Below are 72,089 nucleotides of genomic sequence, written 5' to 3' on the forward strand. Positions count from 1 at the left end.
TATTCTGGTTACTATTTGCATCCTTTAAGGCAGAAGTGCTACCAGAATAGACCTGCAGACCGTCTCGACTACAGTCCACCGAAGGGCTTAATCTTAACTGATGGACGTAACTGTTTGTTTCAAATGAAGAGGTACAGGAGGGGGTGACTCCTGAGAGATTCTCGGAGGAGCTGCGCTCCTCCTGACTGTCGCTCAGTGTCGTAAGAGAGTCGGAATCAAAGTGAGTCAAAAAGGGTGAATTTGGTGAGTTGCTACTATCAAATTTCAATGACCCAAGTAACCTTTTCCGTAAAGATGGAACAGTGGGAAGTGGAGCTGTATATGAGAATCCTGCACCAGTCGCACCAAATCCAAAATGCTGGTCCATGCTACGAGATTGGCATCAGCTATTCCATGTGAAGAAATCCGACCGCACAGCTTATCAACTAGAATAGGGTCAAGCTTTGTGCTTTCCCCAGAAACACTCTTGGCAACCCTTGTGAACTTTCAAGATAACAGAATAAACCTGCAATATTGATACAGAAAAAGGCCCATTAACTAGAGATTCTGAGGGAAAAATTGCAGATAACCGAACCTTGAAAAGCAGAAATTATAACCAACCCACAATCTTTCTTTGCCTCAATGTTTTATCGAATCAATAAACATCGAGAAAAGTTTTAAATCTTAAACGAACTTAAATCAGAATAAAGAGTACTTGAGCTACCCTTTGGAAGCATAGGAAGCAACGAAATGGGCCGCTTCGATCGATAGAATGGAATATTACTTCAGCAAGTGATATCTCGTCTAAGAAGTCCAAGTCTTCCTACCCTTCGACAAAAAGAATCCCAAAGAAGGCAAAGGCCTCTAATTTTCCTAAAGCATCACTAGTCCTTCTATCGATTGGTTAGTCAGGAACAGATAACCAAATGGAGATTGATTCAAACTGGCCGAGACTAATCGGTCTCATCAATCGAAAAACAGAAGATCAATTGACCCGACACCAGGAGAACACAGTTTATAAAATTATACAATTGACAAACTATGTTAAGGTATACAATTTATAAAATTTAACTTCCATGTGAATCAATTAGGAGTAATTTTCCATTTGGGACCAAAAAACCAATATCAAAAACAGTTGAACGATTTTACAAAACCCAACACTTCAATTCACAAAACGCTCCAAACCCACTCACCCTCTGTTTGTTTCCCGAGAAAGTGATAGAAAACAGAAGAAAATTAGAAAATCCCAGGATTTCCTCGCTCTATGCGCCACCAATCAACCTACACGCTCCAATCAAAGAAGCCCAATACGAGCTACAACCTCAGATTTTCCCTTTTAGCAAAAAATTATACCTAAACAAATCAATTCAAACATATACATATCTACGAGCAAGCTAATTTGTACGAACAAATACCTGTATTTTCTCTTCTGGGCCTTCTGGGTCGTCTGGGTCGTCTGGGTCTTTAGCTTAGACAGCAAGTTTTGGTAGTGGGTAAGCTCTGGTTCGGTACATGAATCAGTTTCGGTCAAGTTGTGGGAGCTCTGAATTCGCTGAGTTTTCTAAAGTAGCAAATGCTAGGCTTCCAAGGTATATATAGCAGAGAGAGCGAGGAGAGAGAAAGAGAGGGGGTTTGACTCTTTGACGGCGAGTTTGTACGGAAGTAACGGTGACGTAAACAGTGCTGTGTAAAATACTGAATTACTTGAATGACGATCATCTTTTAATTCTTTTTGTACAGATTCTGAATATTCTTAAATTATATTAGTTCATCGTACATTGTTCGATTAGAAATTATTTTAAATTAAATATAAATAGTGTTTGACGAAAACTGACTGTATGATATACAATGAACGAACACGATTTAAACATCTCCATGACCCTTGTAGAGAGAATTTGGAAAAAATACTCTAGTAAATTACATAAGTGATGATGTCATAGTAAACGGAGAGAAAGGGGTGAGGCGTTAGCGCCGACCACACGTTCCAGTGTTTGAACAACAGAACATTCCTAGCTTTGGGTTCGTTGAAAAAGTCATGGGGTGGTCAATACGCGCTTCTTCCCAGCAAGTGGACGCTCTGGACATGTTGGTAAAAGGAAATGATGATATGATTGAAAGTTCGGAATTTCCTAGCATGTACCGGTATATATAAAATTTTGGATTAGGATTATCTTCCTTTTTTTTCTTTTTTTTTTCCTTTTCTTTATTTTTTTAATTATTTGAACAGTCACGGTTAAATCACGTCAATATCTTATATTAATTTTTTATAGTAAGAGAAAAATAAAATAAGAGAATGTGAAAGAAGAAGATGAAAAGGGATGAAAAGAGTTGGGAAGAGAATTCTAGTCCAAAAATTTTAGTGTCGTTTTTAAAAGGCAATACTAGATCTTGTGATTGAAGTAAAATGTTTACATCTGACGGTAATATGGCTCTATTGTAAACCCTCGAAACATTATTGAAAAACCATTGATTCAAATTGATGTTGCAGCTAGCAGATGTTATGGATTAATCACTGGCCGCATATTGAAATCTTTCATTTATTTAGTGCATATTATATCTTGAGCGAGATAATTTCTCATACATCAAGGTCTCAGTTGTTAGAGATGATTTATTTGGATATGACTATTACATATTCAAAACATCTTGATAGAAGAAATTGATGAAATTTTTTTTTTAATTTTATTTGAAGGTTACTTGTGAAAAAAAAAAAAAAAATTTCTCCCCTTATTTTACTATTTTATGAGAATTATTATGAATATCTTTTCTTGTGTTCAAATTAACAAAATAAGGAAGTTGACATTTATTACTTCTTACAAAATGCTTTTAAAATTAATCCGTCGTGGCCATGGCTGCCAAGTCTGGCATGCATAAACATGAGGACGACACCTCTCCCATGGGGCCTATAATCAATGATATTTGTGCCGTATTTTTTTTTGTTTTGGTAAAATGATATTTGTGGTTTTTCTGCAATACTTTTCCCGAATTCAGCCACATTAGACGAGATGCAAATCAGGTGGCCCATAAACTTTTCACGTGCCTGGATTGGAACCACCGGATATAGTTGCAAATGCTTTGATTGAGGACAAGTCTATTTGAATGTTTTTTATTTACTTTGATTTTTTTTTTTCTTGATTCCGCATTGAAAGTTCGGGCCTGTTTTTTTTTTTTTTCAAAAATCACACCTTTAAATCTTTTATACTCCTGTACTCTTTTCTCATCTCATTCATAAATGTCGTACTTTTTATCAAAACATAAAAATCGTAGAAACTACAACGGAGATATCATGATAAAATTTTCGTGAGCTTTTTGAAATTAAAAAGAAAAAAAAAAAAAACTATTGTACTCTTTTAATTGGATTTGTTGTTGTTTCACATCCCGTAGTGTCAAGGTCAATTTGAGAGAATGGATGTGTTGAAAAAACAAATTGGGATAGCGATAAAACATGACCAAATATAAAAATATTGTTTTTTCTAGCTTGAATCGTCTAGAACCGTGGGTTGAAAGCAAAGATTGTTGAGCTTGAACGAGTAAACATAGTTTGACTGGAGAAAAATTTGTCAAACTTGCAGACTTTTCTTTTCTTAACTAATTTAAAAAGTAAAACCTTATTAATTAAACATAATTAATTCAAAAAAATTAAGGTCAAAATAAAGATTTTAATGTTCGGTGTGACTTCAATGCTAACACTTAGGGTCATGAGTATTTTAGCAATTAAATTTTATTTGCACAACTGTTAAATTTTATATTTTTAATATCATACATTTTTTATATCATTCAGTGCTACGTATCATTGAAAAAAATTTACTTATATCTTTTATGGGGATAATGTTTGTTGAAAAAAATGGTTCAAATTATGCACTCCAAAATTCCCCTTCTCTGAGTTGTGATTGGGAATTGCTCCCAATCTTGTCCCGTGCGTTGGAGATCGGGACTCGGGAGGAGTTTTCAATCATGCTCCTGGTCGTGGTCTCCATGGTCAGCAAATATGGCGGTGGATTTTGTCGCAAGAAATTTTTCACCCGAGATGTGCGGCTTAGGCTGGGTGGTGACACCTCCATCTTCGCTTGTTGGTATTTTGAACAAAGATGATCTTCCTTGTCCTCCGTAGATGGGGTTTTTTTTTGTCTCGAGCAATTGGGATGACGCTGGAGTCCTTTGTGGCGGCGTCTGTTTTTATCCTGGTTATCTTAGTTTCTTCTGGGTGAGCTGGGCTCCCCTCTGTTTGTTTCTTGGCCTTGTGCATTGCTGGTTCATTGAATTGCTTGTTCAACCAAAAATTTCGTCTCAAAAGGTCAACAAGGTCTGGATCGAACATTAAATCGGCATGATGACTTTTTATGTTGTCTACTTTTTTATATTGACTATCGAAGTGGCCAATTGTTTCTTGGCCTTGTTCTACTTTTTCGGTTTTCTTATCATCTATGCAAAGTGTTTATTAAATTTGTCTAATCATCTAATGTTCATTTAATAGATAGACGAAACATGTTTTTCACTTAAACACTTAAACAGGTGAAAATAATTTAATTTGATTGATTTTTTGTATAATTGATCTGTACGGCATTATTATACAAGAAGTAGCATGTCCGATTATCAAGCAATATTATTTAAGATTGTAAGGGATGAAAAAAGTTAAAGAGATATCTATCTCAACATGTTTCGATTTGAGTTAACTTGTATCCAAGTTAAGGTTTAGGGTGATGTGAGTGGTGACAGCTGCAACTGTCAAATTCCCATCAATGATAAATCGTGATGATTAAAGTTTCGTTTAGCAAGTTCTTTGATTAACTAAAAGATTCTAGATAAAATATTTTGAAATCAAATTTTAGTAAAAATAAATTTTGAAAAAAAAAACACTTAAATGATTTTAGTAAAAGCACCTAACTGGTGTTTTAATAAAAATATATGTTAATTTAAAAAACAGTTATCAAACGAGATCTAAGAGCTCAAAGACCTCCCATGAGCATTTTATGCAAAGTTTAGTTAATTAAAATTGAAACTAATGGCTAAATACAATGCCCACGACACTAATGGAGCATACGCATTGCCACGTGGAATTTGAATCTTTTTTTTTTTTTAACTTTTTGACATGACTTGGCACGCTTTAATAAAGCAAAGTTTACATCCCACGTTTGTTCTCCTTCTCCTAACCTTCGTTATCTTTTACTTGCAACCAGCAACTAGCAACTAGCAACCAGCAACTCAAGTTTATTGATACTAACATTGCCTACATTTTGTATGTATGAACACATTTTTTTAGAAAATGTAAAGAAAAAAAGGAAAAGAGAGAGAACGTGGAGAAGTGGAATGTTTTTGTTTTTTTTTTTTTTTTTTAATATTAAAAGTATTTTGACATCATGTGCACCTTCAATAAAAAATAATAAAATTTGAACTTATGAAATTACATTATTGTCCATCATTTTTTTTTTGTGATAGAAGACTAATTTATCTTTTCATCGTTACCGTGTTCTCTCCAGACGGTCATCTCTTCCAAGTCGAGTACGCGCTCTAGGCCGTCTGTAAGCGTAACGCCACCGTCAGCGTCCACGGCACCAACACCATCGTTCTCGACGTCGAGAAGAAGTCCACCGCCAAGCTCCAGGACTCCAGGTACTGAGATCATACACACAAAGTGCTTTCTTTGCTTTGATCTAACTGAGGAAATTTGAAGTGGGCTTTAGGGTTAGGGTTTTTTAATCGCATCGATTTCTAATTTTTTATTTTTTTATTTTTAGGTTTCAATCGCTGCAATTGGTTGAATGGTGCATTGAATTGAAATTGAAACTAATGGGTGAGTTGTTAATTGCGTCATTGCTGTTTAAGAAGAAGAAAATGTCAATTTTACAGTTAAATTCCAGGAACAAAAAGCTTGGTGGTTGGGTTGGAGGGGATGGAATGGTGGAGCCGTGGAGGGGTGTCGGGTGGGGAAGACGAAGGGGTTCTGGGTTTTTGTTTTTTTTTTTGGGTTTCAATGGTTGCAGAGGAGAGAAGGGAGGGTGATGTAAGTGCAGAAGAGAGAATGGTTGTAAGTGCAGGAGAGAGAATGGAGGGAAGGGGTGCGGGTTGCAGAAGAGAGAAGGGAGGGAGAGGGTGCGGGGAAGAAGGTGGGTTTGGATGTTTGTTTGTTGTCGTTTTTTTTTTTTTTTAATATTGATATTGACACGTGCCGTTCAATAATTGTCTATATAAGCGTTACGTTATCAGTTAACAGAAGTTTTAATGGAAAACTTAACAGATGTATGAGACTGTCCCAAATTTAATACTTTAGGTATGACTCTGGGACGAAAAAAACTTTATGTACTAAATGTTAAAAACCATGAAACTTGAGAGTAGTAAACTGATATTAACCCATATAAATTAAATCATGTGGTTGTAGATTATTGAATTAGTAATTAAGTGTCGTTGACGTGCTCATTTCTTATTGGTGATACATCATTTTATTTACAAATTTAGTCTAAAAATTTGATCTACCTAACATTGTCCATTTTAAAATAATAGCATCACGAAAACAAACTATGAATTTTCCTGATAAATTGACTTTTCTCTTTCAACTTAGTACAGCTTGATTCAATCTTTTCTTTTTTAAGTGTAATTTAAGGTAGCTGGCAACATCACTTATACTATAAAAGCTTTTTAACTAAATGGTCTTTTAAGTTTACATAATTCTTCATTTTGGTGTCTTACAATCAAAATCGATAAAAGTGATCTTTGAGTTTTGTAAATCATTTTGGTTATTCGTAAAAAATATGTCAATATCCTCGTTAAGTGAAATGATTGGTTTGACCAAAAAAACTCTTAAAAATATGGTCACATAACAAAGATATTAATAGAGTTTCACGAAATGACCAAAATAATTAACGGTGGACAAACTCAATAACCATTCTTATCGATTTTCATTATCAAAAACCGAAATAATAATTTCAGAGAATTTTTTTATTAAAAAGCGTAACATAAATCAAATTTGGTTGCATACGTTTTTTCAAACTAGCGCATGCATGTTTCAGTGTTGGTAGTTGGTGTAATGGACTCCTGTTGTGTGGTTCATATTATGCGCATGATCCATGCTTTCTTCTTTTCCATAATATAGGCTGGAATCTATTTTATACCAAGAAAATGTTCATAATAGATGTGGATTGAGTTAAATCCAAAATATATAATGGGCATATTCGGATAGTATGTAAAATGTATAGTAGTTTATTACGACATAAGATTCTCTGTCTATTCGTAAAGATTGCGGCCGAGTTTGGTTCCATTATCTTATTAAAGTTTATTGAGAATAATTTCGGGAAACCATATATTTAGATCATATTTTATAAATTGTATAACGTGGTTATTATTAATTAACATGTTTATTTTTTATTAATAATTTATTATATGATTTACAAATGTAATCTAAAAAGTTGATCTATCTTTTTTTTTATCTTTTTTTTTTTTTTTTTTTTTTTTTTGAGAAAAGTATGATATTCATTAAGCAAATCAAAATATGTACAAACTGAGGATGGTGTGCATAATGGGTCTCGATAAAAATCTTGCCGGAGATTTCAACCTAGTTGAAGGAAAAGAGCATCCCGCACAACAAGAACATATCCTCAAATGAACAATAATATGAGTTACAAAGACTCCTCTAATAGAATATCCCGGATCAAATCCGGAAGTTCCTCAAACCAAACTACCTCCTGAGTACTAGTAATCCCCATCCAAGCAAGTCGATGCACTACCAAATTACCTTCCCACAAGATATGGCTGACCATAATAGTGGACCACTCCATAAGAAGGCAATGCAAATCATTTATAATAGGATTGAGCTCTGAACAATCATCCCCTTGACCTTTCATGGCTGCCAGCACCAAAATATCATCACCTTCGAAGTGAATCTTCATTCCTGTCATACCTAGCATCTTCACCAACAAGACAGCTCTACGAGTTGCGAGAAACTCAACATGCAAAGCCGAGCATGGTCCCTGAATTGGTCTTGCAACTATAGCAACAAATTGCCCTAAATGGTTTCGGATCACCACTACAACACCTCTTCCCCCGATTTCCATTATGACTCCATGCTCCATCGAAATCACATTTAAACCAACCCTCAGCAGGTCTCCCCTATCTCTGATTCTCTTGTTTAACTTTTCTAGTTTCTGACTTGTGCCATTTATGGAATTTCTGCAACCAACCCTCTGCTCGAAGGGAGGCAACGCCTTACCGTTCTAGAGTATCTCATTCATGTGTTTCCACATATTCCAAATTAGCATTAAACAAAGCTCAAACCCCGAATTAGAGCCATGCAAATGTAAATTGGCTAGCCAAAGCATAAGAGACACACACTGAACGGTATCTACTCTTAAACCCAAACTTTGAAACAACACCGCTCGCGCCACATTGTAATCACGCAGCACATGTTCTATTGATTCCACTTGACCATCGCAGACAACACACAAATCCTCAATCATCACTATTCGTTTGCAAAGATTTAATCTTGTAGGCAGAAAATCCAAACATGCACGCCAAACACAGATTTTCACTTTCCCTGGAACACAAGCTTTCCACAATTTCTTCCAAAATTTCTCGCCCCACAGCATTAGAATAAGAAGAGGAATCAATTACGCCCTCACCACTAGCTGCCAATAAGCCCCGTGCGACATGATAGGCACTACAGACAGTGAACTTCCCATGACGTTCATAATTCCATATTCTACGATCTATAGTATCCCTTAAACTTAATGGAATACCTCTAATTAATGCCACTTCCTCCGGGGAGAAAAGTTCATTCAATAATTGAACATTCCACTGTTTCGACTCCACCCAAAAGAACTTGTCCACCGTGGCATCAACATCCCAATGCATCAGCGGCGGGGTCAAAATACGAAAACAAGACTCCCTTGGCACCCACTCATCGTGTCATATACGTACTCTCCTCCCATTTCCCACATGCCACCAGAGGCCTTTTTGAAGCACTGGTCTTGAAGCTGCGATACTTTGCCAAACATATGAACTATTAGAATTCACCCTCGCTTCAAGAAAATTAACCATGGGGAAATAACGAGCTTTAAAAACACGGAATACAAGAGAGTCAGGATGATGAAGGAACCGCCATGCTTCCTTCGCCAACAATGCCTAATTAAAAGCATAAAGATCTCTAAATCCAAGACCTCCCTCGTGCTTAGGCTTGCATAAGTACCTCCAATTAAGCCAATGAATTTTCCTTTTGCCCGAATCCCCACTCCACCAAAACTTACCTATCATCAAATTCAGTTCCCCACAAAACGATTTAGGAAGAAGGAAGCATTTCATAAAATACATAAGTAATGCCTGAGCCACCGTTTTCACCAACAATTCACGTCCCGCACTACTCAGAAGTCCACCTTGCCAACTTTGAAGCTTTTTCCACACCCTATCTTTAACATACGCAAAAGTTTCCTTATTCGACTTCCAAATTAATACTGGCAAACCCAAATATTTATCATGAAACTCCACTCTCCTCATACCAAGACAATTCGCTAATAACTATTTGTCATAGCTAGTAATATTGGGATTGAAAGAAATACAACTCTTTGCAAAGTTTACCGCTTGACCAGAAGCCATTTAATGCGTTTGCAACACCTGTTTAATATTTTGACACTTACTAGGAGTACCTCTAGCAAAGAGAAAACTATCATCCACGAAGAATAAGTGGTGGATACTAGGGGCAGCCCTACAAACCTTGATCCCCTGCAAATCTCCATCAAGTTCGGCTTTTGTCAATAATGTCGATAGTCCATCTGCACGCATCACAAACAAATATGGGGATAAAGGATCCCCTTGTCTTATACCTCGTTCAAGACACACATAACCCATCGGATCCCCATTCAACTTAAGGGAATAAGTCACCGTAGTAATGCACAACATAATTGTACGGATCCACCTATCAGAAAACCCCATGCGGTGCATCATAGCCTCAAGGAATTTCCATTCCACACGATCATATGCCTTGCTAATATCCAACTTCAACGCCATGAGACCATTAGATCCTGAGGAACGTTGATGCATATAATGGGCCACTTCAACAGCCACCAAATAATTATCAGAAATTAATCATCCCGGAACAAACACACTTTGTGTAGGGGAAATAACACGAGGAAGGATAGTCTTCAACATGTTCGTCAATACTTTTGCCACTATTTTGTACAAGACATTGCACAAGCTAATAAGGCGTAGTTCTGTTCGATGTAACATCCTTCACTTTAGGAATTAGTGTGACATGGGTATAATTGGTTTTCCGAAGGATATGTCCAGAAAGGAGCATGGACCGTACCCCATTGCAAACATCAATACCGACCACCCCCCAATGCTTCTGATAAAACCCCAGAGACATATCGTCAGGGCCCCGTGCTTTCGTAGGATGCATCTGAAACACAGCCAACTTAATCTCCTCATCCATGAATGGGCTATCAAGATAAATGTTCATCTCCTCAGTCAATGAAGGCATGATATTACATAAAATGTCTTCGAAGTTCGCCACCCCGCTGGAGCTAAAAAGCTTGGTGAAGTAAGAAACCACAATCTCCTCCAAGCCCATACGATCCTCAAGCTAACCCCCGTTATCATCCAATAACCCATACAAGCAGTTACGCTTTTGTCTCCTATTAGCTTTCTGATGGAAGTATTTGGTATTTCGGTCTCCCATTTTAACCCAATTCCCTTTTGAACATTGTCTCCCAAATTGTTCCTCTTGTTCAAGTAACCTATTCAACTTACCAATAAGCTCCTTTTTCTGTTCAATAGATTCCTCCATGAAAGGTTGACCCAACAAACTCGTAAGCTTGTCCTCCACTTCCCTAATCTCTCTCGGTCCTGACCTAGCATTGCTCTAGGCCTAATTATTAAGCTTCATTCGTGTCAACTTAATCTTCTTAGTGACCTGAAACATTGGCGATCCCTCCACAACATGGTTCCACCCCTCTTGTACCACTTCATGACACCCCTCCTGCATGTGCCAAGCTTCCTCATAACGAAATTGCTTCTTATGACTTGGACATTGCAAGTGAGCCCTATCTGAATGCAAAATTAGCATCTCTCCTTTTTTTTCTTTTTTCTTTTTTTGTTCTTTTCTGTTCTTAGTTTATGTATTTGGATTCCCCTTCCTATACAAACTCCTTTACTTAAATGCAACATGCTCTCCCTTCTTAGAGATTCTAATGTTCATGGAGTTCCAACATATTTGTTGAGTAGAAAATCTTGTTAAAGATGTTCTAGCAAACTGTGGACATACTGTATCGAATATTTGTGTGGTATTGTAATTTTCTCAAGTTGGTGGTTCTAAAATCAGCTTTGATAATTGACAGTTACATTAATGTTCTTTAACAATTTAACGTGACATGTTATATTGTTCGTTTATGATCTAAATCGTAATTTTACTTTGCAAAAGTCAAACTCTGGATGGATTACAATAAACGTTTAATCAATAATCATAACAATATCGTCCATATATTTTGTTATGGTATAGATGCAGCCATGTGGATACGTACGACAGACAATGAACTTGAAGGAGAAAGGTCAGAATCAATTTATCTACCCCAATCATCCAACCTTTATCCTTAAAATCTGCAATCATACATTTGTCCAAAAGAGCAGATATGATTCTGTTCAACCAAACCCTGAAAATCACGTCAGAATTCTGTCACGCTTTCCATATGTCCAAATAACACGTATACTCCGCCCTTTTGGCATGATCAACAAATTTAAACTTTAATCTCATGTTACTTTCACCTTCTTTTGATTTAATCTGTATTTTTTTTGTAAACAACCATGAACTAATGATAAACAATAACTTTACAGTACTTTGCTTTTTGCGGAATCAAGGATTAAAAGGTTACTTATAATTAAGGACTACTAATTGAAAGCAAAGATTTGAATGCATCCGATACTTATGCCAAGTAAAGATCATGAACGTTAACTAAAACACTTGTAGTACACAAAAGGGATAGATAAGCATTAGTTATCAAGTGATTTGCTTTTGCTTATGACTTTGGACAATCATGAACACCAACTTCCTCACATTTTTATGTACTATCCTCGTTCACACTACATGCAATATCAAAGTTACTATGTAAGGATGTCAAAGTAATTAAGTGTCGCGACTACTATACCTATTCTCATGAAATAAGAGCAAATTTAATATTAACATCCTGTCATCGACATGCTAATCACGCTAGAATTAACTATGCATGGATTATTAATTAGATAATTGAATGAAAATTTTTTAGGGTAACTCACATATTGTCACATGGTATTACAATTTACGTGTTATAATATGAGTGACGGACAAGTTTATGTATATACTTTCAAGATAGAGACTCAAATAGGTAAGTACTGTTAAATTAAAAACATGTTATAATATGAGTGAACTATAAAACTACATTATGTCATGATGGCAACACAAAAAAAAATTTCACATAGAAGAATGACGTTAATCGTGGAACGTGACACAAGAGAAACTTTTTATCCCTATCAATCCATTACATCTTATATACAAGCAATCTAAAAAATCATAATTCTCTTAATTAGTAAGAATGATCATAAACCTCAAATAAGATAGAGTAATGAAAAAATTATTTTACAGACTAGAGAGTTTAGTGTCTAACATTTAGGATTAGAGTTTACATAGAAGGACTCCCCAAACTAAACAAGAAATAGTAACAATTGAAGGTTACACTAATTGATTAGTACAAGTGCATAATATATGCACTATTGTGTCCCCAAGTCCCAACCCTTATTCCAATTTCCTTCAATTTCCTTTGTCTTTGTATACACTATTGGGTCATGATCTGCAAAACATAGTGTTTGGACCTACTTTTGCACGCACTCGACCTATATACTCTAAGTTGTTGGATAAAAAAATATCAAGAATCATGATTCGTTTTCAGATAAAGGTTGAATCAATCTAAGTTCAGAGTCCTAGTTGAAGACAGTGAGACTTGGCGATGGTAGAGTTTCGACCAGGAATAATTCCTAGTATATTCAGAGAACTTGCAGTGGAATTGAAATATTATAAGAATTTAACAACTCGACTTGTGAAATTCACCCCTATAAATACGAGGTTTTGCAACTTAGAGAAAGGCTTCAACTCAACACACAAACTCAAATGCTCTACGCGAAACCTTGCTTTATGCAAAACCTTCTTACACCTCTGAGAAAAATACTAATTATCCTTAACCCTTTGTCAGCACATCCTTAGTTTAGATTAACATCACTGTATTGGCAACCTGCGACATGTTCAATTTGGATTAACACCACTAGAGCCATATAATTAGTCGATGGAGAAGTACCTTTAGTTTGGATTAACAACACTACTTCAAGTTTGGATGTTATCTATCCAATTGTCATTCGACGAGGAATCTTTGATTCTTTCGCCGAACAAGGTCACTTCATTATAGCTCTCCAGCAAAGTGAAGCATTTATGATAGGTAACTCTTATGTGTACTTCGGAGTCCAATATTCAGGCAATCGAACAACATTCACCATAAAGACGCTTATATCATTTGAGCATCTTTACCTTTACAGCCTGATATCGATTCAGGTCTCTTATATTCTCACGAATATAGTTGAACCTGTAAAAGATCCTGAATTTTACAGTGAATTATGTAACCATATCTTTAGGTTCTAGAATCCTAGGCCGAGAGTGTTCTTTCTTCAGTCGTTGCTGCTCAAGTGAAGAAGTCAGTAGTGTGCGTTGAGTGCGTGCAAAAAACAACTTTTTAAAACTCTAAGAGTTAGTTTGGTATTCACGTGCTTGTTAAAATAAAATAAAATAAAATAAAAACTATTTTTGCTGTGTTAAGAGAATAAACAACTGTAAAATAAAGTTGTTAAGTGTTTGGTAAACCTTTTTTGTAAAAAATTTTAAAAAAAAAAAAATTCTAAACGTTTGGTAAATTTTTGTATAAAACTGCTATGAATATGTTAAATGACTAAAAAAGATATGATATTGAATGTGATATAATTATTGTCAAAGAGAATAATAAAGAGGCAAATATTGTAATTTTGTAAAATGTGCGTGGGTATATTTTTCATTTCAAATTTCATTAAATATGCACAGTTCACTGATTTGACAAAAAAAAATAAAAATAAAAAAAACATGTTTTTAAAAGAATGATAGACCATGCTTATGCTTTTCTTTTCTTTTTTTTAACTATCATTGATATCAGTTATCTTAAAAGAAAACTTTTTTTTTTGTTTTATCAAACACATTTGAAGTTTTATATATTTTAATAAACTGTTTTTTCTAAAAGCATCATAATTCCAAATCCGTTCTTATTTTACTTGCATTCAAAGAATAATGTAATTAGATGAATAATTATTCGGTTTACGTGCCACATGGCTTTTAATTTCTATTGTCATCACACAGATTCAATCACGTCATGGCACCGGCCACTTTATTTGTTCCTTCCCATCTTTGGGTCTTTGGATAATCTGACCAATATTCACGTGCTTCCTGAGTGTTCATAACTGGAAGTCGGCACATATAAATTGTATTTTCCAATCTCCACATAAATTGAAAAAAATAAATAAAATATATATCGTACATGTGGTCAACCTTGTGAATTTCTCAATCATTCTGTGCGTCACACGGCAAATGAAAAGCCGGAAAAGCCAGACAAAACTGTAGACCGGGAGGGTGCGTTCCCATTTCTCATAGGCCTCCAGGGATACAGTATTAAATCCGCACGTGATTAAAAAACGAAGTATCTATCTGTAATTACGTTGGCATGCCACGTCACCAGTGTGTCAAAGTTGATGTGATGGAGCAGCCGGATTCTCTTATGAAAATTCGGATGATGAATTAATTGTATCTGTTCATCGTGCGACTAAAAATTATTTTAATATAAATAATACTCAACAAAAATTAACTGCACGATGTATGTTAAATAGACACCATTAATTGATCTTTCAGATCTACACACAAAAAAAAAAATTCGAAGAGAATCTTCATCCCAAGCAGAATCGAGATTATGCGTTTAATTATTTGTTTATGTTAAGTTTTGGTTTCCCACCTGGATTGTGCTGGAATTTTCAAATTTGGCCATATTCCGAGGTGTCACTTTTGTTAAACAAGGAAATAATTAGTTTTTTAGCACATTTCAACGGATAATTTATCTTTCATACATGCCATGAAGAACATTTTTTTATCAAATAATGTCGTGAATATTTGTCTCATATAATTTTAGATGAGTGGATTTTTACACGTTTGTTTACCTTTTCACATAAAAAGTTAAATAAGAATGTTTGAGAAGTGAAAAATAACGTGTTTATAATTACTCGAAACTTAATTAAGTATTAAAAAGTAGGAAGTTTTAACGAAAAATCCACAGTACTATTCACTTTAACGAAAAACTACATTTTAATACTAAAAAGTCAATCCTAGTACTATTCACTTTACCCTTTATTTTATCCTTATCATTCAAACTCAAAGTTTTCAAATCATTTTTATTAGTTTTCCTTAAAAAGTATGATGATAAGTTAGACCAACTTCCTAATAGATTTCTTAGCAAAAAAGCAAAATGTTTAAGGATTTAAAAAAGAAATTAACATGTTAATAGCAGTAGGTAGGACCCTACTTCTACTAACATCGCAGTGGTCTACAGAGTTATCAAATTTTATGGTGTGGATTTTGAAAATCTAAGTTGTGATTTAATCTCAAATACGATATTTCGTACGTGTAAGAGGAGCATATATGCATGAGGTCCACATGTGTATTGTGAATGGCATACACGTGTGCTGTGAGTTGTGATTAGCTAGGGCTAGAGTTCGCAAATTAATCTCTTGGACAGTTAATGAGTACCCGTTTAATTTGATATCACTATAATATAGATGTGAGATTGGTAGTGGTAATAATTGTGTAAGGTGAAAACAAACAAAATAGGTCTTAATGGATACCTGTTGATCAGGATCGTCTATGAGATTTCGAGAGTCCTGTGCGAAATTTATAAAATGACTCATTTTTAAGATATATATATATTTTTTTTTAAAGCAGGACAATATATTTGTACTAGAAAGTAATAACTTAAATCAAAACAAACTTTAAGACTCACTAATTGTAAGTTTACAAATGTCATTGAATAATAAGTAAAAAAAGTTACAAACATAACATTCACTAAATAAACAAAAGTAGTTCAATCTTAGGCAACCAAATAAGAAAAAAAAAAACCTTCAAAAACTCTAACTTCAAAGTTTCACTTGAATATATAGCATTATTATATAATAAAATTGAAAAGTAAAACATTTTTTAAGGTGTTATTGACACTCCTAATATCTCATTGTGTACCCCAAGTTTTTATATTTAGAAAAAAGAAATTTACACTTATAAGAAGTGCACTATGACATTTTAAAGTGCTAATAAAAGTAATTTTTTTTTAGTATATAACATTATTACATATAAATATAAGATATCGCCACTTAGTACTACGGTATAGTAATATTTCTTTTCACTTGTAAATAACAAATCTTAAGTTCAATTCTCGTCAAAGATGAATTTCAATTATATTATTGCTAGTCAATTATAAAGTTTAGCCCGTTCTCCACCCTCTTAGTATAAATAATCATTTGTTCAAACGTTAAATACAAAATACCAAATTTTTTAGGAAACCCTATACAATTGCACTTTTTGCTTCCTCTTAATGCCATCTCTACCGTTGACAATCCAAATGATTAATTTACCACCTCTAGCTAAGGCACGGTTTATTTTCTTTTGGAGGTGGCGACGGTGGAGGGTAATAATTTAAAAAAAAATTCAATTTGGTATGAGAAAATTTCTGGTTCCCCATTCGTTGAGAAGGATGATTTCAATTAGAAATATGGGATGGGCAAATAAAAAAGGGGGAGGTCTTGTTGGGTTATTGTATGACATTTATCCGATGGGCCCATAATAAATTAGAAGACGTACAGAATTCTAACTGGACAAAAGGGCCGACCAAGTTTCCAACCCATATCTGAAGCCCGCATTTAAAAACCCAGGACAAACAATAACGTTAACCAAAAACGTAACTCATGCACAATTTGGTGATGACAATGATGCTATCGAGGGCTAATTACAATTAGTTTTGTAGAGAGTGTGAATTTTATGTCAGAAAATTAATTTTTTTATACAATTATCATCTCGACGGTCAAATAATGATTATATTAAATATATATGTTCATATGAATTATATATGACCGTTAATAAGTATAATAAATACATGTAAATATTGTAGTCAGTCTTTAAATGATGTTCAATCTATCCCCTTAGTTTTTTTTAGGTACAATCTATCTCTTTAGTTATCAATTAATTTTAATAGATGTTCGCATTTTAATAATTTTCAATCCAATTTGACGAAATAACATTAGATAGAGATTAACAAAAACACTTTTGCCTTTTCTTTTTGTTGACAACGAAAAATCATTTTTGTAATTTTCACTCTGATTTGATGAAATACTAAAAGAGAAAACCCGAACAAAATCAATAGAGTAAAAGGGAGTGTTAAAGTGGAAATCAAGCACTCTTGTGACCATTTTCAACTGGATTCGAGACTCCTCCACCCTCTTTCTCCCTCCCCCCTCAGAACCCACCTAACTATTGATAAAAAAAGGCGGACATGTAACCACTTTTATATCCTTTTTGAATCGACGAGATCATGTCGCGGTGACCCTTTACTACAATGGTGAAAAGATATTGAGGCATTGCATGATAGAATGAGTTCAAACTCCGTTAGTGACTAATATAACAAAATCTATGGTTTGACAAAAAAAAAAAAAAAAAAAAATTCAACGAGATCATGTAAGTTACTAATGACATGCTCAGATGACGGCTTTCTAAGAGTTTGTTTGAATGTACTTTTAAATGACTAAAAACGCTTTTGGTGAAAATATTTTTGGAACCAATCCTTAGTAAAAATGCAAGTAAATCCTGGAAAAGCACTTAAAGTGCTTCCCAGAAGAAGCACATAACTGGTGCTTCTTACAGAAAACACTTAAATTGCTTTTGAAACCCAAAAACATTTTCTCTAAAAACACTTTCAGTTATTTTAAAAGCACATCCAAAAAAACGTAAGTGTTATGGGATTTAGGCTATAAATGAACTACACAACACTAGATTAAGAGATTTTGGGTTTGAATAGATAGAGAGATTGAAAATGCACTACATTAGTATTACCAAGCTACTAATATACAGGATTTCCAAATGACTTCTTTATAATTCGATTACGTGTGTTGCATCTATTCATTTGAAATCCTTGCATTTAATAAAGCAAACTTTAACGAAATGCTCCTGGTACTGTTCAATTTAACGAAAAATCATATTTTTACATTAAAAAATCAATCCTAGTACTATTCACTTTACCTTTTATTTTATCCTTATCGTTAAAACTCAAAAATTTCAAACTATTTTCATTAGTTTTCCTTTTAATAAATTTAGGGTTTATGTATCACAGTAAAAAACTCAACTCTCCATGTTATTTAAAGTTTAAAGGTCTTCGATTTTCAACTAAGAATATATGGCCTACAAGTTTGGTTTGGTTTCTGTCATTCTCTCATAAATTCAATTTACTACATCCAACACCCAAAATAATTAGGTAACATTATTTCAGTTTTGAAAGTTTAGAATGTTCTCTAAAGTTGAGTATTTAACGAAAAATCACATTTTTACATTAAAAAGTCAATCCTGGTACTATTCACTTTACCTTTTATTTAAACTCAAAATTTTCAATCATTTTTCATTAGTTTTCCTTTTAATAAATTTTGAATTTATGTATCACAATAAAAACTCAACTCTCCATGTTATTTAAAGTTTAAAGGTCTTCGATTTTCAACTAAGAATATATGGCCTACAAGTTTGGTTTGGTTTCTGTCATTCTCTCGTAAATTCAATTTACTACATCCAACACCCAAAATAATTTGCTAACATTATTTCAGTTTTGAAAGTTTTAGAATGTTCTCTAAAGTTGAGTATTTAACAAAAATTAACATTTTTACACTAAAAAGTTAATCCTGGTACTATTCACTTTACCTTTTTTTTTAAATTCAAAGTTTTCAATCCCTTTTTATTAGTTTTTCTTTTAATAAATTCAGGGTTTATGTATCACAATAAGACCAACTTCAATGGTGGGCTAAAAGCTAAATTACGCCTCAAAATTTCCCCCCAAACCCATTCCAACCCAAGGGGAAAATTTGGGCTAAATGCTAAACCAAGGCCAAATTCCTCCCAAAATTTAGCCCAGAAATAGGAGTGGACTCCACCCAATATTTATCTAAATTTAAATTTTTTTAGATTAAAATGTTCATAAAATTAATTTACGATAGTCTACATATTTATTTAAAAAAAAATTTAATTTAACAAAAAAAAATAGCCTAAGTTCATTCTTTAATAATCCCGGACTAAAATTTTAGGCTATACCGGTTGGAGTAGAAAAGCTGTTTCTGGGCTAAAAGCTAAATTTTCCAAGCTAAAATATTTAACTTTTAACCCAACCATTGCAGATGGTCTAAAAACTCAACTCTCCATGTTATTTAAAGTTTAAAGGTCTTCGATTTTCAACTAAGAATATATGGCCTACGACTTTGGTTTAGTTTCCGTCATTCTCTCATAAATTCAATTTACTACATCCAACACCCAAAATAATTTGCTAACATTATTTCAGTTTTGAAAGTTTAGAATGTTCTCTAAAGTTGAGTATTTAACAAAAATTAATATTTTTACACTAAAAAGTCAATCATGGTACTATTCACTTTACTTTTTTTTTTAATTCAAAGTTTTCAATCCCTTTTTATTAGTTTTCATTTTAATAAATTTAGGGTTTATGTATCACAATAAAAACTCAACTCTCCATGTTATTTAAAGTTTAAAGGTCTTCGATTTTCAACTAAGAATATATGGCCTACAAGTTTGGTTTGGTTTCTGTCATTCTCTCATAAATTCAATTTACTACATCCAACACCCAAAATAATTTGCTAACATTATTTCAGTTTTGAAAGTTTAGAATGTTCTCTAAAGTTGAGTATTTAACAAAAATTAACATTTTTATACTAAAAAGTCAATCATAGTACTATTCACTTTACTTTTTTTTAAATTCAAAGTTTTCAATCCCTTTTTATTAGTTTTCCTTTTAATAAATTTAGGGTTTATGTATCACAATAAAAACTCAACTCTCCATGTTATTTTAAGTTTAAAGGTCTTCGATTTTCAACTAAGAAAATATGGCCTACAAGTTTGGTTTGGTTTCTGTCATTCTCTCATAAATTCAATTTACTACATCCAACACCCAAAATAATTTGCTAACATTATTTCAGTTTTGAAAGTTTAGAATGTTCTCCAACGTTGAGTATTTAAAGTGCTTTTGCATAGTTGCAATTTTGGATATATCATGATTACTATATGGAATCAGTTAGACCATTTACAGTAATTTGTTGTTGTGGGAAAATCTATGAATTAAACAAATGAGTTCGATATAGAATATACCAAACAAAATTAATGAATTTCAGACCGTCGTATTATTCTTATAAACGATTGTATGAATTTTGGATCAACGTCTCATTTTTACAAATTATTACACAAACCACGAACAAGAACGTCATTAAAATGAGAATTCAGTTGCAACAAAACTAGTTAGATTGCCTATGGAATGATATGATATATGGACAACTCGAAGAGAAACAAAATCACATGCAGTCACATGTGCTTCTCACATGCCCCATGGACCCCGACCATGAGGACATTTGCTTGCTTCAACCTCATGCTACAATTAATAGGAAAACTCAATATCTTTGCCTCCAAGGTAACTGTGATGGGAGCACACACTAATGAGTTTTGCGTTTCGTTTATATTCTTTTTCATTTGTAAGTAAGAGATTCACATAAATAACAAGAAAATATTATATTTGGATTGAGTTTGATACCCAATTAGTGATTGATCCATTTTGTAACATAACCTAATTCCCCTTCTCTTAAAATATATAGTTGTATAAAAAAAAATTGATCACACGTTCAATGGTGAATAAGCATATTTCAACATGATCTGTTTTGTTATCATGTCTATTATTGGGGGAGTGACACTTTAATTGTGCTCCACTTCTACACAATATAGAACCACTCCGTAAGATGAATTTATCTGCGCTTGTATTATATATTAGGGCTAGAAATCTTGCTTGCAATATATTCAACGTCGTCAAATAATAATGTTGCCAAAAAATACATTGCTAATTGCTACCTAATACAAGAGCAAATTATCCGTACATGCGCTCACGGTTATACCTTTCATGAATGCAATTGTCATGAGATAAGACCTTATGGTAAGATTCCATAGCTTCGTTTGATGTTTAGGATTGAAAGATAATGTGCGTCGAATAAAGAAATGATGCAATCTAAAATTTTGTCCAAATTTAAGGTAGATGATGAAATAGTATGAAAATAATCTCTCACTCAATTCTACTATTTTTTTGGGAATCGTAATATATAGTTTAATTTGTTACTAATCTAGATTAGAGTAGATAAGTTGTGTTTCTACTTTAAACTTGGACAAAATTTAGAAGTTTGTAATCATTTATTCATTCAACGTAAATTGAATTTAGTAAGTTATCTAATGAAATATTTACATTAGAAACTAAACAATGCCAATGGATAAGATCATCCGCAAATCACATCGACCAATAATTTAGCTTAACCTAGCCCTCGCAATAGAAAGGAAATGAATTTTGCACACCACTTTTTTACTTTATGCATATTTTTTTTCCTACAAATTAGATTGAAAAAATCAAAAGATAATCAATCAACATAATTGACTCTTGCAAAAGTTGATAAAGAGTGCAAAATCTCTCATGTCACAGAAAATTCTCCTTTCGAAAACTTTACAGTTGTACACTGGGTCTAGGGACAAGCACTACCTTGAACTTGAAGCCTCCCATTTTGAGCTTTGTATGAGCTCACTTGACCGTTTAGCTAATAATTAACTTCCCATCTAGCATTACTATCGTAATATGACAGTTAATAAAGTGAATAAGTGATCGACTATCTACTCATTTCTACAACAAAACCATCATTGCAAACACTGTTTAGGGTTTAGAACTACACCCCACTAAGGCAATAATTGCTCAGGTAATTGGGCAATGGCAATTATTGCCTTTGTGCATAGTGATTGCATGAGTGTATTTCTATCCTGTAAACAAATTGTTTGGGCAATTGATATTAAAAATTATATTTAAAAAATAATAATAAAAATGTAATTTTATGTTTAATTTCAGATATGATTGCCACTTTATATTATGGTCTAGTCATATTCATCTTCACTTGTAAGTGAAAGGCCTTAAGTTCGATTCTCGTCAAAGACGAATTTCAACCGCATTATTGCTAGTGTGACATCCCACATCGCCCAAGGGAGTGATCCTTATATGTATATTCTCATCCCTACCTAGCACGAGGCTTTTTGGGAGCTCACTGACTTCGGGTTCCATAGGAACTCCGAAGTTAAGCGAGAAGGGGGCTAAAGCAATCCCATGATGGGTGACCCACTGGGAAGTTGCTCGTGAGTTCCCAAAAACAAAATCGTGAGGGAATGGTAAGCCCAAAGAGGACAATATAGTGCTACGGTGGTGGAGCGGGCCCGGGAAGTGATTCGTCCCGGGTCGGGATGTGACAATTTGGTATCAGAGCCTAACCCTGGCCGCGTGTGTGTCGACGAGGACGTTGGGCCCTTAAGGGGGGTGGATTGTGACATCCCACATCGCCCAGGGGAGTGATCCTTATATGTATATTCTCATCCCTACCTAGCACGAGGCCTTTTGGGACTCCGAAGTTAAGCGAGAAGGGGGCTAGAGCAATCCCATGATGGGTGACCCACTGCGAAGTTGCTCGTGAGTTGCCAAAAACAAAATCGTGAGGGAATGGTAAGCCCAAAGCGGACAATATCGTGCTACGGTGGTGGAGCGGGCCCGGGAAGTGATCCGTCCCGGGTCGGGATGTGACAGCTAGCCTATAACTAACCCCAAGATGTACGATGAATGAACACGATTTAAGGATCATCGAAATCCTCACAAAGAAAATCCGAAGAGGATCCTCATTCGAGGATTTTTTGGATTTTGGGGATTGAATTGCGGAATTCCCTTTGTAATTGGATGAGGTGGAGTTCCTCTCAACAATATCAGCCTTTTCTTTCCTTTAACCCAGAAAAGTCCTTGTTTTGAGCATCGTGCGTCTCTTTTTGAAGCATTCTTCGATATTAACAAACATTCTTATATCGATCACTTTATAATGTATCAATTTACTCAATCAGCCCTACATGTCTCAGACAATATATATCGTATCCTCTTGTATATAAATACGTACAAGTTGGCATTGTTTTATTCGTTGTTGGTTGTATTTATATCGATCACATTAAGCCGTCGTGACCTCCACACCAAGACGCACTCTATGTAATTTGGACGTATAAATAAGCATGACCTAGCAGTAGGTATGATTTTATCCACATTTTCAGATTATATGAGGCAACGTCCACCGTATGTTCATGCATATCGTATACTCATAAGTCTAAAAATGTAGCTCCATATATATATATATATATATATATATATGCAATCGAGTCTCGTTCTCTATAAGAAACGTGATTAAAAAGGCAATAGACTAATTGTGTAATAGTTTGTAAATACTTTTAACATTTACATAATCAATGTGTATATGTCTTCGATTTTGGGTACTTATGTTTGATATTATAACCCTAAGGATTTGGATTGTTGCCTCACATCAAAAAATTAAAAAGACCTTACATGTCTTTATAAAAAATAAATTATTTCTTATATTGTCAAACCACATCAATTTTTGCATGTTGTTTCAATTATAGATGTAACATGAGCACATACATATAAGCATATGGCATTCAATTTGCCTCAATATTCGAAATGAACTTACTCTCTTCAAGTAGATTTTCATTACAAGATATTAATTAATCTTCAAAGATAAGTTCCTCCAAAACCCAAGTTTTTATCATCAAATCTGATTATTTTATCCTAAAAATCATGATATCACAGAAAAAATTAAATATATACAAACACTTCTCATCCAGGACAACAGCTATGCTAATATTATTTTAATTACCAAAACATCAATGCTAATATTCTTTTAATTACCAAAAGATGTTAATATTATTTTATTGTTTGAGCAAAGTTGATAATTTTTAGAGATATATTATAGTCAGTTCGTGCCAATCAAAGGTCAAACTATATACACACCCAAACAAGACTGTCTGGTTTTTTATATGTATATATACACACATCTTGGTACAGAATACAGATAGATGCATGAATGAGGTGGGTATTGCAGTTTGCAGACAAATATAATTTCTGTAATTTTTTTCATTACGTGTACTTAATCTCACATCTGATGACATTAATCTAAAGTCATTTTCGTTGAGGTCATTTGTCTAATATTGTTTAATATTCATCTAATTTCATGTTTTTTTATTAGGTGTGTTTGGTTGACAGTTGCTCACTACCAAGTTACCAACCTCTATATTTCACAACCATTTAACTGCCATAAGATCAACCACCGCATATATTCTAAACACATCAACAGAAACAGATGTGACCACCAGTCTTCGCTCTATCGCATATTTGCTTTTCATTCAGTTGCTAATTAAACATGTAATTATGACTATATTGATTAATCAAACTGACGTAGTAAATCCTTGATAAATTTCAAGTTTATGCCTTCTTATTCATCAAATAAATTTATGGTTTTCTAAAATTACTGTGTCGATATCCCTTTTTTCTTTATAATACAAGTGATAAACGCGGTAGGAGGGGCTTTGAGTGCGGACATAAATGCTTTTAAGTTTTTACTATCTAAGTTATATGCTATCTTGCAATATGTGTGTGTGTGTGTGATCCAATATCCTCGTAGATAGGTTGTTGAGTTTCAACTCATGCGTCATGAGTTCAAAACTTCTCTCTTTCTTAAATTATTGTAATAGTTTTGAACCTTCTCCTCCCCTTAATAATAATAAGGGTGACTTTGGATGCGGTCTCTATTTATTAACGTTCTTTGATTGAAACCTTGTTAGTTCTTGATTTTTTATTGAAGTCCCTAAAATTAATGCAATAATGCATTTCTATGTAGGTTATTATAATTTTAATTTAAAATTTGATATTTGTAGTTATTTATATTAATGAGATTTTAAATAAAATTCATAATTTGTTGAAAATATTAAAAGAAATTATACTTTAAATAAAACCCATGATTTGTCATTACTTATATTAATGACATTTTACATACAAAAAATTGGTAATTTTTATACAATGCATTTTACATACAAAAAGTTGATTCATTTTATTCAAAAAAAGGTGATACGTTTTATATAATGGGTACATTTCATATAAAAAAAACAATGGGTACATTTTACACAAAAGAGATGGTACTTACAAAAAAAAAAAAAAAAAGGGTACATTTTACATATAACAAAATGGTACCTTTTTAAAGACAAATGAGTACACTATTAATAAATTATGGGTACAGATGGAAAGTCAAAAAAATATGAGTACAAATAAAAGTTTGAAAAATATGGACACAAAAAGAAATTAATATATAGGGTACAAACTAAAACTGAATAGAAAATTGGCACAATTTTAAAAAAAGGTAACAAATTAAAATGAGTACAAACTAAAAATAAAAATATATGATACAAAATTTAGCCATAAATATAAATATATCAAATGTAACGTTAACACTAAATGAATAATTTAGAAATAAAATTTAATTATCTTGTTATGTAAAATATTTTAGTATTGAAATAATTAATGATGTTTATTAAACCCAAGGAATCTTGATTAAAATTTAAAAGGGAATAAGGTTTCAATCAATAGAGTTAAAAAAAGAGAGATGAAAACCTAATTTCTCATAATAATAAATTGTTTTAATGTGTGTGTGTGTATATATATAGCTTCTATGCTCTGTAAATAAAATCCTTTTTCTGACAAATCTCTCATACAAATTGTGAACTGTTTCTTTATTACCTTATTGGGTAAAGTACATTTTATCCGTTCAGTATTCGGTGCAATTACAACATGATATAACATTTTTAAAATATTTCAATCTCATACATTTAGTATTTTTTTTTTTCAATTTCATACAACCGTTACAAAAATCTATTAAATTAATCGTTAAGTGATGACATGGCAAATATGTGGTTCCCATTTGTGTTGATATGACTGCCACATTTGTACCACGTGGCTAAACACTTAATAACAAATTTAAAATATTAAAATAATTAATTAAAGAAAAAAAAAAACCCAAAATTCCCCATCGTCTTCCCTGAGCCCATGCCCCATCACCCACCCCTTTTTCCCATTCCCCTACCCGAGCCACCCTTCCATCTACACCTTCATCTTCCCTATCCGAGCCACCCCTCCATCCCCTCCACGGCTCCAACATGTTCCCCCATCACTTATGCACCTTTCTCCCTTTCCTTCCAGATGGTGCACCATGACTTGAGGACGGGGTGGGGCGTGGCGGCACGGGTCTTGATGGAGGTGGCGAGGCGGGCGTCGAGGATGCACCTAATCATGAGGGAATGGGAATCCGGGTTCAAGGTGTAGAACTGGGAGGAGATGTGGGGCTCTAGGGAGATGTAGATGGGCTAGGTTTTGGGGTCAGATTTGGGGTTAGGGTTTGACACGTTGTCGTTTTTGTCGGAGGAGTTTTTTTTTGGGGGGGGGGGGGTGGGGAGGAGGAGGGGGACCGGAAGAGGTCGATTTCCGGGGGAAAGGGGGAAGACAATGTCATCAGCAGGAAGTGAAATGGAGGGCGGGGATTCCATGATCTGAGGGGGTTTGGGTTGCGGGGAAGGGGTCGGTTGGGTGAGGGGAGTGTTTTTGGGTTGCAGGTGGGTTTTTTGGATAGGAGGGGAGGTGAAGAGAGTGGAGGAGAGGAAGATGAGTCGGAGAAGATGGGTTTCAGGGTTTTTTTTTTTAAGTGTAAATTGTTATATTTTAAATGCATAAACAAGTTTTTTTTTTTTTTTTTTTGCCACGTGGCACAAGTTTGACAGTCACATCAGCAAAAATGTGGATCTCATATTTGTCACGTCATTATTTAACGGTTTACTTAACGAATTTTCTAACGGATATATGAAATTGAAATAAAATGATACGTAAATGTATGAAATTGAAATGTTTTAAAGATGTTGTAAGAAGTTGCAATCGACTCCAAACTTGAGGAGGTAAAATGTAATTTACCCTTTATTCATTTAAAATAATGTTCTAAAAACAAAAGCATACTATATGAGATAAAATGGGCTAATTTCATTTTTCTTGTTAATTGGAGTTAAAATATGAATTTTAAGTTTCAATATTTTGAGAATCCACTTGAATTGATTGGAACTTATTTATTTGATGTTATGATCGGAATCTTCATAACTTGAACTATTTATAATAATTTATTGAATTAGCTTTAGAATGATCTAAATTATTTAGTTTTAGTGTGATCTACCCCTTATGTTACCAAAACAAAACGTAGATATCTTATGTTTAATATTAGATACCGATTACATGTATTATTTTTCTTTAGACCAAAGTTGAAATGTCAAATTAAAACTCTCCATACGATTGATAATCTAGTTCTCAGTACCAATTTGAAATAGAGTTACAAAACTGGAACAAGTGTGGCTACGTTTACATTTCATGTCAAGATTACAGTGTTACGTGTAAGTTACTCTTTATATGGTATTTATATATTTTTCTCCTTTTCTATAGTATACACGATAGTGAGGATGATAAAATTAAATCTAAGACCACTTGAACAGTTAAACTACAAGCTTCTTCTTAAAATGGCGTTTGTATTATTGTTTTGGGGCATTACATTAGTGGTGTATTTGTTTAATGTAATACTACCTCATTCGGGAGTGAGCCTGATAAACTAAACTAAATTAGACCAGTATTGCTGGTGTGGAGAAACATATGTTGTGTCATGGGCTTCAAAAGTGTCCACTACTAATTGAGATCATTGTTTATGCACTTATCATTTATAAAAAGTTCTATGGTGTTAAAATTTTAAATCGTTTAATCTTAATGTTGTGTTGTTTTATTAAATATCTAATTATTAAAAAGTTCCAAGAAGCAAATGCTCCGAAATATCATAGAAAATTCCTCATAAATTTGTATATTTAAGGGAGTTATACTTATTTGTACACACTTTTGTAAGAAAATATAAAACAACAGATGAAGCTGATTAAATTCATATTAAAAAAACATGTGATGGTGACAAAAACTTAAAAGAAACTAATAAGTATTAAATATTTTATATCTCTATGATTATTCGATACAACATCTTCTGGAGAAGCTGTAGCTTTCTTAGCAGAAAATTGATCATTGACTTTCGTTTATACCTAGTCATTAGCCAAAATATCTTACATATTTTTTTCTTTAAAAAAAATAAAAAATAAGCATGCCTTTACATGCCTAGTGACAATTAAGCCTTGAATTTTGATGCCATATAAACCCAACTTCCTAAAAACTGACAACAAATGGGTTGAGGAGAAGTTGAACTCATACCAAGTCCAAGACCAAATATTCTACAAAGTCAACGTCACCTAACCATAAACTCAACCTAATCCCAATCCCTAAATCCCTTCAAATTAGCCCTTTATTAGGCAACCAAACGCAGACATACAAACCCCTCCTTATATTACTTAATCAAGATCGGAGTAAGATTCTCTCCTTTTTTATTTTCGTCATTTTTTCTCTCATAAATCATATCAACATTTTGTGTTAACTTCTTTATAAAGAGGGAAAGACAAAGTGAAAAATGTGAGAGGATCCTAGTCCATCAAGGTCACACCCACAAATTTATGTGCTACTCGGGACCATTCATGCATCCCGTGAGAATAATTCAGGTTGGAAAATGCTCCCAAATTTACATAAAGAAATCAATGCTCCTTGAACCATGCACCAACCGAGTATTCAAAATTCATCCTATGTCGAGAGAGTTAAGTAGGGATGCTTCTTGCAACGACACACTTACAAGTGAGTAGGATCACTACGTGTAAATCTCAATCGGGTTTCAACCTTTGTGAGTGAACTAGACGTGGAGTGGTCGTACCTATGGCATTCTTCTCTCCCCACATTTCATTACAGTAATACTACAACTCTGACATCTCAGTAACAATTTGGACTTGGACCGATACCATAGGTAACGTATTCATACAAAATCCATCTTGTAAATAACTTGCGTTGACAACCTACGAGATATACCTCTAAGACCAACTTCAATAGTGGGCTAAAAGCCAAATTACCTTCCAAAATTTTCTCCCAAACTCACTCCAACCTAAGGGAAAATTTTAGGCTAAATGCTAAACAAATGCCAAATTCCCCCCAAAATTTAACCCAGAAATCGGAGTGGACCCTACCCAATATTTATCGGAATTTAAATTTTTTTAAATTAAAATGTTCATAAAATTAATTTACGATAATCTACATATTTATTTATTTTTTAAATTTAATTTAACAAAAAAAATAGCCAAAGTTCATTTTTTAATAATCCCGACAAAAATTTTAGGCTATAACAGTTGGAGTAAAAAAGTTGTTTCTAGGCTAAAAACTAAATTTTTCGGGTTAAAAAATTTAATTTTTAACCCAACCATTGAAGATGGTTTAAAAAAACATTTATTTAATTTACAGCTTAAATTGACAGCTTAATAACGTAATATTCGAAGTTGTATTCCCTTCTACATATTTTGTTTTTGTGGCAAACCTCCAAATCCCAAACATTTTTAGAGAGTAGGGAGGCGCGTTTCTTTTACTTTATGCCAGCGGCGACTCAGGGAATTTAAAAAGCAAGGAAAACATACCATAATACTATTCACTCTTTCCTTCTTTCTGCATTTGCTTCCATTACTTTCTCACCACCAACTTGGTTTTTTTCGACTATTTTTTCTGTAATTCCCACCCTTTGAATCTCTCTCAACTCTCAAACCATTTGGTTCACTGTCACTTGTTTTCCATACGTCTACAGAACGTGCTACTGTTTCTCTGCATATACAGGTAGTATCCAAAGCTGTAAGTCGAATGCCATGGTTTGATTTCTTCCTTTTGTTTTTGTTTTCGTTTTGGTTTTTGAATGTTGACTTTCTGTTGTTTTGGTTTCCTGGTCATGATCTGTTGGTGGGTTTCTCTTGAATCCTTGTTTGGTTGCCGAGAAAATTAGTTTGGGTTGAATAAAAGGAAAGAAAAGTGGAAATAACTCTACCTTGGTCCCCTACACTCGCATTTGGCTAAATGGGTTTTCTTTTCTTATGACTATGTTGTACTTTCTTGTGCTTATTTTCTGAGCAACCAAACAGAGCTTTTTGGGTTTGTGGTTGACCCAATTTCCTAGATTTTCTATCATCTGGAAATTTCATTGGTAGCATCTCTTGGTATCTATGGGATCTCAATTCATTTGATTTGGGCTAAATGGTTGGTAGGTCAAGTTATGATATTTCACTAGTTTTGCCAAACATAGACAGTTAGACTGCTGAATTTGCTTTTCCCACTTTAATTAAGCTTTTATTTGGATAAAAAGCTGGTTGGGTTTTTATTCCACCCTGCCCCAGAGAAAAAGTTTCTGTAGTACAAACTGTTATTTTCCCTAAGTAGTGTTAAAGGCTTTTAAATTCATAAATAATTGAGTTAGTTAATGCTTATTCATTGTTGGTTTCCTGTTCAAAATTGGAAATGGGAGCTAGTATTGTACACTGGATTGTTCTTTTCTGAACAATTTGGAGTTTGTTATTTGATTATTTTGATGGCCATGAATTTCGACAAATTGCTCGAAATCGACCTCACAATGCTGATAGTTTAGTAAACGAGTGGCACCTCCTGTTTGCTTTGCTTAGCCTTGATATTATAAGATTGGATTTTGCAGGTCTTTCACTGGGATGGATAATTAAACAGGCAGTAAAGTATAGTTAATGAGATGAAGGCCGAGGCAGCTGTGCTTGTAGTTGGATTATCTGCAGGGGTAGTGATTGGAGTGCTTTTGGCAATTTCTGGATTCTTCTGCATTAGGTACCATAGGAGGCGTTTGCAGATAGGGAATAGCAGTTCTCGGAGGGCGGCAACTATTCCTATTCGTGCTAATGGTGCTGACGCTTGTACTATATTGTCAGACTCGACCCTTGGTCCAGATTCACCTGTAAGATCCGGACAGAATGGTAAATCCTACTGGCTTGAAGGATTTAGGAAGAGTAATGTGGTCTCAATGTCTGGAATACCCGAGTATTCTTACAAGTAATGTTTCCAGAAAACCTATTTCTCTCGTGTCCCTTAATTCTTGATTTAGAATCTTAGATGATGCCTTTTTGTCATATCCTGGTTTTTTTTTTTTTTTTTTTTTTTTTTGTATGAGCATCTTCTGTATGATTAATTCAGAACACCATTTCTTGACTAATATGGTATGTATCGATCATGTTTATGGGAAATGTGCAACATTCTACCTTTAGACTGTTAGTGATGATATGAGTAGACTAACTGGTAATGACTAAATAATGAGCCTGCATGCTTATTTTAAATGTGTGAGTGTCAGATGATCAATCTATGAGAATAGGGTGGATAGCTTGAATTCTTATCAGAGGAATGGTAATCTAATATGCACGTTAAACACAGACACAACACAATCACAAAAGCTTTAAATGCCCAGATATATACTGTGTTTTGCTTCAGTTGTTATGTGAGATACCAAATGCCATACATCTATAATTGCAAATTTGACTAGATAGATCCATACCATATTGTATTCTCGTAAGATGATACACACTAGCAAACAACCCGCCTGCTTCATCTGGAAATTTTTGGCGTGTCTATCTTCTCAAGTCTTAACTGCTTACTGCTCAGTACTCCCTTGTTTGATTTTTTGATGAATTCACAATGAATTTTTAAAGGAGACGTAGCTTATTTTGCACACTTAGTTTTCGATCTTCTTTCCCATTTGGTTTATTATTTTTTTTGTTAATGGGGTTTATACAGGGATCTGCAGAAAGCAACATGTAACTTTACAACATTGATAGGGCAAGGTGCATTTGGTCCTGTGTACAAAGCTCAGATGTCAACGGGTGAGACTGTTGCTGTTAAAGTGCTTGCAACTGATTCTAGGCAAGGGGAGAATGAATTCCAGACAGAGGTAATGTTTTGTCTGATGCTTAATAGTGTACTAGTTTTATGGTTCCAGCTGCAATTATTGATTGATGCTATAAATTTATTGGATATCTGTGCAAATGTTGGGAGCTTGGTGAAATATAAGGACGTTAGTCCACTAACGGATATTGTTAGGAGATTGCTTGCTGCAGAATTGGAAAAACATAAACGTGCTTATTGTCATGTAATAGTATTCCTTTTAAAGTAAAATATGTAGTCCAGATTGTTTCATCAATTATAGACCCTTACTTTTAAAAATTTTCCCCTTCAGGTTAAGCTATTGGGAAGGTTGCATCACCGAAACCTCGTGAACTTAATTGGATATTGTGCAGAAAAAGGCCAACATATGCTTATATATGTTTACATGAGTAAAGGCAGTTTGGCCTCTCATTTATATAGTAAGATGGGCTATAAACTTCAAATACGTTTGTTTCAATGTAATCTTATAGATTTATCATGCAATATGAACTCCATTAGATATTCATGCACAAGATATATATAACTGAGAATAGCATGGTTTACGTTATGCAGGTGAAAAACATGAGCCATTGATCTGGGATTTGAGAGTTCTAATAGCTCTTGACGTAGCAAGGGGCTTGGAGTATCTTCATGATGGAGTAAGTGAATCGCACTGCGTGAGACAGTGAATTGCATCTGTACCTGGGCATGCCGGCACATGTTTTTATTTATTAATTTCAATTTTTTTTTACTTCAGGCAGTTCCTCCTGTAATACACCGTGATATTAAATCATCCAATATTCTGTTGGACCAATCCATGAGAGCGAGGGTATGTCTTCCAACTTTTCTGTAATAACTATTTCCAACTGCAGATTCCAAATTAGATCATGTTGCGATAAAGGAAATATTTAATTTACTTCCTTTCCAAATATGGAACATTGGTTGCATTTTGGATTACATATATGCGTAACATATTTATTTAAAACAATATAAGGGAGGATGCCCTTTAAGATATTTCAGAGGTTATATTGGTTCAAGCAGGTAGCAGATTTTGGACTTTCAAGGGAAGAAATGGTGGACAAACATGCGGCTAATGTCAGGGGAACTTTTGGTTATCTTGATCCTGAATATATATCTACGAGGAACTTCACCAAGAAAAGTGACGTTTACAGCTACGGAGTTCTGCTCTTTGAGCTCATTGCTGCAAGGAATCCTCAACAGGGTTTAATGCAATATGTTGAACTTGTAAGATCTCTCTCTCTCTCTCTCTCTCTCTCACACACACACACACACACACACATGCATCTGCACAAGTCTCATGCACACTCACACACAGAGGTTATCTAGAAGAAACAGGAACATATGGAATTCCAATATTGAAGTAATTTGACCCTGTGACAATATGAATAACCTAGGAACATAGTAGAGTACATGAAAATGGATATGATGTGTTTGTTTGTCTGTGTGTTTGCTCTCACTATTTCCTCGCTCCAGCCTTAGAAGAAAAATGAAAGGGAAGTCTATCATTTACTTTCTCTTTTTGCAGATGTACTCTTCCACTTATATCCCAATAATGCTGTTTATTTTGCACATCTAATGATATTTCTGGTTGAAAAATAGGCAGCGATGAATACAGAGGGGAAACTTGGGTGGGAAGAAATTGTGGATTCACGTCTTAATGGGACTTTCCATGTGCAAGAGCTTAACGAAGTGGCAGCTCTGGCATATAAATGTGTCAACCGTGCCCCAAAGAAACGGCCTTCCATGAGAGACATTGTACAAGTGCTATCACGGATGCTCAAAATGAGGCACAACAAGAATCACACGAAATCCTTGTCATCGGTGACAGATGAAGGCACAACTGACATGAACCAACCAGAAACCAGAATCCAAATGGCCGAACACCAGAGAGAAGAGTCTGTAGACAGCCTAGCCGATACCTATGAAGTATAGATGGCGGCTTCCCCATTTTTTCGTTTTTTCTTTCTTATTTCTTGGTTTTTCGACTTTGCTTTTTTGATACATGTGCAGTCTGTGGGCTAGAATTAGTGGATTTCGAGTAGTTAAGATTTCTGGTCGAGTGACACAGGATTTTCGGTTAAATATTTGACCATGTAACATATCCTTTTCTCATTCTTCCTCCCTGTTTTGCTCAGATGACAGATTTCTAGATTTATATACCATACTTGGCAATGGAAATGAAGGAAAAGTTGACCCCCTTTTGAACTTATTTCCCAATTATTTGCAGTGTTGCATAATTTACAACTTTTGCGTCTACATTGAAGGCAAACCTTTCACCAACAAAAAAACAAGGTGGTGAACATCACCAATGCAATGCTGTGTGCTCTGCATTGAGCAACCAATGATTGTGCTGTGATAGGGAAATGATCTTGCACTCCCTGTTTTCTCTCTTAGTTCGAAAAGTGCTTTTGAATGACTGAAAGCTTTTTTAGAGAAAATGTATTTGGTTTTCAAAAGCACTTGCTTTTCCAAAATGAAATTAATGTTATCTATTCAAATCCAATCTTAAAAACGAAACGAGGTTTTCGAATCCAATCAAAGTCGTAACCAAACAGCGGGTCAAGACATTAGTCCCATCATACGATTTGGGCTGGGCTTTAGCTTATGCATATGTCAGCCCATCTCGAATCCCATCTTTAAGTACAAAGACCTGCTACTCTCTCTCTCTCTCTCACATAAGCTACTGCTTCTCTGTATTATCCATTTCTGTCACGTTCAGGGTCAAGCAACAAGAAAATGGCAGCCATGGCTGCACTTCAGAGCTCCATGACCTCTCTTTCTCTCTCCTCTAACTCCTTCCTCGGCCAACGCCTTTTTCCCCCAACTCTGTACTCTGTCCCGGTACGCTTACCTTTTCTCCTCCAATTCTTATGTCAAATATAATGATACATACATACATATATATATATATATATTTACACATTTATTAGTTTTTTGCTGCATTTCAGTTCTTTACTCGTAGCACTGAAGTGGGTCTTGCCTAAAATGAACACTCTCTCTTTATTCCAGTGGTTTCTGCAAATTGATGTGATTTTACTTTTCTTTGTGAAATTGAATTCCTTTATTAATATGTAAAAGTTGGGTTTCGAAGAATATGAGAAATGAAAAGGAAATGGATAATTTTTAATCTGTTTATGTACAATTTTGAAGAAACTGCATCTCTGGTTACGGTTCTGACAGTGTTGGATTCTCTGTTCAAAATTCTCCAAGTGGGTATTGTAAAGTTGAATTATTTCGTTGAAAGTGAATAAAAACAGATGCAGGAATTGACTGAGAGGTTTTAGTGGTTAACGAAGGTTTCCGGTAAGAGTGATGCTAGGGAAACCACATTTTGTGGACCACAGTAAGGTCTACAGTCCAAGTAGGTCTCATCTCTATTAGAGAGATTGTTTAGATGTGGTCTACAAAACGCGGTCTCCGTAGCATTCTTTTGTTTCTCAGCGAAACTTTTGCTGCACTTACCATGTGATATTCAAACTATATAAGAATGACAATGTTGTGTGTAAGATTTAGTAATAGGTGTCCTTAGTACTTTGTTTCTTAATGAAACTTCTGCTACAATTTCTTATTTCTATTCCCATTACCTTAGATGACAATGTGGTAATTCCCTAATCAAAGATTTGGTTTTCCGGGTTTATAAGTGGCCCTATATTAGTGGATGACAATGTTTATGCTTTATACTCAGTTGGCATAAAACTGAATTGTATGAAATGAATGTTTAGCTGGAGTGAGCTTTCAGTTTACATAGTCATGAAAGGGCTTTCTGTAACCTACATACTGACCGTGACACACATATCGGTTCATTCTATTAGAATTATTTCATTTCTTTTCATATTTTTTGAGTTACCGCCTTCAGGAGATAGGATCTCATAAAGTTTTTTCACCAAGCGTGTCATGTTTTGATACTATATTTTAATTTTACTAGTAAGTTTCTTAAAAGGGATCTGATATGTTTTCCAAGGCCATATTTCTTCATGGGTTTTCTCTTATGTTTTGTTCTTTCTTGTCATCTCAAAGAAACAAAATTTTATACCGTCCAGGTAATGGAAATGGTTTTTATACCATTCACATTGTAGTTTTGAGTTTGAATTACTCTGATCACTGGGAGGAAAAAGGAGAATCATTTCGTAACAATTTATCTGCTTGTTTCATGCGCAGGCCAAGTTAACAGCAAAGCCTTGTCTCATTGTAGTGAAGGTCAGCATCATGAGTCCTATCTATTTTTTTCTTTATTTTTGTCAATAAGTTTTTTCTGTTGAATACAATCAAAATCTCATGCATCTATGGTGGAATTGCTAACTTACCAGCTTCTAGGAAGTGATGCTTCTGCTTGTTTGAAACTGGATAATATGAAAGCAATCTTTGAGCATGTAATTTGGCTCATAATATCTGCGGACATGCACGACTAAATGGGATATTCTTACAATAGTCACAAAGAAGGCATTTGATTGCAAATTATTCACGATTGGGGTGGAGAGTCTTTTATCTTGATTTCCTGGCTAAACCAAGAAAACGTTATTTCAATGTCTGGTTTACAATTTAGTATCCTTTTCTTTTTTTAAAACTATTTTGCTAAATGGGATATGATATAGCACATTAGGGCTGTTCATCTCCTGAAATATTGCTTTTTTCGTCCTCTGGCAGCTCAAAAGATGGGAGCGGAAGGAATGCAAGCCAAACAGCCTTCCAGTTTTACACAAAATGCATGTTAAGGTTGGAGACACAGTGAAAGTCATATCTGGACATGACAAGGGTAAAACTGGAGAGGTGACAAAGATCTTTAAGCACAACAGCACCGTGATAGTCAAGGAGATAAACTTGAAGACAAAGCATATGAAGAGCAGGGAAGAGGGTGAACCAGGACAGATACTTAAGGTTCTTTTTCTTTCATAAAATCTGTAATCATCAACTTATTAGTTCCTTGCTTGCTAGTTTCGTTTAATTACAAATAAACATTTTAAACTTCATATTGCAGGTAGAAGGAGCCATACACAGCTCGAATGTGATGCTTTTCTCAAAAGAAAAGAATGTAGCAAGTCGGGTGGGTCATAAAATCCTGGAAAATGGACAACGAGTTCGATACCTCATCAAAACTGGTGAAATAATAGACAATGCAGAGAACTGGAAGAAATTGAAGGAAGAAAAAAAGAAAACTGAAGAAGCCGTCACTGCTGCATAAGGATCAAATTCTTACCTGAACGTGGCTGTAGCTTAGAAACTCCAGATGTATTAATATCATTTTGTAAGTTTGTATTAATTCAATACCTTCTTGTGCTTTCGAGTATTGCACTTGCAACAGAGTTATATAATTTTGTTTATTTGTGTTGTTTGAATGAGAAATTAGAATGTTGGTCTTCCTCCAAAACATGCTGGTTATCTTTTATTTAGTTTGCATTTTACTGAGCATGGGATTTTTCTTCAACACTACACGTTTGGTGCTTAGGATAATAGAATTGGCTGACTCACTGGATTCGATGTTGTAGAAAGAACGTAACTTTCAAATTTAGTGAAGCTGAAGGTAGATGATGGATTACGATTGGAAGAGAAGTTTTGTTCGTAACTAATCCAACCAATTCTTTCAATTTTGGACAAAAATTTGGAATTTGACCTTTATTTCTTTCTTCAAATGTACCTTCAATTTTGTGAGTTATTTAATCCAACCCATGCTATGTACCAAGATTCGAACTCTCAAATTCTCATTTTTTCACTTTTAAATTTCTAGTTTCGAATTTCAAGCTTCAAAGTCTTCCCTTATCACTTCATAACATTCCGAGTGAGTGCATGGAATTTCTCTTAAACTTGTATGTCTTAAGATTGAATCAAATTGAAGAAATTGTTGAAAATGTAAAATGTATGAAAGCACAAACTTTGCATATTGTGATTTCGTACTATCATCATACACAAAATAATTCATTTTGAGATTTTGAAGCACTTAAAAACGTTAAGAAATGAGAAAGTTACGACGGAAATTTGTAATCGGCACGAAACAGCTTGAACTTGCATAGAGTACAACTTGTAGAAGCTCGACTGGCCTATATTCGATTCGATAATAAACCAAACTTGAGCATTGGTACAATCAGCTCGTAGAGCTCTTAAGCAGACAATATTTTTTTCACGAGACATCTTCAACTATACTCTATTAAAGAAATTTGCTTAGAAGGATCATTTTTCTGATTTGCTTTTGAAGAATTATGTTCACTTTTATTTTTAAGTATTGATTGACTATTTTCATTTTAACTTTTTATTTCCCAAGACGGAGGTTGATATTATATTCCTCAAGGCTTCTTTTGTTTTTAAATTGGGATTTTCTGCCCTCCAACTTCCCGTACTTTTCTGTTTTGTGTAGTCACGATTAAGCTATGTCAATATTTTATATTACTATTCATTTTTGTCTTATTATCTCTATAAAAAAACAATATAAAATGTTGACATGGCTTAACCATGACCACACAAACAGGAGGACACGGAAAGTAGGAGGCAGAGAATCTACCTCCTTTTAAACTACATGCGTGATTACTTAGCTTCTCACTAAGCTCCAATCATCGAAAAAGAAAAGAACATCTATGTGGTCGTTTCAAAGTACTATTCATAAAAACGGAATTGTTATTATCAATTCAAAAATCTCATTCTATACTCCTCACAAGTGTATTTTTCTTTCTAATTATAAAAAGTTTGGGGTGCCAAATGAGATTTTTGGAATGCTAATAACAATTCCCCATAAAAATTGTATGTTATATTGTTCATGTGTTATTATAGCTCACTCAATAAAAATCATCTAAGCAAAATTTTTATTAAAACGAAAATCGTTTAATCAATTAACTATAACAATTAAATAAACATTTCGTAATATTGCAATTCATTAACTAAACGAACCGTGAAGTCCCAAGTTCGGACTTCTGCACCGTTGATCAATTGATCACACGCAAGTCTGCATCATAATGTTGGACAAAATTAAATATGGATAACGTAAAAGACTTTTCTTTTCAATTTTGGGTTATATGTTATCACAATTGTATGAATCTGGAAGCGTGTACAATTCACATCACATGATGATTTAACATTTGGCAACCATGCATGCATTCACAACACACTCTCATTATCTTATATCTTCACAAGAGAGATGCTAATGAAACTCTTTAAAAATGAGACTCTTCATGAATTTTTTATTATCTCAAATTTTTAACAGTATTTTATAATATTAGCACAAAAGTTGACGTTAGACTGTAAAGCAACAAAAAATCTCTAAACAATTTCACTTTACAATAATCTCCTTGCCATTTCCCGTCTCGACGGTAGTACATTTGTAATTGCTGTAATTTCCATATCTCTGATATAGACCAGGCGTGGAAGTATTTGCTTCCCAAAAATTTTAAAAATGATTTATTAATTACTATCTCCTCACATGCTTTGTCGATTGTCTAGTGGTTTCTTATTATACTATTTTAGGGATATGAATATTATATTAGCTACATGATTACAACATCCAATACTATGATTAATTCAATATATATGTGCGTGTGTGTATATATAGCAGCCTCGGTGGAGGGCAAAAGAAGGGGAGCTATGGCAACATACTGTGTTACCGGAGCTACTGGTTTTATAGGGTCTTGGCTGGTGAAGACCCTCCTGGAGAAAGGTCATATAGTTCATGCAACAGTTCGTGATCCTGGTCTGTAGACCTCTTTAATCAATTAGCCCTCTCTTCTTTTCTTTTCTTTTTATTTTTTCACGCTTTTATTTTCATCCAAGTAGAAAAAAATTATGGCTTTCTTTTTGTTCAGATTTTGTTTGTGGTTTTTATGGTTGACCTTTAAATTAGAAAGGGAGATGAGAGATAGAAAGATGAAAACCGGTGAAAGAACTCTGAGTTTTTTGTTTGGTAGAACTTTGAGTTAGGAAAGAGAAAAAGATGAAATAGGTTAACCGTTATTGTGGGCCTGCCACTAATACAAGATCTTGTTGAGAGACAAGAAATGATGATATTGATAGTTAATTCGTTTCATTTTTTGAGTTGAGAATTAGCTTTCTGAAATTTGCACAAAATTTTTGGTGAGATCATCAATACTTGCATACAGTAGCTAGAAGCTTAGAAGGATCTTATTTGAGTTAGCATCAGGTTCTAATATTGGTATTCTTTAAGTCAAAGATTGTTTTAGCTAGAAAGTTTATGAATATACCTGCCTAGAAGTCATTTGACAACAAGGTTGTTAAACATAATTACATGCATTTTAAATTATCTCAAGATATATGTGTATCAATGAAATTTCTGCACCGTACTATAAACTGTATGGGGTAACCCTTCCAAATAAGAGTTTGAGAATAAATCAAGCATGACATTTTGATTGGTAGACCACGAATGTAAGTTTCTGTCAGCCCGGCTCAACTTACAAGTCTAGTTTATGGTTGAGATATCCTTAATTCATAAGATTGTTTGCAATTGGAAGATGTAAATTTGAGATGTCAAAATTATATTTACATCCCATTTTAGATTTTCGTCATACGTAAATGAAATTCTACTTGAATGAGTAGAGATATAAATATACGATCTCATTTAATTTCTTTCTTTGATTGGAATCCAACACCAAAAGAGGTAAAAAAATATATACATAAATTTAGGTTTTTATTTACATGTTCCGACCAAGATTTTGCATCTCTTCATTGGAGTTTTCCAGCCAACCATGAATGTAAAACACAAATTTCTAGGCATTTTGCATCTCACGTTGGAGATGCTCCAAGCATGCTAATTTTCTTCTATGAATGTTTCAATAAGGGTGATGAGTTTCCACTTAAAATCGCACAGCCAAGTGTCTGCAGCTATTATCATTGTGGACAAGCACTGATCGGTTGAGATTGTTCCGAGCTGATTTGCGACAAGAAGGAAGCTTCGACGAGGCTGTGAAGGGCTGTGACGGCGTATTTCACGTTGCAGCATCAATGGAATTCAATGTTACTGTAACAGAAAACATTGGTAATGCATAACATATGTGCTACATTTTCACTACACAAATAGCACATAGCCCTACACTCTTAATAAACCCTAATTGAGTTCCTATCTAAATTGTTTTTATGTCTAGAGAGGTATGTTCAATCAAATATCATTGAGCCTGCAATCAAAGGAACCTTAGACCTCCTCCAATCCTGTGTGAATTCTGGAACGGTGAAAAGGGTTGTACTCACCTCTTCCATTAGTACTATCACTGCCAAAGATGGCAACGGAAACGCAAGAGCTGTTGTTGATGAGTCTTGCCAAACTCCAGTTGATCAAGTTCTAAGTGAAAAAGCAAGTGGATGGGTAAATGTTTCCTCTCCTCCATATAAATCTCTCTTTGCTTTGTTTTTACAATTAGAAAATACTCAGTAATCTGACGCACATATTAGTCTATCCAATTGAAATAGTCACTATCATTTGACATATCAAACGAGGCCTCATTGTGCATTAAAAACATTCTTTCTTTAATTTACAGGTTTATGTACTTTCCAAGATTCTCACAGAGGAAGCATCATTCAGATTTGCAAGTGAGAATGGGATTAATCTTGTATCAGTCATAACAAGTACTGTTGGGGGCAATTTTCTCACCTCCAAGGTTCCATTAAGCATTCAAGTTCTCTTATCTCCAATAACTGGTGCTTCTGCTATATCTATCTTCTTCTTTCTTTCTTTCTTAAAGAATCTCGATGGCACGAGAAAGATTTGTCGTTGAAATATACAAGTACACTATGTTAGCCTTTCCAATAGAGGTGTGTGACTACAATACCCCTTGGCCATAAGTGTATCAGGATTTTTAATGAGGCGGATGAAAGTATATGACCCATTTCTTTAAATCTCACCCGTTCATTTTATGTTACATTGAATGCAAAATGCTATTATTGATTTTCTGCAAAATAAGAAGTATGGATATCATAAACACAATTGAAGCTGTGGATATGATCTTTCTATGCAGGTGACTCTGAACTTTATGGCATATTATCTGCTGTAAATGCAAGGATGGGATCAATTGCTTTAGTTCATGTTGAAGATATATGCAATGCCCACATCTTTTTAATGGAGCACGCCAAAGCGGAAGGTCGTTACATATGCTTTGCCCAAAGTTGTCCAATATCTAAGTTGCTTAACCATCTAGCTCAGGCGTATCCTTGCTCAAATTCAAACAGGTATGGTACATTTTTTTGTTAGACTTTTCGAGCTGCATACTATTTCCCGAGTTCAAATCTCCCTCTCCGTCGGGTGAGCTTTATGTTCTCAATTTAGATCCGCATCAGATCATTGTTTATATTTGTGTGTGTGTGTGTGTGTGTGTGTACATTGCTAGAGGCAGTTCAAGAAAAAAGGTCTTTAATACCATTTTCTCAGTGACCAAATGAAAAATGGTCATAAATAGTAGGGATGAAATGAGAGTTGATTAATGGACTTAGCTCCTTATTCCTACTCAATGTATATTTTAATTTGCTCAGGGTTTGTAACTCAAATGGTTAACTACTAATTATACGCACCTCCTAAAATTGTACGAGATTTCCCTTTATATACATAATGTTCTGTACATATTTTGCAGGTACAGAGTGATTGAGAAAGAAAATGATGTAGTACCTTATTCCGAGATCTCTTCAAAGAAGCTAACAGATTTGGGATTCACTTACAAGCATGGGATTGAAGATATTGTTCATCAGACAGTTTCTCGTTGTCTAGGTTATGGCTTTCTACCTCCTATTTAGAGTTTAGAGTTTTTCTACGTTGTCGTTAATATAAAAACTTTTTTTTTTTTTGTCCTAAATGTGGACATACAGTGGATGTTGTTCATGATCATATCATTGATAGTATAAACTTACAGTTGTCAATGTATGGTCAACATGATTATCAATACATTGTGATATTTTATCTGCAAGTGCACCTAACCGCAACTTAAAAAGAAAGTTTAATTAAACTAAATCTCTTGTTATTGATAAAAGATGTGGGCTTGTTGGCAAACAGACATTTCCTTTCCTCTGTATTTTCATGTATTCATCTAGAAGCATTTTTAAGGTTCTGTTTCAGGTGTTGCTGAAAAGTGTTTTTTTCTTGTACAAAAAGCACAAGTATTTTTTTTTCTGGTCGAGAAAACAAAAGAAAAAAAAAACACTTGTTTATCTGTTAAATTATATTTGGAAGGAAAAGCCATTTTGGACCATTGAATATGCTTTTGGCAGTACCTAACACACCTTTACTACTAAATATTGTATCCAAGTCAACTGTTTTGGCTAGCCGAAGTGAGAAGCCAACTTGGTTGCCACCTTACACAAAGCTGTACATTCATCTGTGAAACAAATATGCATTCAAGTCAAATCAATTAGATTTAATGCTTTTGGCATGTTCATCGGAGGAGACAAAATGACAGGGAGAAAAGAATCTCGAATTTGGACCCGTAGGCCTTCGAATTAAGGGTGGGCACAAAAACCTTCAAACCACAAAATTGTATCAAATCATATTAAAAAAAATTGAAAAGAATCGTGCTGATCAAAAAAGTCAACTTTGAGTCAAAAATCGAACCAAACCATTCAAACCGATTCCAGTTCCAATTTCAAATGAACAAAAACCGGCTGGAACCGAATCGTTTTATTAATAATAAATAAATAAATTATATATATATACACACATGTTATGATATAATAGGTTGACAAATTAGTTTCATCAAGTTGCGAAGCATTGGATCCCATCCCAATTAGGTTTTACCCACTCACTCTGTCACTCACCTCACCCTCCCTCACCTCACTCACACGGCCTCACCCCTCTCACATCCCCATTCTCCCATTTCGCACATCCGAGATCCGACCCTTACCACGGCCCCTCATCCAAAAATATCAACAATTCACCCATAACCTCAGCTTCTGCGACGGCCCTCATCATCCATCATTCGCGACAACTCACGAATCTTCGTCCTCCGTCCTTCGTCCTTGGTATTTTCTCTATCTTTTCTCATATTTGAGATTAGGAATATGGTTGAGTTCCATTGGTTTTCCATTCTCTTTTACCTGCACTATATATGTGTGATTAACACTATCTAATTGAGTCACTCTTGTCCTACATTTAGGGCCATTTGTATATAGATGGTCTGTGGGGTTCAATAAGGGTGTTTTAAGTTCGTAGATTCTACAGAAATGTCATTGGATTTAATCTACCCCCTTAATTTAGGGCCATTTGTTGAGCTGGAGTACTGCCAAAATTGCTAGGAACCAGTTGACGACTTTTTTCTATACTCGGGTTCAGAGTTATGTACTTTCCTCTTCTTCTATGTGGTTTGGTTGGTATAGTTAGTTATGTGGTTCAGTTTGTGCAAAAGCTTCAGTTGTAGTAGAATTCAAAATTTTAGGAATAAAAACAATTTACTTTTCTTTAATTCTATAACATCAAAAGAAATATACTCACTTATATATAATAATCATCCACCAGATTCCCAAACTCACTTATCTATTTGAGGTTCACATACTTGAAAGACATAAGAAAAGTGCCCCTCTACTGCCTGTAATGAAAATGTGAAATGTAAGTAATATTGATGAAAGTATGATGCTGATGAATAACACCCTATCTCAAATTAAAGTTTCAAGAAATAAAATGGAGCACCAGTAAAAGCTAAAGGAAAAACAACACTCTAATTGAGAACACTATTGCCCAGGGAAAAATAAAGTGTTTAACTGTGCTGAAATTAGTACGTTCATAGCATGTTTACCCCTTCTAACACGATTCGAAGGTTAATTAACAATTTGTTTTTTTGGTTGCTCTGCAGTGGCACAATTGATGACAAAAATCAAGAATCTATCTTCACTGTGAGGAGAAAAGAAGATCTCATTAGTTCATCAATACCAAATCTATGGCATGAATTGACCTCAAAGCTTCACTGTAAAAGCATTGGAAGACTGTCTTCATTGGATTCCTCCTAATAGTTTCTCTAAGGTATAAAATGGTTTAATTGTAGATCTTCTGAGTATGGCTTCTTATCTCTTTCTAGAGTTTCATTTCAGTTAAATTGTTCTAGTAAGAGGTTTGGGGCATGCAGCTCATAGCTTTGGAGAATAGGTTAACAATTAGCATTGGAGCTCAGCTGGGTTTTCTCCTTAATCTTTCACTTTTACATGATACAATTATACAGAAAGAGTGGGTATATTTGTTAGCGGATTCTATTTAATTGTTGTGTAATTAAATTTAAATCTGCAGTTTGCTTCTTCAAACTTTTAAAATTGGGGAAGACCATGCTTCCTCTCTGAAATAAGTTGCTTGATTCTGCTTGCTCTCTGAAATAAATTGTTTGATTTGATTATATGTTGTTTGATTGTGTACAAGAGCTGCTGCTTGCTCTCTGAAATAAACCTGCAGTTTGCTTCTTCATTTTTTTGTTTGTTGACTGACCACCAATGCATATTTCTTTTAGTTCTCTTTTTGTTGACTATGTGCCACTACCAAAGACATTTGCATTAAAAAAGATGTGTTGCATGCTGCTTTATCTAATCAGTTTTAGAAGTTGCATTTAAATGCATGATGATTTGGTGTTCAAATAATTTAGTTTTCGGAACCGTAAACCGGCAAGAACCGAATCGGAACCAATGTAGACCGAACCGTAGGATTCTAGTAATAAATTTAAGTGGAACCACACCGAACTGAACCGTTGATATTTTCCGGTTCCGGTTCTGATTTAGGGGGAACCCACCTAACTGTACAGTGTCCACCCCTACTTCGAATTATACATGGTATAAATAAGAATTCAGTTTTCATGTTCTTTAAGATTATATGTAATTTGATATTTTCTCTTTGTTATGATGCGTCAAGTCTCTTTATTATGAGGTGTATAAGGAGATGTATGATATATAAACGGATCTTTTGTTAGCCGGAAAGCAATTTGTGACGAAATGTAACCTTATTTAAATTCTGATGGCTACTAATGTTTTTCTAACCGGAAAACAATTTTAGTTTGGAGCAAAAACTACATTTGCATTTCCCAAAAATGTGTGAAATGTAATTGTATAGTTCTATTGACAAAGCTCTTTACAGGTTCCCCTGATACCGACTGATGCTTTTATTTTTATGACAAACTATTAGATAATTTACACTATATTTATCTGTACTACAGAAACCAGAAGAATTTGAACTCAAAATCCAATGAGTTAAAGAAAAATGCAATATTCATCACGGTAATTCAGCACTTGTTTACAACGATTAATGTTAATACATTACTGAAGTATTTATTAAAACTTTCTATTGTCAAATATTGTCTGTACAGCCATCAACTCCTAGCGGTGTCACATTTGAGAACCCAAAGCCTCTCTGCCGCTTCCAAATTAAATCACACCCAGAAGTGACATGATTTCTGAATTGGTACAGCCATTGGCTGTCCAGCCTGCCCCGATGAAGACTAAACCGAAGAGTCAATATGTCAAAGGAGTAACTGTCCTCTGCATACAATTAAAGATTTCCAAGTATTGAGTTCATATGCAAATGCAACCCCAAAACCATGAGAGATTTTTCTCTGTTCAAAGCACGAACACGGACATACGTTAATGTTATTATACAAGTAAAGAGATATTTGAAGAAAAAATTCTCTATTTGTATAATGACATATAGCATACCGCCTACATTAAAAAATCTCTCCAAAATCAAAAGCTACCACTCTAAACATTTAATGAGACTTTAAATTCAAGTATTCATTCAATTTCTTCACATCGTGGTTTCAGACGAGTGTTCTGGAGGGGTAGGAAGGATTCATTTATGAGGTGCATGTACCACATTGCCTTCAAAAGCTGTACAGATGCAGACTTTAAAGCTCACAACTAATTACTATTTTGAGCAAGGAGGGAGAGGAGCAAATTTTTTTGTGACGTAACAATATCACGTGATTTTATCAATTTATTCTAAAGCATAGACTTTTCATTAATATATGTTGTAGTTATAATGAAATAGTAACACTATGCGATTGAAGGGGGAGGAGTAAACATTTGTGTGGCCGTTAAAATTGGGAGGCGGTTTTAACAATTCAACCTAAGGCATAAAAGCTTCATTGGCACATGTATTTTGATGAATTAGTAACATAATATGGCATAAGAGAGAAATATGAGTCCCTGACCTTATATGGAGCGATAGCAGCTTATGCACCAAGAGTAAGCACCAAGAAAATCAAATCTCTGACAGGGGAGAGAGCAACAAAGAAAAGAATTTACAGAAAACTATCAATCAAAGAGTGATAGGGATAGAAAAATATAAAACAAATTGGGGCTGGACAGCGAACTTATGTCATGCAATGCAATCCTTCTTTATTTTTATCCTCTGGTTTTCGAGTAACCTTGACATAAACTTACCAACAAGGACCAATGAAGTTAATGCCCTTCTCATCCTTCATATGGTCCCTCCTCCCTTTAAGAATTAGATAGAATCTTTGGTTTGGAAATGACTTTTAAATGATTGAGTAAGAAATAATGTTATTTACACATTTATTTTTATTTTTGACACATTTATTAATTTTTTTCATTGATCATTTTCAATTTATTCAATTCGACGGCAAAATCAAGAGATGTGGATGAGAAGTAAAAGTAAGTGTGTGAATAGCACCACTCTTAAAAAACATTTTTTAAAATAATTTTTAATAAAAATGTAAATTAATTCTGGAAAAACAATTGAGGTGCTTCATAGAAGAAGCCCAAACCGGTGCAAATAAAAGAAGCCCAAAACTTATGCTTCTTGCATAAAGTATTTTAAGTGTTTTTGGAATCTAAAAATATTTTCTGTAAAAACGTTTTCAATCATTTAAAAGTATTTCTCAAATAAATTCTAATTTTTTATTAATTAATGTACTAATAGAGCTAATTCTTTTTGTACTTTGGATTTTCAATAATTAAATGCTCCACTAGCTACCTGTTTTGCACTTTGATTGTTTCAAAGTTGTATGATTACTTGTGATTTTTGTTATATTCTGCCTTCCCAAGGAACTATTGAAATTGATGTTCCACTTCGCACTTCGGGGTTAGAGATAATCACTCATTTTGATGTTATTAATTAGACATTGACCTTTCCTTTAATGCGGGCACGAGCAAGCACACAATTTAACAATTTAATCACTGTAATTAGAGTAATGTTATTCATACCATATTTTTAGAGGTGTGTTAACTACACACCTCAAATTACTTCTCACATACCCCTTGTTAATTTATGTCCGTTGATTTTCTTTAATTCATCTAATTTGATAGCCGAAAATTTAAGAGGTATTTGATGTGTACAGCCGTATCATTCGAAAAAATTTGCAAAACCCAAGGAAAAAAGGAAAAAGATTTTTCGTGTACCACAATCATTATTTAATTAACTAGTTTTTCTTAATTATTTGCTTATTAATTCAAATAATGTGGCTGTTCATATCAAATGCTACCTAAGGTGGTATGATAATATGGTACAAAAACATGGTATAAATAGCATTACTCATATGATTAACTTGAGAAATGTTATGAAATTTTTTATGAACCATTTATAATTTTACAATAATTTAAAGTTAGTATTATTTTAAAAATATAAAATAGCAGAAAATTCATAAAAAATTACACTTAAGAACCTCTTTAACATTTCTCAATAAACTTTAATTTTTTAAACATTACATATTACTTACTCATATCTAAAATAATTAAGTCGGCTAAAGTAATGCCTTCTGCATCCAAATTCAGTTTCCTACCCAATAATTTCGATTGGGAAAGAAATTTTATTTTTCACTCAAAAGCACATTGTTTTTTAGAGTTTTAACGAAAAACTTACTGTACTGTTTATTTTAACAAAAAATCATATTCTTACATTAAAAAGTCAAATCTAATACTATTTACTTTACTTTTTATTTTGTTCTTATCATTAAAACTCAAAGTTTTCAAATCATTTTCATTAGTTTTGTTATTGTCTTTTTGTATGCCCCATCTTTCCCAAACACCAACTGAATAAGCAGCATACAGTTGATTTGAGACTGAGAGAACTACAACTTTAAAATCATAGAGGTTTCACCAAAAAAATTAGAATAAAAAGAGAAAGGAGAGGGATTCACATAACACCACAATTACAGATGTGCTGAGCCATTTTTCACTCGTCCAAAAAAAAAAAAAAGATGAAAAAAATCTTCAGGGTTTGCAGATGACCAGAAAGCAGGGAAGGAGAGCTCTAGGATTTAGCAGATAAAGCTCTTCAATGTTGGAATAAAGCCCCATTTTTCCAGCCAATGAATCAAACCCCATTTGCCCAGCAATTTCCTGAATGTTTTCCAACGGCTTATGAACCCTCCCAGCAATCACTCTGCACACTATCAAAGCTTTCCTTACACTTGCATCTTCCTCCAATACTTCAATTGCCTCAAAAGCTCTTCCACTTGTAGAAGTTGTAAAAACACCAACACCTTGCTTGAGCTCCTTTTTTGCGGAGAACCCGTTACGTATGATCCTACAGACGCTGCATTTCTCCGATACGCAAAGGCTCGAGGATCCATTTAGGCCGAGAGCGCAGGCCACTGTGGTGCCGTAAAACCTCAAGAGCTCATTCCCATCAGCAATGCACCTAGGGTGCTTCTTGGGCAGCTTGCTGGCTTTGATCTTCACAATCTCTCGATACTCTTCGAATCGCGCTAGAGTTCTTTGCATGTTGTGGACTTTGAGCACTCTCTCAATCCGGCGGCAGTGGTTCTCGGATTTTAACCAGCTTGTCCGGCATATTATCTCAACGATTTTTCGAGATGAGTCGCCTTCCATCAGTTCTGTCACTGCCAAAGATGTGAGGATAATGTGAGTGGGAAAGCTAGTGTAAAATCCGGAGTGAAAAGCAAGCAATTGAGAAATCAAAAGATAGTTCATAAAAATCATAACCCTTTTAGAAATGTAAACAATCCCCATATTATACCAAACTGAAAGATCGAGTTTCAGGCGATCAAGTGATACTCGAATCAAAAGATGAACTTGAACCCAAATCCAGTTTCTGCTAGATTCGTTAAACAATGTCTGGTTTAATTTCCAAAGTTAAAGTATATAAATAAAGATACATTAAACAAGTTCAATTCTTTTCTGCTGGATTAATAATCTTTGCACATTTCCTCTTTTCCCAGCTTGAAAACAAAAGGTGCTAATATTTTTGTGGACGTAAACATATGGTACTATGAGCCTAAGAGGATAAGGAAAAAAAATATAATAAATTGGTCAGAAAAAGATTTACGATCTGTAAACCAATGTGTTCATATTTCTGCGGTCAGAAGAATTTAGACACAAGTCCTAAAGGGATAAGGAAATTTGGAATATATGCAGTAGAAAACACTCAAGAACAACAAAGAAAAAGGGTTGGAAACATGGAATAAACTAAAGAATTGTTTAAGTATTCAATAAAATTTTACCAAAAATCAGAGTTTAATTAAGTTTCAGCGAAAGGGTAATTTCTTACCAGCATGTTTAGAGAGATGATGAGCTTCAGCAGCATCCCATTTGGTAAAATGTACTCCACATTTGTGGCAAGTAATTGCACAAGAGCCATTAGAATTTTCTGTGTCGAAAGAAATCCTATTGCTTTGTCTAATTCCGCCAGCACTTCCAGAAAAAGCAGAACCCTTGAAGCCAGCATGCCCTTCTGTACCATCAGCAGAAGCCAGAAAATGGCTTTTTCTTGGAGGAGTTGAGGAAGTCCTAAAAGATGGATTGAAGTAGTGCATTGTGGGATGCCCACCAGGACCAGGTGTCCCAGGCTTTAGGGTATCCATAAACGTTGAACCACCATCACCGCCACCGCCACCGCCGGCGCCATTGTTGGCATTTCCACCCCCAACACCGTCATGGAAGCCACCAAGGCTGGTGGTGATTTTGAGCTCACACCTTGAGTTGCTCAAAATTACTTCATGGGTTATTGGGTTGAGAAACTCACTGCTTCCAATGGATCTTGGGCTGCAATTACTTGGTGGCCTTTCCATATGCCTCTTGCTTCCATGAATCACATCCTTGAGATTTGCTATGGATCTTGAGCACCCTGATCTTCCTCCTCTTGCCTTTCTTGTCAAGATTGTACTCAGTTGCTTCCTGGCTTTTGGAGCATGAACATCTGATGGCTCTGATTGGCAGTGCAGAGATTTCTTCAGAGAGAACCATACTGTTGGCATTTTTGATTAATTTGGTGATACCCTTTTTTTTGTCTGCTTCCTCCAAAAGTACTTTTCAAACCCTTCCACTTTTTTCTTCAAGTTTTCTCCATTGTTTTCAAAAGCAAATCATCACTCTCCATTAAAAGCTGGAAAAAGTAAGCTTGGATGCCAATCACTTCCTCTTGAACTGCAACTTCTAACTTGGCACACACCTCCCTTTCACTCAAACTTTAACTCCATCCCACTTCTAGCAAACCCAACCATTAGTCAAGAACTACCCCCCAAAACTTTTATGAAATGGATATTACTTTATAAAAATAAATAAATAAACACTGAAAATATTGTAGGTACCATCATGTTTTTTTATACTCATTCAAATGAAGCATTTTGGAAGCTTCTTCGAAATTGGTTCATGCCTCAGAGTGGGAAGATTTTTTAAGTACCAAGTATTTAACCGATACTCCACATCTTGTAATATAAATAAAAGAAATAACAAATTTTCTCGTGTTTGTACCGTTTGAATTTGGGATATTTGTAAAAACCTCTCATCAAAGTAAAAGAGAGAGGTGTTCACAAAATCGAGAATAACTTATATAAAAATATATGATGTTTTAATTTTATATGTATTATTTTATGTAAATTTAGCATTACATAATATTAATTTGTTAACTGAGATGTCGCATAACAGTGAACATGTCCATGAAACAGTTATTCATATAAATAACCATAAAAGTTCAAATATTGGGAGTCTTGGAGCCATTCGCCAAAACCCTGGTCAGGATTCAGGAACACTAATAAATGGAGCATCGTTAGTGAGGAAGGTACACGTGAAAGAAAGAGACACTAAACCCTGAAATCTGAATTGGCATTAATTACATGGATTCTTATGAATCCGGCATAATATCTTCTTTTTTTTTTTTTTTTTCCTTAAGTTTAACCTTACTCTCTCTGAGTCACTTGGTCTGAATCTGAAACAATTTTTATGGTTGTACCACCAAACAAAATTATTAGATGGTACAAAATTTGAACGATCGAGTCCAAAGCTCAGTGCCCAATTTCTGTCCCCACATTTGCCCCATTTTTTTAGTTTTTTGGTCAAAGGAAATTTTATTACTATAGAAACACACATTACAACAGAGGCATACACACATTAAATACAACAACAAAAAAAAAACCTAAAACTAAAGGAAAACAGACAAAAGTTCCAATAACAGAAAGCACATAGTTTCTGCTAGAAACGTCCATAGCCTTCTCCACCCTCTGAAACAAGTCCACCGCCCGATTCCCCTCCTCCGTCCAGTAACGCCTCCACAGATGCCACCTCCAACCACAAGTTGCTACAAGAGCACAACCATAAACAAGGGATAATCAGCAGCCAAGTGAGAAAAGCCGACTATGAGAATGAAGTTCGCGAATACCCACGAACGACTCTGTCGAAACCGACAGATTACAAGGAGAAAGTGGTGGTGGTTGTACCACCCGAGCTAGAGCAACTGCCGGAACTTTACACACAATCTCTGAAAGAAACATGGCTGACGATAAGATCAAAGATAGGTAGGGAAGAGGTATACCTTCAAGAGTAGAGGAATAGAGGAGACCAGAGAGAAAATTGAGAAGAGATAACTGTAGAAGCAAGGAGAGAAGAAGGAAAAGAAAGAAAAAAAAGACACGACAGCCGACGCCAACCGAAACTAGGGCCAGTGTCACTGGAAAAACCTAAGATTGAAAGAGAAATACTCTTAGGAAAGAGAAAAAGAACTCTCACTAAGAAGAGAATTTTCCCACATTTGCCAATTGGCACAGTAAAATTGAAGACCGATGTGAATACTGACTAATGAGTACATTTTCGTACCTTCCTATGGATCCATGCATTCATAGAATTGGTGAGTTTACAAATACTAAAAAGGATGAGAATTGGTAAAGTTAGATCATTAGTAAAAAGAAATGGGTTTTTTAATTTTTTATATCACAAACCCGATGTATGGGATGCACCAATGTTCAAATAGTTAAGTTGTGATTGTGATTGTTAAAAAGTCATTTATTGTATCAGTGCATCTTATACACCGATGCATTGTAGAATTTTTGAAAAGAAAATTTATTAACTTCTTCATTCTAACGCTATATGATTACCTACTTGTGTTTTGGTGATTATACCATGTTTCTGTCTAAAACCACGTGGCCTTGAGTTATGTTTAGCCATTAATGTAGTTCACCAAATTATATATATTAATTACTTGCAAATGAAAATAAATAAAATCATGCTCCCATTTGCATGTAAGCATAAATATCAGAAGAACAAAATTAAAGAGTCGTTATATAACTAATTTGTTTTCGTTTTTATTTTACATGAAGCTAGAAACCAGAAATTATTGTCAACGAGCCCTTAACAATGCTCATGTGTACATGGGGTGTAAATAGAAGCAACATTTCCTCAGGAACAACGAGTAATATGAGAGACTAACGCTATATTTAGATGAAGGAAATAAACTTGAAATTTTTACAAAAGTCATAATTTGTAAATTAATATGCATCAATTCTGTTATTTGGATTCATAAATATAAAATTTAGAATTTCTGCGTGGAAAAAAAAAACTTAGAATTTAGGACCTTCAGTTCTCAAATTTAAATTCAATGTAATAGGTGCCATTTTCAAATTTCTATGAGTGAAAGTTTAAAAATAACAAATTTCGTATTCAAATTTCATTGTTCATTTAAGTTACCAAATAAGAAAATTCACAAATTCTAAAAAATAAAATTTCGTCATTTCAATTTCCTTCATTTTAAAATTCCTAAATACTCTTGTATTTCCTCATCCAAACAAAGTGTAAAAGATTAGTAGCAAAAGATATAGAACTTGAGTGCTTCTCTTTCTTTGAATTCTTAGAAGAAACCAATTTTTTGGATGGGGATTCTCTATCCTCTCTTTTTCCCTCCCCTCCCTCCCCTCTTCTCACAATTTTTTTTTCTCTCTCTCTACAAGATAAAATCCTAAGCGTTCAAACAAGAGTGGAGGTAAGGGAAAAGAAAAAAAGAGGGTCGAGAATCCTTATCCCAATTTTTTTGTTGCGGAAAACAAAGAAACAAATAGCGGAAAGAGAGGAGATATAAAAGGCAACGGAATTGGTGCGTTGTGGTGCTCCGCTAAAACAAAGAATCGCCCAAATGCACCCAAAGAAAAAACAAAAACCAACTGACTGTTTCTTAGGTTTGATTTTGCCAAAGGCCAATTTAAACCACATTATTAATAGTCTATTGTGAAGCTAAGCTCACTCTCCTTCCCCCTTAATGTAAATAATATCGTTTGTTTATAAAAGTTGGGATTTCGCAAAGACAATGATCATTTATTAGCTTTGACTACTGATTTAAAAGGAGGTGCAATGAGATTAAATAGAAAGGGTATACCGATATTGCGTTTCGTATCACTAAAATAAAAATATATATAAATTTTTTGTTTACGTGTCTTTATTTTATTGATTTGGAATGCCATATGACAGAGTACTCTTGTCATATAAATAGTTCTCAGTGAAATGAGGCCATAACCAAAAACTTACAAGTTATTTTAAATGTTAAATTATATTCGGGTTTTTTTTTCTTCACAATGTTACCCTTGTAGCATTTTGAAGGACTAGTCAATTGACTAGATAAACTCATTCGATGCGTTATGTCAACAAAACCTCCCTCCGATTAGGAACAAATTTATGGTGGTTTGACAAGGCTAAATTGCCTTGTGAAAAAGTTTAGGCAAATTAGATCTCACCACCTATTTTATTAATAAAAGACATGACACAAATGCAAAAAAATAAATATTTTCTAGGCATTTGCCTCACCAATTGCATTATCTTTAAGTAGTCACATAGAATCTTTGACACACCCCGTCCCGAAGGAGGGCATGCTGGCCGTCACGTGAGAGTGACGTAACCATTTGCACAGTTCGGAAGCTTTAAAATATACAACTTCTAAGATGAAACACCCGAAGGTGAGTCCTTATTTGGTCCATTCTGTCAGAACACCGTTGAACTTCCTCGTAGTCACCACACATTTGCAATTCTTGAACCTGGAGGGGCGCAAAACAAAGTTGAGTGGGTCAGCAAAACGTACGTATTCAAAACCTTCTTTTCTCTTTGAATATACTAACCCCTCGCCGTAAAACAAATATAGTTTCCCAGAAAATAAACATATATACGTATGTATAGATATGTCAATCATGCTCCATGATATGCCATTCATGCTCACGATATGCCATTCATGCTCACAATATGCCATTCATGCTTGAGAATATGCCACAACAGAATCTCATAATCAAATATAAATGCTCAAGCGTAATTCACATCAATAACATATAATCTAGTAGCCGGGAGTCACCTAACGTGACCTGTACGGCTGCATCTAGAGCTCCAATCTCAACTCAATATCTGAATCTGCACACGAGTCGGAACCACCTAATGTGGTCTGTACGACAGGACTGGGTGTAATATATACGCTCTAGTGCTACGATCACGTGAAGACTGTGCGAATAATCGCGGGTCACCTACGAGTCGGAACCACCTAATGTGGTCTGTACGACAAGGCTTGCACCTACTTGGATCCAAGGCGAGCGTGTGGTGCTGGTGAACATCACGTGAAGGACTGTGCCCTGGCCCTGGGCGGGAGCACTAACACCGGGGGTGCAGATTATGAGCTCTCTAAACATCTCAAACTACTACTGCATAACAACATGAATACCACTTACCTGGCACTTACCTGTGCGTCCACAACACCAAATACACATATATAAATGTATGCCACTACTAATGCATGTGATGATAGTATTTCAATCGTAGCTTACCTGGGCCTCCTCAGCACCATGCAACAGTATGCATAATTATGGTAATGCACATATTAAAATATGATGCATATATGACAAGATATTTAATTCGTATTTCTTTTAAAATACGTTTTCTGGGAAATACGTCAAGCATACGTATATATATATATACTGAAAAATAACTGCCCACTCACTGATCACATCGACGTCTCATAGGTCCCTGAACGTCCCCTAGCTTGGTTACATTCTTCCTCTGTATAATTTTCACCTATACAAAAAGTAACCAAATTGACGTTATTTAACGCACATACACCAAACATTCGTCCATAACTTTCTCATACGTTGCTCAATTTGGGTGTATGAATATACCACGGTGATCTACACGACGTCACGAACGCGTGACAATTTTCAGAACTCAATTTGGAGCTCTCACGCGCCCCCACGCGCCCTGTTCACGCGCTGCCCACGCGCGCGTCTTCTTCCTCGCGTCGCCGGACTGGTTTCGCCGGAAATAGTGTTTTGCCGGAATTTCTGGGTAAATTTCAAACTGTCATAACTTCTTCATTTCTTAACCATTTTCGACGTACTATATATCAAAATGAAGGTATTGACGAGACGAACACATCCATACCTGTCTCGACCCCTAACTCGCCGTGGTTTCGCCGGAAAAAGCCCCGAAAGCTCCGGCCAGACTTTGAACTTGTCATTCTCCTTGTTCTTACGTCCATTTTTCACGTAATCTATACCAAAATGAAGCCCTAATCATAATCTACCACGTTGGACTAGTTTTAGGGCCTAAAAACAACGGAATCAAACTTTTCCAAAAATCATGAAAATTCGGCCGGACTTACAGTTCGTGATCCCGACGTCCAAATCCTTCAAACGAAGCACTCCGAGCTTCCTTAGGACCTCACCAAGCTTCCTATAAGCTTCAAAATCCCAAAAAACATCAATCTTTACGTGTGCATGAACAGTGCACACGCACAGTGAAATTGAAATCCATGTTTTCCGAAGTGAAACTCACCTGAAATTGGTACCATCGTGTTCGTGTGGTCCTCAGGAGTACGATGGTGGTCTTAGATCCTTCGTTGGTATAGTTTTGGGGTGGTTTGTGGGTGGTCCGTGTGAGTTCGAAGGAGAGAGAGAGCTTACAGAGAGAATGAGAGATTTGTGAGGGAGGAGAGAGAGAGACAAGATACGGGAATGAGGGAGAGATTTGAGGGATGTGGGGTTCCTACCCAATCCCCAAATCATCAAGTTACAACATATTTTACGCTCCTTAGTCCCGTTTAAGGGCATTTTCATAACTTCACGTCCTCGGAATTAAAATTCCGGGACGGGTTGTGACAACCTCCCCTCCTTATAGAATTTCGTCCCCGAAATTCCAACAACCAACTTAGTCATCTAAACTCATACAATAGCTTAGGATAAATCTCTCTCATCCAATTTTCCTTCTTCCACGTAATTTCTTCCATTGACTGCTTTCTTCACAAATTCTTTACCAATTACACTGTCTTAATTCTCAATACATTCTTTTTCCAATCCAATGTCGTCCTTGGTTCCTCAACCAGTCTAATCCGGATTAATTCTCAACAGTTGCACCGGAACTCCATGTGACGAATCTGCCACCTAGTGACAATGCATCGAAATATAATACATTATGCACCTTAGCCAATTTTGAAGACATCACTACTTGTATCGATTCCTTTAGTGGTCAAAAACGGTCTGATGTGTTTAAGACTTATTTTGTCTCCTTTCCAAATCTCACTATTTCTTTTCTTGATGAAATTTCTAAAAATGTTGAATCATGAAACACATCATGCTCTTACAAACTCTGGAAGTAAATCAAGCAACTTCACCTACTCTTCGATGATCACATAAAGTTCGATGTACTTAGGACTTAATTTGCTTTCCTTTCCCCAGCCGAAACATACTTTTCTAAAGTGAAAACTTCAAAATTTTAAGATCATCTACGTTAAACATTCGATTAGTGACATGTTCAACTCTTAATCACTATTGCCATTCCTGACTACTCTCAGGTTAAACTTAATCACCTGAATACTTTGAGAAGACTTATCCATAGTTTCAGGGCCTACCAAAACTCTTTCGTGATCGAATCTTCTCTATCCAGAAGTATTTCTTCCACAAATCAACAAAAATCGACACATTTCATGGTCCTTATGGCGTTACTTTAGAAACTGTGCAACCAACATACTTAAGAAACTCAGCAGTTCCGTAACCCAAATCTCTTCTCCATAAAACATATAAGTACTGTTGCACTGTGGTTGTTACTCAACACTGGAGTAAATGTACTAACTTGGTACATTGATCAACTATCACTTCAAGTTCAATCATAACCATCCTATTCTCGAACTCAGAAATCTTTCTTTTTCCCTTCTTTCTTTGCCTTGGTTAATTCTTAATTTTCTTCGTCAACCATTTGAGTCTTGAGTACGACCTTACTAAAAAGACTTAACTTGAAAATTAGCAATTACAACTTCTTCTCAAACTTCCATTCTCAACTTTACTTCAGTTGATTTCCGATCCACAAGAAGACAATCTTGGCAAGCGTGCCAGACATTAATTCTTACTGTAGTCTTCTCACCAAGTGCATCAGCTAGAACAATTTTACGATCACCCTGGTCGTACAATCATGTTCATTAAACAATTCAATCCATCTTCGCTGCCTTATATCAAAATCCTTCCAAGTAATGGATATTGGAGACTTTTTGGATTCGTAAAAATCTTGCATTCTTACCACAATAATGTCTTCATAACTTCACAGCAAGAATGGTAATCATGACTTCCAAATCACCAGTAGGGTAATTCATTTCATGAGGTTCCTTTCGTCGTGAAACGTATGTAATCACCCTAACATTTGCATCAACATGCATCCCATACCATTCAAGAAACATCACTAAAAATTTATGATTACCACTAATCTCTGGGAATACTAAAATACGTGCATGAGTGAGGAAATACTTCAGTTGTTGAATCCTTTGCTCACAATTTCCTTCCCACTCATACATAACCTCTTTTCTCAACAATCTTGTCAATGACAAAGCAATGACTGAAAAATCTTTCACTAACCGTCCATGATAGCTTGTTAAGCTAGGATAACTCCGAATCCCAATCACGATTCGTGATTGTTCTAAATTCTCAATTTCTGCTACCTTTTATGAATTCACTTGAATACCTGAAGCAGATATAATATATCTCAAAAATGCTACTTGATTCATCCAACATTGGCATTTGCTAAACTTAGCATACAATCGACGTTCCCTCGATCTTTGCAATACCGATTTAAGATGTTTAGCATACTTTGCTCTAGTCTTATCAATCTTTTCAATAGCAACAACAACAGATCGGTCTAGATATCATTGGAATACTTCATTCATCAAATTCATAAAGTAGTAGATGCATTCGTCACTCCGAATGGCATCACCAAAACTTGAAATGACCTTAACGAGTCCTGAAGTTATCATAAGGGCATCCTCACCAATAATCTTCAACTAATAATATCCAGACCTCAAGTCCATCTTAGAAAATATACAACCACCTAGAAGCTGATCAAACAACTATCAATGTGAGGTTACGAATAACGGTTTTCAATTGTTACTCGATTTAACTGCTTATAATCAAAGCACAGCCTTAACGTCCATTTTCTTTCTCACCGATAAACTGAGGTTCCCCCAACGTAATGTACTAGGTTGAATAAAAACCTTTATCAACCAATTTCCAATTCTCTTAGTTCAAAAGGTAACATTCTATAATATATGGTTTGTACCTGGAGACAAATCCATAGTGAACTCTACATCTTTAACTGGCGGCCATCCAGGTAAATTCTCAGGGAAAACGTCCGGTAAATGTTTGACTACTCCCACTTCTTCCACACTACTAAAAGTGACATCTCTTAGCACCACATGAGATAAGTATCCTTGGCAGCCTTTTGATAATAATCTCTTTGCTCTCACAGCATAATTAACGGTCTGCCTCACTTCACTTTGCATACTAACAAAAGTAATCTCTAGTCATCCAGACCGATGGAAAATAACATATAATCAATTCAACATTCGGCTATAAACATAGCTCATACTCTTTCATTCTAATCAACTCAGCCCTCGGCTGCATATATAACTCATCATATCATGTATATAACATAATATGCTCTAGAATAACATCGAAATCTACAATCTAATGAAACAAAAATAGCTGGCAACAATACATACTCTACTAATACTGAGCACTCTAAATAAGTACGATACTAACATAGGATAACCTATCGGTTTACTTGCTTAACGAATCCACGAATAAGTTATTAATATTACGGTCTGCAGCCCGCAATACTGATAAATCATCGTTGTCTCGATAAGTAAGCAACAACTCTCGAGGGTGTAGTATTACTATTTTGCCACTCATTGGGAAATACATACACACGTCTCAACCGCGTTTAATTAATACTTTCTAGGCAATAACATTAATAACGTAAAATTTCTACATTATTACCAAATAGACTCTAGCTAAGTCATTAAGAATAATTATCGTACTCCTAATCAAATCCAAATAATTCTGAGTATCTTGCAGTGATGTGTGGTTAACACATCCCTGGGCTTATTGTCGTCTCCCACAACCTTTATTAGTGTAAATACTTCGTTCGTGTACACCACGGCCTAACTGACCATAATTAATAGATCCAGGAACTTGCTGGATCGGCGCCAGTTATGGCAAAGAAAACTGCTAGGGCTTCTGTTGGTTTTGGACATAATTTGCAGTTCTATGTCCCATCTATCCACTTGTAAAGTGTCCACTGCTTTCTTGCCTACATTCTCAAAGGTGTCCATTATTGTACCTACAGCCCAAAGGTACATTTCCTTTACCAAAATCACCTTGTCTCTGAGATCTGGGATTACCAATACATCTATCACTTCGCTTCTGGTCAATGACATTAAAACCTTTGCCAAAAGAACTAGAATTAGCTTCACTTCTTTTGAAGCTCTGAATCTTTCTATATTCTTGATATGACGAATCATTAACTTTATCGTCCTCTTTTGATTCCCATTCTTTTATCATTCTTCTTTACTCTCGCTGAACATGTTCTCAGAGTCCTTAAGGCTCAACAACATCTTGTATACTCCTGTTTCCACCAGGATACAAGTTCATAACTCAAACCAGGTAGTCGTCTCAACCCTTCTGTCAAAAGGAAGATTCCTTTGACTTGCATAATCCAAAACATCTTTTCCAATTGGTTAATCCATCACTTTGCTCCCTCAGGTTCATCATTTCATAAGGTGATTCAAATTCAACTCATAATCCATCTTAAAATGTCCCCTTAGATGATATATTGAATCACCCAAAATAATAGTTTCCCCCAACAACTAAATCAGGGAGACTAAGTTCCTTTAACTACGTGGTTTGCTACGAGGCGGTGTAGTTCTGACAGAATTCACTAGAACTTCTCAAGATGTCCAAGATTGAAACTAGGCTCTGATACCAACTTGACACACCCCGTCCCGAAGGAGGGCATGCTGGCCGTCACGTGAGAGTGACGTAACCATTTGCACAGTTCGGAAGCTTTAAAATATACAACTTCTAAGATGAAACACCCGAAGGTGAGTCCTCATTTGGTCCATTCTGTCAGAACACCGTTGAACTTCCTCGTAGTCACCACACATTTGCAATTCTTGAACCTGGAGGGGCGCAAAACAAAGTTGAGTGGGTCAGCAAAACGTACGTATTCAAAACCTTCTTTTCTCTTTGAATATACTAACCCCTCGCCGTAAAACAAATATAGTTTCCCAGAAAATAAACATATATACGTATGTATAGATATGTCAATCATGCTCCATGATATGCCATTCATGCTCACGATATGCCATTCATGCTCACAATATGCCATTCATGCTTGAGAATATGCCACAACAGAATCTCATAATCAAATATAAATGCTCAAGCGTAATTCACATCAATAACATATAATCTAGTAGCCGGGAGTCACCTAACGTGACCTGTACGGCTGCATCTAGAGCTCCAATCTCAACTCAATATCTGAATCTGCACACGAGTCGGAACCACCTAATGTGGTCTGTACGACAGGACTGGGTGTAATATATACGCTCTAGTGCTACGATCACGTGAAGACTGTGCGAATAATCGCGGGTCACCTACGAGTCGGAACCACCTAATGTGGTCTGTACGACAAGGCTTGCACCTACTTGGATCCAAGGCGAGCGTGTGGTGCTGGTGAACATCACGTGAAGGACTGTGCCCTGGCCCTGGGCGGGAGCACTAACACCGGGGGTGCAGATTATGAGCTCTCTAAACATCTCAAACTACTACTGCATAACAACATGAATACCACTTACCTGGCACTTACCTGTGCGTCCACAACACCAAATACACATATATAAATGTATGCCACTACTAATGCATGTGATGATAGTATTTCAATCGTAGCTTACCTGGGCCTCCTCAGCACCATGCAACAGTATGCATAATTATGGTAATGCACATATTAAAATATGATGCATATATGACAAGATATTTAATTCGTATTTCTTTTAAAATACGTTTTCTGGGAAATACGTCAAGCATACGTATATATATATATACTGAAAAATAACTGCCCACTCACTGATCACATCGACGTCTCATAGGTCCCTGAACGTCCCCTAGCTTGGTTACATTCTTCCTCTGTATAATTTTCACCTATACAAAAAGTAACCAAATTGACGTTATTTAACGCACATACACCAAACATTCGTCCATAACTTTCTCATACGTTGCTCAATTTGGGTGTATGAATATACCACGGTGATCTACACGACGTCACGAACGCGTGACAATTTTCAGAACTCAATTTGGAGCTCTCACGCGCCCCCACGCGCCCTGTTCACGCGCTGCCCACGCGCGCGTCTTCTTCCTCGCGTCGCCGGACTGGTTTCGCCGGAAATAGTGTTTTGCCGGAATTTCTGGGTAAATTTCAAACTGTCATAACTTCTTCATTTCTTAACCATTTTCGACGTACTATATATCAAAATGAAGGTATTGACGAGACGAACACATCCATACCTGTCTCGACCCCTAACTCGCCGTGGTTTCGCCGGAAAAAGCCCCGAAAGCTCCGGCCAGACTTTGAACTTGTCATTCTCCTTGTTCTTACGTCCATTTTTCACGTAATCTATACCAAAATGAAGCCCTAATCATAATCTACCACGTTGGACTAGTTTTAGGGCCTAAAAACAACGGAATCAAACTTTTCCAAAAATCATGAAAATTCGGCCGGACTTACAGTTCGTGATCCCGACGTCCAAATCCTTCAAACGAAGCACTCCGAGCTTCCTTAGGACCTCACCAAGCTTCCTATAAGCTTCAAAATCCCAAAAAACATCAATCTTTACGTGTGCATGAACAGTGCACACGCACAGTGAAATTGAAATCCATGTTTTCCGAAGTGAAACTCACCTGAAATTGGTACCATCGTGTTCGTGTGGTCCTCAGGAGTACGATGGTGGTCTTAGATCCTTCGTTGGTATAGTTTTGGGGTGGTTTGTGGGTGGTCCGTGTGAGTTCGAAGGAGAGAGAGAGCTTACAGAGAGAATGAGAGATTTGTGAGGGAGGAGAGAGAGAGACAAGATACGGGAATGAGGGAGAGATTTGAGGGATGTGGGGTTCCTACCCAATCCCCAAATCATCAAGTTACAACATATTTTACGCTCCTTAGTCCCGTTTAAGGGCATTTTCATAACTTCACGTCCTCGGAATTAAAATTCCGGGACGGGTTGTGACAATCTTTTTCTACAAATCAAGTACAGAGGGTCATTCACCTAAATGATCAATTACGAGTTACATTTTACTTAAAGACTGTTGTTATTGACATTCCAAAAATCTTGGTCTGCACTTGTTTTTATACAAAATTTCAATCATGTTTTTATAAATTTAAAGTATAAAATAACTTTTCGGAAATACTAATAACAACTCCAGTTACCCAAATTATTTGTAAATCTCTATACTAATCACACTTGATGATGAAAGGTTGCCAACAAAATGTTTAAATCATTTAAAGGCACGCGAAATGGTTGTGTTGGGGAAGTGCTTCAACCAATTTAGTGGCCTAGCCCATTAGAAGCCAATTTTTGGGCCTTCGACTTTCATATTCCTCTCGGCATTTTTATTGGGCCAAATTTCAGCAACAAGCCGAAGTACACACAAATAAGTGGGCTATTACCCTTCACTAATTTTAATATTATTTTAAAAAAATTTCAAAAGTAAACAAGAGTTCTTAACTAAAATGCTACGGAACTGCATTTTTTATTTTTTGTTTTAGAATTTTCCTGTAGGATAAGGATTACTCCTGCCTATTAAGATTATGATTAGTTCTTTACAAATAATGTGTTTTGTAACTCAGTTGACACAAGTCTAACAAGATGTAGTTTCTTCGGGTTTATAGTTTTAAGCAATTTTGTATGTTTTTTTTCGCTTTTCAATAATGTTTGTTCGTAGTATTTTGATTTTCAACCGCTTCTTTTCTTAATCTCCTTTTCTTTCTTCATCCATTCTCTCGTTTTTTAAGTTTTGCTGGGTTCATTTTCTCTTAATTTTATCTAGATCAAAATTTTCCTTTTGGTCAGCGAATTTACGATTGCATAAATTTTCTTTTCGGTCAGCAAATTTACGATTGCATCAACTCGAGATAATGGTTAATAGAATGATAACATCAATACCGCAAGATGTAGGTCTAATATAAAATTGCACTTAGATACCACTTAGTACTACGGAATAGTGGTATTCATCTTCATTTATAAGTGAGAGGTCTTAGGTTCGATTCTCGCCAAAGGCGAATTTGAACCTCATTACTACTAGCCCATTATGAGACTAAACTCACTCCCTCTCTCTTAGTATACATAATATCGTTTGTTCAAAATTGCACCTAGTTAGATTTGAATACTTTATTTAGTTAAAACATAATTTTGAAAATATAAAAGAAGATAAAAATTCTCATAACTAATGCAACCTACCCTGAAAATAGGATAGATTAAGATTGAAAAAGAAACCCATAAAAATAAAAAAACCGATCATGGAAAAGAATAATGAGTAGAATAAGAATAAAACAACAACCCAATATTTAAAGGACTGTTTGATAACCATTTCTTTTTCAGTTTTTTACTTTCGATTTTTTGTTTTCTCTTTTTGAAAACTGAATATAAGGTGTGTAAAGTCTAGTTTCAAGTGTTTGACATTCCTTGTCAAATATTGTAATTGAACCTCACACATGCTCAATCTAGCTTTAGAATATACTCTGATTGTGGGTTGTTGCTGCTGGAGGAAATGTTCAAGAAGTGGCACATTTCATCTCAAAATGTTTGTTCATGCATGTGCATCTCATATCTCTATTTGTGTTGCATTCTGTCTAGTTTAATTGTCTAGTTAGTTTTGTGCACTGACTTCCAGTTGTCTAGGCACACAAATTAAGACAACCCACTTGGGTTGACTGACACCTTTATGTTGGTAGTCAGTTTCTGGCCATTGATCTGCTTAGATCTCTTTTGCAGCCGACAAGTGTCCTTAGGACAAGTTGGCTGATAGAAAATCTGATTTACTTGGGTATATTTGTTCTCTAGGATTTCAGTTTAAACTTAGGGGTTTAGAATTTATTTTGAGAGAGAGAGAGAGTTGCCATAAAGGCTTTGAGCTTGCATCTTCTCTATTTATGAAACTTTAACTCCCAAACCTTCCTCATGCATTAAACACTCAATCATTGTGTATTAGAGTTGCATTATTTTAAGGTTTTGCATTAGAGTCTTGGTCTGGTTTTAAGCTATAAATCCGGTTTTAGACCAAGCTTTTGGATTCAAGTTAGATCCTTCCTTCGATTGTTTGACTGGAGAATCTGACTGGTCATTTAAATCCAGATTTCATATGCATATCATAAAATCATATCATATCATCGTTTGTGTTAATCTCGGTGCCACAATATGATGAGCTCAGGAGGAGCTGCCACTTTGTGAAGACTGAAGGAGTCCATCTCGTATAAGGTAAGGTTGCACAAAGGTAAAGCTACTCCATAGATAGGGATCTAGGAATTGGGCTTGTGTGATCTTTGTATGAACCTTTGTTTACACTAATAGATTAGACTCAGTGGAGAGTCTTAGGTTTTTTTAACCCAGAGGTGGGTTTTTTCCGGCCAAAAATATGTTGTGTTTGAGTTATTTTTATTGTGTCACACATCTCACATACACATACATGATACAAATATTTGTTGAACATTTAAATGGTATGTACTCACAATCTTACCTACTTGACACATTAATAACTTGCAACAAACTGCATCCTTGTTGAATATGATAGTTTTTGGGAATTGAAATTGGTAATTGAATCTTCGATTTATTGACTAACAAATCTATCTTAGTTGACTAGCGGGCTTGAATAGTCAATCCAGCGGATTATAATTTTTATATACATGATATTCCACTTGGTGCCAATTTCAAGGTGAAAACTTAAAATCAAATTTTAAAAATTCAAGAAAGTTGTTTTTAGTTTAAGGACTAAGTGACTATGGATTATGTTAATGCTCAAAATTGTAAAGTTAACAAACTCAGTTTGATAACATGGGATGGGCTGATAAGAAGCACTGAAACTAAATGGACTAAAAGATGTAAGTGGTTCACCTCTTAAAATTGGGCTACATCCACTGTGTGGCTCTTAGTATATTGATTTTAAGACTAAATAACGCCCGACAAATACATTCACTCAATTCTATTTGATTCGTCTAACCCCTAGGTCTTTACCCTTTTATATAGGCCTCACCCCTTTGAGGCATTTCTAACTGACATTTAATGTGTCAACCACTTGTACTAACTTACTGACAACTTTTCAACCATGTGGTCTGGCATTTGTTGACGAAGTGACTTTCTAGCAGTTAGATGGCACATTTAGGCCCAGGTGGCCTAAGTGTCCTGTTTGATCTATCTTGCCGAGCACGGCCTCAAGTGCCTTTATGTCTCATTATATGCCTCTGCTGTCATCTGCATGTTGTTGAGTAGTCCAAATAGCACTTAAGTAACCCTATTCTTGGAGACTTATGTCATAAAGTTGTCAGCGCGCCCACGTGTTCTTTACTGTCTGGCAGCCCTTCTCTTGTCTCGGTCGAACTGAGCATACAGGGCGATCCTCCCAAGATTCCTTGGGCCTTAGGCTTCTTGGCATTTCCTTAGGTGATGTGGTCATATTTTCATATATTTTTATCATATATTCCCTTTGAATTTTTGTATATTCGAATGGGTTAAATGCACTAAACTCTATTGTTTTAATTTATAGGCATTCAGTATTGGACTTATGCAAAAAAGAAGTGGAAAACGAGCTTTTTAGGTGTCTAGAGTAATTCCAGTGGAGTAAGAGGCTAATTAACTGCACAAAGGCATGCATTACAGTAAGAAGATATGATTGCAACAATTTTGGAATCAAATGAATATGGGGATACTATTCAATGGAATTTAGGAGAGACTTAATTTCTAGTTTTATTATTTCCGTTTATTTTTCCATTCCTTTGATAAGGACTTAAAGTCCTTTTATGCTTAGGAGTTTTAGTGATCTTTCAGTTAGCCTTTAATTCCCTAGTTTGCCATGTGTTGTATATATGGAGATTGATTCTCCATTGTAAAGGACACCAGCCAACAAGTAGAAGAAGAAAAAAGCACAATTCTACATAGAGGTTGCGGCAAGGAAGGGCAAAGAGGGAGGAGTTTTCTTTGGTTTTTCTTTCTTTTCTAGGGCTATGATGTATCTAATCATGAACACTTAATTGCCTTGTGGCATTTTTATTATCAAGTTTTTCTTTCTCATTGGTATCTTTTGCTAATCGTAATGCACTTGATTTTTATTTAGATGCTTGATCACCATCTAAATTTTTGTTAAGTAGATTTGATGCAAGTTAGAGTATATGCCATACTTGGGTTTAGATTCTTGCAATTGATACCATAAACACATATTTGTAGATGTCTTGCAATTAGGGTTTGTGTGATTTTCCAACGATTTCCATAGAGCTTAATGGGTTCTTACTTGTTTAAATTCATCTAGATGTTAAAGAGGGTTAACAAGTAAGGATACTTTTGATGCAACTAGATGCCATGGCCATTAAATAATTTAGGGAAAATTGATCATCAATATCGGGGATTTACTTGAGCATAAAATATTAAGGGAATTAAATAGAATTGGTTATGGTGAATTCAGATGATCTAGGTCTTTTTTCTTATCTTTTTAATTTTATTATTTCATACATTTTATTTTCAAGTCATATTTCATTTTTAGTTTAATTCAAACTCTCTCTCTTTTCCATTAAAGCTTCTCAATTACAATTTGTTTCAATTTAGTTAGTAAGATTTTTAGAATCAATTCGATCTATGTGGAACAATATTTGTGTTTATATGCTATACTGTCATTTCTTTTGTATACTTACAAGCACAAAAATTCAAGACTTAATGAGCCTAATTTCGATTATCTAATTTTCGAAACATTGGGCCTATGTCCTTGAGCGAACCTGAATGGGCCCAGCATTAACAGATTACAAGTTTACTTGCTCTAACCTTGTTTAGGACATTGCTTCCATATCTTAAATCATATGGACTCATTCATAGTATATATCTTTATAATATAAGGTCAACACTCATGAATAAATTAATCATACCCTTTTATTAATTAATTAAAATGGAGTTGTTACATAATTCCAATATTACGAAATTGACTTTTAGGGCACAACTTCAACAGTATCGACATAATGTAGGAATTCATATAAATTATTACATATCTAAGATTATTGATAAAGTATATTGCTAGCCTATTGTCAGGTTAAGCCCACTGACACACCCAACCTAGGATGTCCACCTGGACCTCGAATTAAGTTGTGTTGGCCAACACTCGAAGGGTGACGAAGCCATAGAGTGTAGTGATGTGGAAAATATGAATAAATTTAAACCTAAAAGTGCCTCAATATAAGAGTGTGCTTGTGAGTGGGAATGAACCTAGTTCACATGTGATGTTAGAGTATAAGTAAAGTACAATAAAAGTAGAATGAGAATTATACCATCGAGAGTAACCTTTTATACGAAAGCTCAGTTACTAAAACCTGGAGGGGGCGAAAAAAAAGGGTGAGTGGGCCTAAAAATAAAGCTTTGTAAAAACCTTTTCGAAAACATAATAACCCCTTGCCATAAAACAAGTATAGTTTCCAAAATATACATACTACGTATAGTATGAAAATACTTACTGTAACTAGCAATATCTCAATAATGCAATATATCACAACATTTCCTAAATAAACACATGACGTCCGTAATCACATTATCTTGCATAAGCAACCGTATCATATCGAGTGCTCATCGACATATGCTGACACATGAGTTCATGCAGAGATATTCTGACATGAACATGACTGGGTGTAATAATGATTTACGCTCTAGTACAACAATCACGTGAAGACTGGCGTTATGCGCCTTACATACGAGTCCTAATTTCTTATAGCAATTTAGGACAGGTCTGGCACTTACAATGGAACCAAAGTGAGTGAGTGTACGGTGCAATGTGAACATACACGTGAAAGACTAGCCCTAGCCCTGGCCCTGACGAGTACTAACACCAGTGCAGTACACTATGATCAAATAACGTAAATATGATCATGCAACAGTAAATCGATAATTCACGTCGACATAATACTATTCATTGTCGTAAATATAATTAAAGCATCCTGTAATAATATGCATACCTGTGCATCCCATAGGATTTATAATGATCTCATAATTTTCATCTTTACGATAATTCTTAAAAAGTCAATTTAATTATGGCTTCACTTAGAAAATGCATTAATAATATATGTATGGAAACTCAAATAATATATATACTACATAAAAGAAAAGACTTACTCACAGATATTTGCGATGTCACATCCGTTCGGGCTAAAATAGCAGAGTTTCCGGTAGTAATCGCACATAAACATAATATTGGATCCTGTAAGTAAAATTCAACTAAAGTGATTAAATTTGAGAAAAATGGAGTGCGGATTTGGAATCAGATGGTCGAAATACGCTAAGAAATGTCCCTGACAAATTTTGTAAAAAGTCAACGGGAAAGTCAATAGTTAACCCTAAAAAGTCAACCAAGCCACCCTGACGATCAACTACATTAGAAGTTTAGAATTTCACTAAATGGATGTCAAAAACAGACTTAGGACGTTGAAATTAGTTTATGAGGGTTTCCGAGAAAATTTCAAAAAAGTCAACACAAGGAATATTTCAGAGAATATTCTTAAAACATTATGAGCCCATTTGGAACTAGGTCAGGTTGGAACATTGGCCCAAAGGTTTGGGCTAGGTTTGGGCCAAGTTTGGGCTTAGGCCTTGTTTTCTTTTGGGGTCACATCGACCCCGTCCCCGTCGAAGGTTCGATTGTCAGTTTCTTGGCTGGTTTGGCCAGGATAAATTCCCAAGCTCTGATAGAGCTCGATCTTCAACCATTTCACTCTAAAATTAAACCAAAATAAAGATGAAAAGATGAGGGAGTCAAATATACCATACCCAAGTAAAATAAGTGCCCGGAGAGGCCTGAGAATTGCCTGCAAAAATCACGGTTGTCACCGAAAAACTAAGAGAGGTCTCCCTGAGTTGATTTCTGCGCTAGATCATCACCAAAACATGTATACAACTCAAAAATTGAATCAAAATGTCAAAGAGGAAGCGATCAAAGGTATTCAAGTCTTACCTCACCGAAAAAATTTGAGAACTCACCGGAGTTCTCCATCCTCTATTTCTCCGGTTTGAGTGCGGGCCCGAGGGTTTAGTTTCCTCTGTTTCTCTGGTTTGAGTGCGGGCATGAGGGTTTAGTTCAAATTTCTGGGCTTGGGGAGAGAGATAGGATGAGGTGATAGTTTAGGTTATGGTGGCAGTGCTCGCTGGAGTGGAAGTGTGCCAGTGATGGTCTCGGTGGTTGCAGAGGGAGAACGAGAAAGATGAGAGATGAGGGAGGAGAGCTCAGCAGAGGGTTCGAGAGTTTAAAGAGATGGGAAGGAAACCACGTGGTAGGAGAAGAGTGAAGAGTTTAATGTGGGTATGGGCCCCCCAGGCCTGATATATTATTAAAATAATTAAAATATCCCCACAGAAAATATTATAATAATGATATATGAATAAAATAATTAATAGAAATATATAAAATATAAAATAGAAATTTTTACAAAAGTAATTTTGAATTCATAGTTTTGTAAAATCTTCATCGTAATTTCAATTTTGATTCCGCTTGCGTTGACACATTCGCATCGTCGAGTACTTTGAGAATACGGTAAAATAGTAGCTTGTACACATCATGAAATGACGATTAACGAAAATCAACAATCTCGTCTCCAGGGAATTATCGTCAATTCACTCTTTTAAAATTAATGAAGTTGTAAAATTAGGGACGGGTTGTTACAATCTACCCACCTTAAAAAGAATTCATCCACGAAATTTGAAATAAGTTGTTATACTAAAATAGTGAAAAGATAGCTGAAAAATATATATAAAGAAGATATCAAGTTAGAGCGGTTGCATAAAAGAGAATGTCATTCTGTCACGATTAGATTGCAATGATTCCTCTTTCATGCCTCCAAACTCAAACTTTCCTTCTCCTTCAGTACAATACTATAATATAATACCTTTATAAAACATAGAGTCAAAATATATATATATATATATATATGTATATGTATAATAACATCACGTCAAAATTACATATGTAATAACATAAAGTTAAAATAATTGTATTGAAATCAAAAATGAAAATAGAAAATTTTTTACCTTCGTATTTGTAGTGTCACTGTCACATCCCGGCCCAGGGTAGACCACTTCCCAGGCCCACTCCACCACCGTAGCACGATATTGTCCGTTTTGGGCCCCGACTACGCCCTCACGGTTTTGTTTTTGGGAACTCACACGAGAACTTCCCAATGGGTCACCCATCATGGGAGTGCTCTCGCGCGCTACTCGCTTAACTTCGAAGTTCCCATGGAACCCGAAGTCATTGAGCTCCCAAAAGGCCTCGTGCTAGGTAGGGATGAGAATATACATTTAAG

At 35.1% G+C, this 72,089-nt stretch overlaps 5 protein-coding genes across 9 annotated transcripts in view; 3 read left to right on the top strand and 2 right to left on the bottom strand.

Moving 5' to 3' along the window:
• LOC137742151 (scarecrow-like protein 21) overlaps positions 1 to 1,528 on the bottom strand; it is a 3,191-nt gene extending 1,663 nt beyond the window's left edge. Inside the window, exons 1-3 of one of the 3 annotated variants that reach the window (XM_068481920.1) lie at positions 1,395 to 1,528; positions 1,173 to 1,260; positions 1 to 505 (exon numbers count right to left, since the gene is read on the bottom strand). The exon at positions 1 to 505 is cut by the window's left edge and continues 1,663 nt beyond it. In XM_068481920.1, the coding sequence (XP_068338021.1) occupies positions 1 to 367 (367 nt within the window). In that variant the 5' untranslated portion in view covers positions 368 to 505; positions 1,173 to 1,260; positions 1,395 to 1,528. The other 2 variants (XM_068481918.1, XM_068481919.1) reach the window with 2 other exon arrangements.
• A 28,194-nt stretch (positions 1,529 to 29,722) lies between these two features.
• LOC137743435 (calcium/calmodulin-regulated receptor-like kinase 1) lies at positions 29,723 to 34,297 on the top strand. Of its 2 annotated transcripts, none has more exons than XM_068483326.1 (8): positions 29,723 to 30,011; positions 30,859 to 31,223; positions 31,959 to 32,112; positions 32,398 to 32,524; positions 32,658 to 32,743; positions 32,842 to 32,913; positions 33,126 to 33,329; positions 33,705 to 34,297. In XM_068483326.1, exons 2-8 carry the CDS (start codon positions 30,910 to 30,912, stop codon positions 34,035 to 34,037), a joined length of 1,290 nt encoding a protein of 429 aa, XP_068339427.1. In that variant the 5' UTR covers positions 29,723 to 30,011; positions 30,859 to 30,909; the 3' UTR covers positions 34,038 to 34,297. The 2 variants fall into 2 exon arrangements, with proteins under 2 accessions (XP_068339427.1, XP_068339426.1); XM_068483325.1 differs by having other exon boundaries at positions 29,723 to 29,996.
• Positions 34,298 to 34,786: 489 nt separating this feature from the next.
• Positions 34,787 to 37,470, top strand: LOC137743466 (large ribosomal subunit protein uL24c-like). The gene is made up of 4 exons (XM_068483360.1): positions 34,787 to 34,946; positions 36,264 to 36,302; positions 36,750 to 36,980; positions 37,081 to 37,470. Exons 1-4 carry the CDS (start codon positions 34,842 to 34,844, stop codon positions 37,282 to 37,284), a joined length of 579 nt encoding a protein of 192 aa, XP_068339461.1. The 5' UTR covers positions 34,787 to 34,841; the 3' UTR covers positions 37,285 to 37,470.
• A 2,054-nt stretch (positions 37,471 to 39,524) lies between these two features.
• LOC137742364 (putative anthocyanidin reductase) lies at positions 39,525 to 42,860 on the top strand. 2 transcript variants are annotated; one of them, XM_068482215.1, is made up of 6 exons: positions 39,525 to 39,774; positions 40,906 to 41,073; positions 41,180 to 41,397; positions 41,570 to 41,729; positions 42,047 to 42,257; positions 42,656 to 42,860. In XM_068482215.1, exons 1-6 carry the CDS (start codon positions 39,576 to 39,578, stop codon positions 42,813 to 42,815), a joined length of 1,116 nt encoding a protein of 371 aa, XP_068338316.1. In that variant the 5' UTR covers positions 39,525 to 39,575; the 3' UTR covers positions 42,816 to 42,860. The 2 variants fall into 2 exon arrangements, with proteins under 2 accessions (XP_068338316.1, XP_068338317.1); XM_068482216.1 differs by having other exon boundaries at positions 39,529 to 39,774; positions 40,876 to 41,073.
• Positions 42,861 to 49,138: 6,278 nt separating this feature from the next.
• LOC137741434 (uncharacterized) lies at positions 49,139 to 51,387 on the bottom strand. Its single transcript, XM_068481151.1, has 2 exons — positions 50,509 to 51,387; positions 49,139 to 49,840 (listed from the first exon to the last, which is right to left on the bottom strand). The coding sequence occupies exons 1-2, from the start codon at positions 51,212 to 51,214 to the stop codon at positions 49,209 to 49,211; spliced, it is 1,338 nt and encodes a 445-aa protein (XP_068337252.1). The 5' UTR covers positions 51,215 to 51,387; the 3' UTR covers positions 49,139 to 49,208.
• Positions 51,388 to 72,089: the final 20,702 nt, after the last annotated feature.

Source organism: Pyrus communis, chromosome 8, assembly GCF_963583255.1.
Source record: "Pyrus communis chromosome 8, drPyrComm1.1, whole genome shotgun sequence".
NCBI lineage: Eukaryota > Viridiplantae > Streptophyta > Magnoliopsida > Rosales > Rosaceae > Pyrus > Pyrus communis.

Bases quoted from the DNA above. Each gene is read 5' to 3' on its own strand.
- LOC137743435 (XM_068483326.1), top strand. From the start codon at position 30,910: ATGAAGGCCGAGGCAGCTGTGCTTGTAGTTGGATTATCTGCAGGGGTA. The intron at 32,113-32,397 runs GTAATGTTTTGT...TTTCCCCTTCAG, and splicing joins AGAATGAATTCCAGACAGAG to GTTAAGCTATTGGGAAGGTT. The intron at 32,744-32,841 runs GTAAGTGAATCG...TTTTTACTTCAG, and splicing joins TGGAGTATCTTCATGATGGA to GCAGTTCCTCCTGTAATACA.
- LOC137743466 (XM_068483360.1), top strand. From the start codon at position 34,842: ATGGCAGCCATGGCTGCACTTCAGAGCTCCATGACCTCTCTTTCTCTC. The intron at 36,303-36,749 runs GTCAGCATCATG...GTCCTCTGGCAG, and splicing joins CTTGTCTCATTGTAGTGAAG to CTCAAAAGATGGGAGCGGAA. The intron at 36,981-37,080 runs GTTCTTTTTCTT...TTCATATTGCAG, and splicing joins AACCAGGACAGATACTTAAG to GTAGAAGGAGCCATACACAG.
- LOC137742364 (XM_068482215.1), top strand. From the start codon at position 39,576: ATGATTACAACATCCAATACTATGATTAATTCAATATATATGTGCGTG. The intron at 39,775-40,905 runs GTCTGTAGACCT...AAAATCGCACAG, and splicing joins TGCAACAGTTCGTGATCCTG to CCAAGTGTCTGCAGCTATTA. The intron at 42,258-42,655 runs GTATGGTACATT...CATATTTTGCAG, and splicing joins CCTTGCTCAAATTCAAACAG to GTACAGAGTGATTGAGAAAG.
- LOC137741434 (XM_068481151.1), bottom strand. From the start codon at position 51,214: ATGCCAACAGTATGGTTCTCTCTGAAGAAATCTCTGCACTGCCAATCA. The intron at 49,841-50,508 runs GTAAGAAATTAC...CATCTTTGGCAG, and splicing joins TCATCTCTCTAAACATGCTG to TGACAGAACTGATGGAAGGC.